This window comes from Vigna unguiculata, chromosome 4 (genome assembly GCF_004118075.2).
Source record: "Vigna unguiculata cultivar IT97K-499-35 chromosome 4, ASM411807v1, whole genome shotgun sequence".
Classification (NCBI taxonomy): domain Eukaryota; kingdom Viridiplantae; phylum Streptophyta; class Magnoliopsida; order Fabales; family Fabaceae; genus Vigna; species Vigna unguiculata.
In genome coordinates, this window is record NC_040282.1 from 34074761 (window position 1) to 34146849 (window position 72089).

The 72089-nt window shown below is 33.5% G+C and overlaps 4 protein-coding genes across 4 annotated transcripts; 3 read left to right on the forward strand and 1 right to left on the reverse strand.

Annotated features, from left to right (window-relative positions):
- Window positions 1-13642: 13642 nt before the first annotated feature.
- On the reverse strand, window positions 13643-23507 carry LOC114181495 (PH, RCC1 and FYVE domains-containing protein 1-like). Its single transcript, XM_028067965.1, has 9 exons — window positions 23007-23507; window positions 20241-20327; window positions 18847-18936; window positions 18630-18716; window positions 18411-18530; window positions 15668-17761; window positions 15313-15459; window positions 14396-14925; window positions 13643-14155 (listed from the first exon to the last, which is right to left on the reverse strand). The coding sequence occupies exons 1-9, from the start codon at window positions 23052-23054 to the stop codon at window positions 14002-14004; spliced, it is 3357 nt and encodes a 1118-aa protein (XP_027923766.1). The 5' UTR covers window positions 23055-23507; the 3' UTR covers window positions 13643-14001.
- Window positions 23508-27259: 3752 nt separating this feature from the next.
- Window positions 27260-31517, forward strand: LOC114180793. The gene is made up of 3 exons (XM_028067084.1): window positions 27260-27714; window positions 27868-28253; window positions 31450-31517. Exons 1-3 carry the CDS (start codon window positions 27260-27262, stop codon window positions 31515-31517), a joined length of 909 nt encoding a protein of 302 aa, XP_027922885.1.
- Window positions 31518-56883: 25366 nt separating this feature from the next.
- On the forward strand, window positions 56884-59114 carry LOC114180795 (receptor-like protein 52). The gene is made up of 3 exons (XM_028067085.1): window positions 56884-57665; window positions 57987-59006; window positions 59111-59114. The coding sequence occupies exons 1-3, from the start codon at window positions 56884-56886 to the stop codon at window positions 59112-59114; spliced, it is 1806 nt and encodes a 601-aa protein (XP_027922886.1).
- On the forward strand, window positions 59063-60876 carry LOC114180280 (receptor-like protein EIX2). Its single transcript, XM_028066572.1, has 2 exons — window positions 59063-60123; window positions 60799-60876. The coding sequence occupies exon 1, from the start codon at window positions 59152-59154 to the stop codon at window positions 60103-60105; it is 954 nt and encodes a 317-aa protein (XP_027922373.1). The 5' UTR covers window positions 59063-59151; the 3' UTR covers window positions 60106-60123; window positions 60799-60876.
- The last annotated feature ends 11213 nt before the right edge of the window (window positions 60877-72089 follow it).

Here is a 72089-nt window from a genome sequence, read left to right on the forward strand (position 1 = left end):
TTTTAAGTAATATAGAAAAAGAAAAAGAAAATGACCATTATAACATAGAAGGAAGATATCATGATATAAAACAAACGGAAAGAGATATAATAGCTAAGTCACTTAAAATTACATTAAAAGTAAAAGAAAATATTTTTCTTAATTTGAATAAAAACCTTAATAAATCATTATATATAAATAAATAAATAAACAAAGTACAAAAAAGTGAAAGATTCAAGACTCAAGTTCAAATATAATATTTAGTTTTATCGAAAAAATTGTACGCCTAACATAGATTATTAACATTAGGGATATAGGTAGAGATGAGTACGGGACAACTATGAGTTTTGTTATCCTATCTTTATTCCATAAAAAAATCCATCCATATCCACCCATACTCGCTTTCTTATTTTTCAATATTAATTAATTTTTATAAAATAAAAAAAATTAAGATAAAGAACATAATATTATCAAATATTCAATAGTAAGAGGAAGATTGTTTCTTCGATATCAAGTATTTAGAAAAAAATTATAATTGTATACATTTCACCTTAGAATATCAAATAAAATTTCATTAGAATTAAAAATTTATTAAATTTACAAACATTAAAAAAACCTAGTTGATAAAATTTAAAACTATTTTTTAAAAAATACAAAAGAAAAACAAATATTCAAATTAAAATATATTTTAAAAGTTTATTTATTTCATTTTTTTAAATTCTAATGAATCTCTTATTTATACACTAATAAAGTTATAATACATCACTTGATCAAAATCACGCAATAAAATTTTAACATAGATCTTGTATCTTTTGAACATCAATATAAGTTGGATGGTGATAAAAGAAAATTCATGGAAATTACATTAAAGTTTTATCTTATAGTAAATAAAATTTATTTATACAATTATAGTGACAAAAAATATAATATGATAATGAGTTAGAAAATAAAAAATAATTATATAAAATATATAAAAAACAATATTTTACATATAAATTACAAACAAAAATATTAAAAAATTATCACGTGTGTGTGTCTTATAAAAAATTTGAGAGACTATTAAATGAAATCACACAAAAGAAAATAAATGTATAATTAAGAGTATGATAAAATGCAAAGTACTTTAGAGGTCTAAGAAAACTTTTCAAATATCAACATAGTCAATCATTGAGAGATAATGAAAATTGTTTTAGCGAAACAAAATTGTTCTTTAGATGAAACAAAAATTAATAATAATAAAGTAAAAAAGATAAATTTTTTATATTACCTAGTTAATGAAAGATTTATGTTATTGAACACTTCAATTGATAGTGTTAAACATTCTCATGTGAAAGAAAAATAAACAATAAATAATAATATTAAAAAAGAATAGAAATATTCAAATGTGAGACAAAAAATATTTAATTGACATACATCATTCGAACATAATTACATAAAGGTTATGATAAGATGAAAAATATATCGGAAATGTGAATGAATTTTATGACAAACCAAAAAATTAGAAGAAATAAGAAATAGAAGTGTGTAATATATATATATATATATATATATATATATATATATATATATATATATATATATATATATATATATGTGGGAACATATATATGACGGTGACGGTATTATGGCGGCGGGACTGATATGTACATCCACATACCCTTCCTCATACTCAATTAAAAAAGTTGGGAGTTCTCCGTATCCATATTCAGTCAATAAAGAAATTCTCCGTTAAACCGGAGACGTGTTCGGACAATATTTACAGTGACAGATTTGTTGGCCGTCCATAGATATAAGGATGGTGAGAAAAAAAATATAATACTAAATAAACTAAAACTTAAATTCTTTTAAAAACTATTTTTTTTATTTAATTTTATTTTATTTACTAGCTGTTCAGATGAAAAAAAAAATCCAATACGAATTAAGTAATAAAGTAAAAATATACTGTTAGTATTTTCTTTAGTTTATTTTCTTAAGTATTTTATTTTATTTTTATTACCTTTTGGGACTTCTAATTACTTGGGTATTCAATTTTAGTGTGACTTCAGCTATTTCTATTATCATAAAATATTTAAAAAACTAAGTACATATAATAGCATATTTTGAAAAATAAAATTGTTATCTTAATTATGTTATTTTAAATGTTAATGTCATTCTCTTTAATTTTCAAAATATTTTATTTAATTTTAATTTAATAATAAATTTAAATTAAATGACAAGAGTGTAATTTCATTAATATAAGGTAGTTAAATATTATGTTTAATTATTTGGATGGTACGCATGTAAGCCACATTTTCAGCCTTATGTGTTTGGGTCTGGCCTTTTCGTAGGTCCAAGGCCAGCCCCCTATAGGACCCCCCAATACCCTGCCAAGCCTTCACACTTTTCACTTGTCTCATTTTCAGAAAGTTGTTCCCCTCCCTCACACACCCTTGTCTCCAAAAAGGGCTCTGTTAGGGCATAAGTCCTTCTCCTTACCAGCTAGCTCCAATCTGCTTGAGTGTGGTTAAAAAAGCAGATAGAGGAATTGCTTGAGAAGCAGTTTATACGGCCGAGTGCTTCGCCGTGGGGAGCGCCTGTTTTGTTGGTGAAGAAGAAAGATGGTGGCTCAAGATTGTGTGTGGATTATAGGCAGTTGAACAAACTGACTATTAAAAACAAGTACCCCTTGCCAAGAATAGACGATTTGATGGATCAACTACATGGGACGTCAGTGTTCTCTAAGATTGATCTACGGTCGGATTATCATCAGATTCTGGTAAAGGCGGAAGATGTTGAGAAGACTGCTTTCAGATCCAGATATGGGCATTACGAGTATGTGTTTATGCCATTCGATGTGACCAATGCTTCAGCTTTGTTCATGGATTACATGAACAGGATCTTTCGCCCGTTCCTAGATAAGTTTGTCGTGGTTTTCATAGACGACATTCTCATCTACTCCAGGACGCATGACGAACATGCCAAGCATCTGAGGATAGTGCTTGGTGTCTTGAGGGAGAAACAATTGTTTGCTAAGTTGTCAAAGTGTGACTTCTGGATGAGGGAAGTGCAGTTCTTGGGGCACATGATATCAACACAGGGTATAGTTGTAGATCCAGCTAAGGTGGAGGCTGTGATACAATGGAAAAGTCCCAAGTCTGTGACCAAGATCAAGAGTTTCGTGGGTTTAGCTGGCTACTACAGGAGATTTATAGAGGGCTTCTCCAAGATAGTAGCACCCCTGACACAGCTAACCAGGAAGGACCAACCTTTTGCATGGACTGATAGGTGTGATGAGAGCTTTAGGGAGCTTAAGCAGAGGTTGACGAGTGCTTCAGTTTTGATCATTCCGGATGTGAGTAAACCCTTTGAGGTTTATTGTGATGCCTCTCATTAGGGTCTTGGTTGCGTCTTGATGCAAGAAAGGAAGGTGGTGGCCTATGCTTCTAGGCAGTTGACAGTTCATGAGAAGAACTACCCCACTCATGATCTAGAACTAGCGGCAGTGGTCTTTGCTTTGAAGATTTGGAGGCACTATCTGTATGGGGCACAGTTCCGTGTGTTTAATGACCACAAGATTCTGAAATACCTCTTTGATCAAAAAGAGTTGAATATGAGGCAGAGGCGGTGGATAGAGTTCCTAAAGGACTATGACTTTGAACTCCTTTATCACTCGGGGAAGGCGAACGTGGTGGCAGATGCATTGAGTAGGAAAACGGTGCATGTGGCACACTTGATGATTAAGGAGTTGGAGTTACTTGAGAGTTTCAGAGACATGAAGCTTCAGGTTGAGTTGGAATCGAAATTCATTAGATGTAGCACCTTAATTATATCTAGTGACTTACTGAGCTTGATTAAGGAAAGGCAAGCAGTGGATGCTAGTCTACAGAAGGTGAAAGAGTTACTGGATCAGATCAGGCCAATGAGTTTGCCTTGGGAGGAGATGGTGTGTTGAGGTTCAGGGGTAGGGTTTGTGTACCAGATGATGCTGAGTTGAGGAGGTTGGTTCTTGAGGAGGGTCACAAAAGTTGTTTTAGTCTGCACCCTGGCATGACTAAGATGTACCAAGACCTCAAGGAAAACTTTTGGTGGCAAAGAATGAAGAAGGAGGTTGCACAGTTTGTATCCGCTTGCTTGACTTGTCAAAAGGCGAAGGTGGAGCATCAGAAACCTGGTGAAACGCTCTAGCCCTTGGAAATTCCGGTGTGGAAGTGGGATAGCATAGTTATGAATTTTGTTACCCACTTGCCTCACACCGTGAGAGGACATGATGTTATATGGGTGGTGGTAGATCGGTTGACCAAGAGTGCTCACTTCTTGGCAGTGAATCTCAGAATGTCTATGGCCAAGTTGGCCCAACTCTACATCCTGGAGATAGTGAGACTTCATGGGGTGCCCAGTAGCATAGTGTTTGACAGAGACCCCCGGTTCACTTTGAGGTTTTGGCAGATGTTGCAAGATGCTTTGGGTAGTAGTTTGAGGTTGAGCTCTGCCTATCATCCTCAGACGGATGGGCAGTCTGAGAGGGTGATTCAGTCCTTGGAGGACTTGCTGAGGACATGCATATTAGATCATCTCGGTAGTTGGGATGAGGTATTGCCATTGCTGGAGTTTACCTACAACAACAACTATTAGGCGAGCATAGGGATGACGCCTTATGAGTCTTTGTATGGGAGGAGGTGTATGACTCCTTTATGTTGATACCAGGAAGGTGAATTATTTTTGGTAGGGCCATAGTTGTTGTAGCAAACCACGGAGAAGGTGCAATTGGTGAGAGATAGACTACAGGCATCACAGAGTTGACATAAAGCTTATGCAGACTGAAGGAGAAGACCCCTGGAGTTTGAGGCTGCGGAACATGTGTTCTTGAGGGTGACCCGAACCACTGGTGTGGGGAGGGCTATCCGCTCGAGGAAGTTGTCTCCTAAGTTCTTGGGTCCATATCAGATCTTGAGAAGGATATGGCCGATAACTTATGAGATTGCATTGCCACCCAAGTTGGCTAATCTCCACCCAGTTTTCCATGTCTCCAAGTGCACAAGTATGTGTTTGACCCGTCACATGTGTTGGAAGCGGAAGATGTGCAAGTCAGGAAGGATCTCAGAGTAGAGGTATAACTAGTGGCTTTGGAGAACCGCCAAGTTAAGGAACGGAAGGGAAGAGCCAACAGTCTTGTAAAGGTCATCTGGGACCGGAGGACAAGTGACTCAACTTGGGAGCTAAAGGAGGACATGAGGAAGTCATATCCACATCTTTTCTGGTAAGTCATTTTTCGAGGACGAAAATTTTTTGTTGTTGGGGAGATACTGTAAGCCCCATTTCCAGCCTTATGTGTTTGGGCCTGGCCTTTTCGTAGCCCCAAGGCTAGCCCCCTGTAGGACCCCAATACCCTGCCAAGCCTTCACACTTTTCCCTTGTCTCATTTTCAGAAAGCTGTTCCCCTCCCTCACACACCCTTGTCTCCAAAAAGGGCTCTGTTAGGGCATAAGTCCTTCTCCTTACCAGCTAGCTCCAATCTGCTTTGTACTCTCGGGTAAGTTGAATCTCAACTTCATTCTTCCCTTTTTTCCAGTGTAAGGGCTCTAGTTCTATTTTTGGTTCCCCTAGTACCTTATTCTCAATTCCTTGTATGTTGGTTTTCAGCTCCGTAGCTTGCTCCAGTGCCCTATTACTTTAGTGGGTTACCATTCCTTGTGCTAGCGTCTAAAAAGGTAGGGGAAGCTATATTTTAACAGTTTAAAGTTAATTTTGTATGCTTTTGGTTTGTTCCATGTTTAGATGCTTGAATAATATGTTTAATCGGATGAAACTGGTTTGTATGCATTATTGGATGTTGGCTTGGGCTGTTTCTCTGCTGCATGTACGTTAACAGCGGCGAGAATTGTCATTCTCGCCAAGAGAGCTCGTCTCGCCTAGGCGAGAGTACCAGAAGCTCGCCCTGTTTCTACTTGAGCATCTCGCTCAGGCGAAGAGTTCTTGTTTTGAGTGACGCATTGTCTCGCTCAAGCGAGAATGGCTCGCCCAAGCGAGCACTCAAGGAAACCAGTTGTGCTCTTTGCTTGCGTCCTCGTCTAGGCGAGGAACTTTGGTTTTGGGCGAGTGGTGGTCTCGCTCAGACGAGCTAGTCTCACCCAAGCGAGAGCTCGCAAAGGGCCACTGTTGCAAGACTCACTCAGGCGACAACGCCTAGCTTAAGCGAGACAGTTGCTGTAGCTTAAGCGAAGGCGTTTAGCCCAAGCAAGAATGGGGCAGGATTGATTTGGTTTTCTTGAATTTATCCATGGCTTGGCCGTATGTCTTGAAAATGCATGGTTGTTTGATCTATATGCTCTGGGATGGGTACGTTTGGTATGAGTTATGGCATGGAATTGTTGAATAAGGGTTTGGTGCAATGAGAATTGGATGTATGAGATGAAAGTGCTGGTAATGGTATATGAAACATGAAATTGGTGTGAGAGAGGCGTAATTCCATGAGTCTCGTGGAGAGATCTCATGGTGGTGTGTAGTGTATATATTAAGATAAGGATTCAAGTAAGGATCGCATCCCGAAACTCTAAAGGGTCAGTGAGTCTCATGCAGAGCAAACTGACCCAAGTGGTGAGAGTAGCGGGAGGCCCTAGTCTCTGGCAGGATAATGACCTTAGACGCTTAAAGGCTAACCTTGTGTGTGGTAGGGTAAAACCCATTGGCAATGGCTCTGCAGATAAATAAAGGCCACCACAAGTGCAAGCGTCCAGTGAATCCGATCTTAGTATATGTATCCGGATAATTGAGTCATAGTGTCTTGCTTGGTTGTCCTAACATGAATTGGTGCCTACTTTGATGCATGCTTGAGAACTGGTTTAAGTATTTTTTTGCTATAATATGTTAAATTCATCTTTCACTAGCTTACCCTTTCATTTTCGTGTATGTTCTTGTTTTGTTTTCTCTTTTGCAATGATCACCTTGTTGGTGGGAGCAGATGGAGGAAATGTTCAAGGTAGACATGGTTGTGGCAGCAGTGCAATTTAGATGGCCTGTTGTGTGTGGCTCTTAGGAGTAGTTTTAAGGCTCTAATGCCTTTGTAATCCCATGTTGTATGAACAACTTCTTTTGCAAAACAGTTAACTTTTAGATTCATGTTTAGCTTATAGCATTATGGTTTGTATGCCCTAGTAATTTCCAGTACCCTTCTTGGATGACTGTAATAGTGAATCTTTATGCACCTTGTTCCTCTGATTGCTCTTTTATTACTATAATCATGCGATGTTTAATTTAGTAGATTTAATCTATTTAAATGGGATGTCACAAGGCACCTTGGTACAGGTGTATCAATCTGGTACCCGCTTTTAAAAAAGTGTTAATTGCATCACAACTTTAGAAAAAATGCTTCAATTAAGTCCCTTTCAGACGGAGTTGACTAACGTCGTTAATGATGTGCCACGTGTCAGTTTGTGGTTATTTATTTATTTATTTATTTTGAAAAAAAAAGCCACGTGTCAGGTCCCTGTGTGTGACATATGGCATTGTCAATACCACGTGGCATTGCAATGCCACATGTTAGTGTCACTATCATATGTCATTGTGTTGATTTCAATTTAGTCCCAATATATGTCTTTTTGTTTCAATTTAGTACCTACTTATGTATCTGATTCAATTTTGACCTAATTTTTTTTAATAATTAAAATATTTTTGTAATACATTTTTTATAAGATTAAAACTAATTAAGTATAAATATTTTTACAAAAATTAAGTATTTGATATTTATATTAAAATTTAGTGGAAAAGTTATTTTATTAAGTCATTTTTAATAAAAAAAAAATTAGTATAACATTCATACAAATATAAATTTTGGTTTAAAATTTGTAAAAGACAATATTTTTCTATTTTGGAAAAAAAATAATAATAAACAAAACATGAGTACTTAATAAAAAATTAATTAATAAAGTAATATGTTAAAAAGTCATTTTTAATAAAAAATATTAATAAAACATTTATACAAATAATAAATTTGGTTTGAAATTGAGAGAAATAATATAAATATTAGTACTTAATATTGTAAAAATATTTATACTTAATTTGTTTTAATCTTATAAAAAATGGATTACAAAAATATTTTAATTATTTAAAAAATTGGGACATAATTGAATGAGATACACATACTAAATTGAAACAAAAAGACATATATGGGGACTAAATCGAGATAAATACAATGACATCTGATGGTGACATTGACATGTGGCACTGACAATGCCCCATGTCACAGGGACCTGACACGTGACATTTTTATTTTTTTTTAAATATTTAAAAAAATTGAAAAAATTTTTAAAAAATTTTTAAAAAAATTAAAAAAAAAAACACATACTGACACGTGGCACGTTGTTAACGACGTTAATCAACTCTTTTTGTAAGGGACCTAATTGAAACACTTTTTCAAAAGTTGGGATGCAATTGACATTCTTTTAAAAGCGGGTACCAGCTTGACACAACTGTACTACAGTGGTATCATCCGAGTAATTAAACCTAAATATTATTTATTAAAGCATAAAAAAATAATCACCATTTAAAATTAGAGAAAACATAAATATAATTTTTTTAAAATTAAAAAAAAAATCAAATTTATTTTAGAATTAGAGGAGATTTAGCATCTGTTAACTCAATTTCTCATAATAAGTTATAAAGAGAAATATAAGATCCTTTTTCCATCAAATCAAATTTATTATCCATTTAAAAATATATATACAATCTAACTCTACCCAGTCACATTTTAGATCTTTCCACATTAAATAATTTTTCATTTGTTATCGTTGCATTGATTGTCCCAATAATTTCTAAATTCATGTATACACTATAGTTCCCGTTTCAAATAAAAGACAAGATGACGTGTTCCAAAGTAGCCACTGTTGATTCTAGAATTTTTTTTTTTCAAACACTAACAATGTTATTATGATATTGATTATTGAGTTAAATAATGAAGCTTTTATTGGGATGTGTTTTGTCTAAATTATTTTTAAATGGTTCTATCAAACAAAATTCTTTTAATTTTCAGAACAAAGACTTTAGTTTCTATTTATTTATTTATTGGAGAGATATATTTGTACTAACTTTGTAGTAAAGAGTTGAAAGGAAAAAAAAAAATTGAAGAAGTTAATTGGTTCCTGAAAATGATACAACTTTGTTGGGTGGTTAAGCTGTCTAATGTCATGTCTTGATTTCAAACCCATCTTTGAAGCCATGTGACCATTTGAGACCATTGCTGAGGGTCATTTTCAAAGACAAAACCCTAAGTCAATGGTTGTTAATTAATATTAAAACATTTGGTGATTTAAGGGAGCAAAATTTCAAGTTTCACGTGGGTTTGGTTAAACACACTATAACTCATTCATCAGTTTCCACTGTTATTTGAACCTTTCATTGAAATTTAGGGGCCATGCAACTGTTTAATTGGGTGGACATGTACCATTAATTGCTGTGCCCAACAAGAGTTATGTGTCTATTATAAAATAGGACATCTTAATTTACAATGTTTTTTTACTTGATATGACTCCTTTTATTTATTGTTTTTAGAGACATGTGACTCATTTCATGGAGTTATTATATTAAGTGTTGCTTAAATATAATTAATTGCTTATTATTGAATTTATGAATTATTATATATGGGAAGTTTGTCGATTTTTGTTTAAGGTTTTTAGTTGATTGATATTGCAAAGATTTTTACATTAAAGTTATATATGCGACAACTTTTTTTAATACAATTATCTAAAACAACAAAAGTACTTTCCTGCTTAGGTAACTTAAGCCAGGTTGGAAACGCCATATTCAATTTTTTTTTTCTGATTTGAGTACATTTTGATGAAGTCATACCTACGTAGGTATATGTAGTTAGTTACATATCACATCGATACAAATTTTGGATGTTGGTATATGAAAACAACTTATTGACATGGATGACAATTGAAAAAAAAAAGAGAGAAGATAAATGTTAATTATTGCTTGTTTTTTAATAAGTATTAATAATATATTTTCTTTAATAGATTAAAACAATTGTTTTCTAGTAAAAACTACCAAATTATGAGTGGTGTTCATATATAAAGAGTAAGATTTATATAATTTTGTGATGTCTAATATATTTGCTAATTAAAAGAGAATTGCTAAAAGGAGTATATTGTTAAAATTTCTCTTCACAAAATAATCAATGCATTTTATATGCCGTCGTGTTGTAGGATAACTTAAATAAAAGAAGTAACTCTCAATATAGAAAAATTAGAAAAAGGGTGAAATTTTAGATAAAGTTATACTTTTGCCACCATTTTCAGTTAAGTAATGACACATACATTTTCCCAAATATTACATAACTTTCATTAAAAACATATTGTTCTATTCTTGAAAAAAAAATTAATGTTAAAGCATCTAATGTAAATAATACCTAGGAAATTTCAAGTTTTATTCTTTAAAGAAAATGTTTAATTTTTGTATATAAATTTGTATGATAATAAAAGTTCTTTGAATGAGATAAAGCATTAATATTTTATTAATTAAATTAAAAAAATTTAAATAGAAAAATTTAACTACTTATACTTCCTTTATAAAAATTACCATCACTTTATTATAATTTTTCTATTTTCTCTTTAAGTTTTTGAGTGATCTATTCATCTTTTTCAATATTTGAACTCATAATAGTGAAGTTTGTAGAGAGAAAATCATAACCTACCAATCATAATTTTGTTTAGAAGTAATTTTTTTGTCCTTTTTTTTCTTGGATTGGTTGCGTGTGAATGATTCCATATATAGGGGTGTGTGTTTGTATGTATAGTTTGTTGAACAAGATAAAATCTATCCATCTAAAGTCTTAGCATACTTTAATTTGATGATTAGGATTTTATGTAGGTAGATTTGAGGTTTCTATGTTAAAATAAGAAATTTTAAGTGAAGGAAGCTAGTCATAGTTTGATAGCACTTAGGGTAGAAGGCTTGGACTATATGGATGTAATTTGGTCATGACTATGTTTTTTTTTTTTTTGTGTGTGTAAGAATTAGATTGATGTGAATTTTCTAAATTGATCTATTTTAAGATGTAAAAATACATGATGACAAGAATTACAAGATTTTGATGGTGATTTGTAACTATGGAAGTTATGGGAACTTGTGTGTTTCTCACTAGAAACTAATGTGGTGGGTGAAAATGTTTTAGTTTGGTAGAAATAGTTACAAGTTTTAGAATGTCAATTAGAACTTAGAAATGCAAAAATGTTTAGTATACGTTTCTTGCATAATATGTATTTGTAGATTTGGATGTTAAATGCAATAAGTTTGAACCAATTTAATCCTTATAAAGTTAAAAATTATAGGACTTTTTATTTTATTTTTAAAGTTAAAACATATTTCTGGTTGGATCAATTCCTATACATGATTAGAAGTCTCTAGTTTTTGCATTTTTCTTTAAAGCGCTTATTTTGATTGCTAAAGCTAAAATGCAGTGTAGAAAAGGAGCTTAATCTGAAGTGATTTTCCTCTACTGAAAATTCTCCACTTGAGAGAGGTTTAATATTAATTAGTTTTAGCTCAAGTAAGGACAATTTTACTTGAGTGAAATAATTTTCACTCAAATTAAAAATCTTAAAAAAAAACAAGGAGGCTTTGAAAAGGTGTTTATTTAAATAAATAAATGTAGTTAGTAAATATATATATATATATATATATATATATATATATATATATATATATATATAATGTTATAAAATATAAAATTATATGTTTTATTGATTTGTTGATTTGTCAGATGAATTTTGTTGTATAGAAAATGTAAATGTGTATGATGAAGTGTGAAGTGTAAGTTTATGTTATTTGAAATTGATGGTGAAATTATGTTATATGTGATGAATGTGTTGAATTTAGTGATATATGTAAATGGATTATCCTAACTTTACTTTTTACAAGATCCATGGAGAAAAATATTATGTAGTGAGAGTAGGAAGAATGGATAATGTTCTTTACTTGTAGTTAAGTGCAAAAAGGAAGATAGTATAACAAAAGTAAAATCTTTAGTGTTTAAATCCAAAGCATAAAAAGACAAAAATATGATGTGTTGTTTGGAATGTGATGAATAGATACTTGAGTTGATTACCTATTGGTTAATATGTGTTTATAGTAAATGTTATTATAAGTGAATGAAATATATATGAATTTTATTTTATAACTTGTTACTATTTTTGTTATGAAAATTTAAATTGGTAGCTTATCTTTTTTGTGGTTGTGTTGTAATCGAATTATGATGATCAATGTTCTTACATAAGAATTGATGTTGTCACATGAGAAAATTCTATTGATACATGAGAGGAGAGGATGTACTTAATGTTTTGTTTTTATTTATTTTGTAACGTATGTACATTTCTACGAAGAGAGAATTGAATTGTTTGAACAACAAAAATACAAAATTTTCTTTTTCAATAAAAACTATCATTTTTCTCCTCAAACATAGAGGACAATGTGTTGTAAGAATCAAGAAGCTCTTGGCCAAAGATACAAAAATTTTCTTTTTAACTAAGAATCTTCGTTGTTCCTCTCCTTGAGCCTGAGAACCAGTTTAAGGTAATAAGAAAATCTTGATCTAATATATGAAATTTTCCTTTTTAATAGAGTCTTCATTGTTCCTCTCTTTGAATATAGGGCTAGTGTACAATAAAGATGAAAAAAAAAATCTCAATGATATAAAATTTTCTTTAAGACTCTTGATGTCATTCTCAGTCTTAGAAAGCAACTATACAACAAAGTACCAAAGACATGTCAGACATCTAGAATACTCTAATTAATCACATAAAAAACATTATAATTATAATCATTAATAAGGAATCAAGACAAATGGATCTATATTAACCTAAGTTCATCTAGGTAAAGGCTCATTCAATATGAACAAGACAAATTTATCATCCATCTAGATTCCTTGCTGACTTGACTGTGAAGTCTCTATACAAGCACCTACTATTTTTCTGACATGGAGAAAAAAGATCTCAACAGAAGAATTCAGAAAAGAGAAAAAGAAAATTATCATAGAGGTCTATTCAGTCTTCTAATTTGATAATGTTTATATAATGCTTTCTTCATAACTGGGGTCACTTTTAGTCTTTCTTACTCATCCCCTTTGTATGTCATTCTATAATTTACAATTATCTACTAATAGAGATCTAGTCTACCGGAAGAAGTTAATAATCAATAACTATTAACAAATCAAGATCACTGGAAGATATACTCCCATTTACTGTCCTTTTCAAACAAAATTGTCTAAATAAATTATAAAACTTCTACCACAACTACTGGAAATCTATTTGATGAAATACAACACATTAATTCGTGTACCAAAATATAGTTCACTCAGCTAAACAGATCAACAGATCATCAATGAAAGGTTAAAAAAGAAAATCGAAAACCGTCTTTGAAGTTCATATTGTTCTACTTTGAGTTTCATTGTTCAAACATCCATGTTTATCTGCGAAATATTGATTAATCATAATGTATCGTAAAATCAGCTGTCCATCCCTGATCTATCATTTAAGTAAAATCATCACACTTGCAACGATTTGTAAGATCAAAATTGGACCTTATGTCTGCATTTACACATGAATTTGATGATGATAAAGGGGGTTTTCCTAATCAGGAGCCATTTATATTTTTTAAGGGTGGGAATGATCAGCCAACTATTCAACACACCATGTAGAAAAAAATTGAATGAATGAAATTGCAAGTGTCACCATGTACAAAGGTGTGATGGAACAAATGAGATCAAGAAAATGGAAGAATAAATGGGTAAGGGTAGTTCCTTGGTCAAAATGATCAGAACTGGTGATTTTATATACACTACACTACAACATGTAAAGGGCATCTTCCCAGATTAAATGGAAGACAATTAGTTTAAAGAGGAAATGAGGCAAGGGGTAAAAGAAGACTGAGAAAAGAATTATGGATAGACATAAGAACCACCAACAAACAAGGATTCCTCAAATGCATTCTTCCTTCCCTACAGTGTTGTTCAGTGTGACAAAATGTTAATGGAGGGCTTCCCTCTCCCTACTCCTAAGTTTGGGAAACAGGTGAACCAGCCCCTTCCGAACTTCGTGCCGCCTGGCCGGTAGATTTGTCGGCACTGCGAACATTGTATCTTTCATATACCTTGTCCCGGTTCTCCGACCACCAGGTTTCTGCTTGGTGCTCTCCAAATCTCCTTCGGCTGCAGTTACATTTATCATCAAACAGAGTATACATATAACAAAGGTTACAAGAAAAAACATCTCAGTTTTAAGCAATAACAATCATGTATGAGACTAAGGTAGACTAAGTCGTGTAAAGATGAAAAAACATAGCTAAAGTTCAAATTTTTAAATTCCACATGCCCACCAACAGTTGAACAGACAAACATGCAAGTAAACCAGATACGGATAACCTGGTCAAGTGGAAGATTTTTGCTTACCTGAAGCGAACTCGCTTCAGATCTCTCGTTCCATCACGCAATGCCACAAGTGTTATGTAGACACCAGGTTCATACTGTTCAATCCATTCTGCCTCAATTTGATTAGTATTAGCAGCAGGTACAGCATTCCTTGATTTCAGACCACTCTCGTCATTGTGAAAATTCCCAGAATCCCTACCATCATCAACTGTGCTACCACTGCCTGCCTGAATTACACCACTACCATTTGGCAATTTAACATCTGGATAATTATTGGTCCCATTAGAGATCACAGGGCTCCGGATTTGCTGGTGTAGACTAGTTCCATTAGTTCCTGGAGAATTCCGCGCAGTTCTATTCAGTAGAGAGGATTCAAGTCCCATGGAAGCCAAACTAGAGCCACTGATTGACTCTGCTCCGGAGTGCTGCTGCTCCCCATTTGAATCTGGATAGTGGATGCCATTTGGCTCAAGACCATTTGGTAGGTAAGCTGGTCTTATGTTCTCAGTAGCATAAACTCCAGGAGGAAGCTTCTCAGCTAGATCTTTGAGCTAAAAGAATGTTGATGGCCAATCAGTATAAACGTAAAAAATAATACAGCAGCATAAGATGTAAGATAATTTATTCTGAAAAAATAAATGCATCGAGACTCAAACCAGTGTGTATATGTCCAAACAGATAAAATAATGTAATTTTTAATATATAGTTAAAACCAAAAGCAAAAAATAAAAACTTGAAACGAAAGCTACTTCTTAAATATTATTGCTACAGTTAAGAAATTTTATAAACATAAACTTCAACTTGATAGATGGTAATCATTGATTTTCATTTTATCAATGCAGGAAAGTTGACATCAGGTTACAAATAATATCGCAACACATGAAAATAAACCAGATCAAAGACATCGCTCCAAGAGAAGTAAATTAACAAAAGAATACCTGTGCTGTGAGTGACTTTATAACTTCTTTTGCAGCTTTACATTTTGCAGATTCCTCAGCAGCCAGTGACATAGCTTCTTCAGTCTTTTTTGCTGACCTTTGAAGCTCTAATTCTTGCAGTTCACATCTCTGTCTCAGGCCCTCAACCTAATGATCTCTATAATTAGAATTTTCTTGATACCACATGAAGTGAAAGAAACAGCATATATTTATATAAACGTGACAATAACTTTCTGGCAATTTAAGCAAAGTGACTGTGTTTTGTTAGGCTCAAATTGGTTGGATAACTGTACCCTGTCAAAGAAGGAAAACTCTACTACTTCATTTACATCAGAGAAGGAAAACAAGAATGCACCTGAGTATGTAACTTCTGAACTTCTTGATTTAAAAGTTCATTTGTCTTCTTCAAACTATCAGAAATACTTTTCGAGAAGGAAAGCCCTGAAGTTGTTGGAATTGGAGTAGCCGAGCGAGGGGGGCTAGGTCTTCTAGAGAAAGGTGACACAGATCTGGAACTTACTCCTGATGGTGCAACAACCGGTCTTGGAACTGTTCGTCTCAGATCAAGAGCAGTGGACATGACAACATCTTTCAGCTGTAGCAGAGAAGGTGGTTGTGAGGTGCGTACCAGTGAGAATGTATCATTTTTCTTTCCTTGTTTGGCTGCCTTGTTATCTAGTTGTTTTATCAAATCAACATTAGAAGGAATTATTGCCTTGGATAACCTTAGGTCAGATTTGTCTAGCCTATCCTTGTTTTCACCTGACAAACGAGGCAAGGCATTCCTTCTATTACTATTGCTAGCTTCAGCAACCTTGTTCAACTTTGCATAACAAGAATCACACACACGATATGGCTTGCCGGGATTAGGAGCCAATGCTGCTCTTAATGCTTTCCTTGAACTGCAAGAATGGCAGTGGACAAGTCCACAGTTATAACAATTATGCCTCTTTCTAGTAAAGCCAAATGCCTGTCTACAAGTAGAGCACTGAGACTGCTCGGCACCAGATACCCACTTATGAAGACATATGGCAGCGGAGTAGTTTGAACCACAAGCTATATATTTCACATGTCTATCCTTCAATGCTTCAATCAAAGCTGGTGTTTTTCGATCTTCAATATCTCCATGACCCAATCTCCCATTTGCACCTTTCCCCCAAGTATAAACTTCATTTTTGGATGTTAATACAGCTACATGATATGCACCACATGCAATTTCTTCAACACATTCACCAGCAATCTTGTCTCCAACCAAGCATGGAAGCTTGCCATCAGACTGGGGATTCCCAAGTTGACCATAAACAGTACTTCCCATCGTAAAAACACGTCCAGATGTTGTCAGGCCTGCTGTCAAACTGTGCCCACAAGCAATTTTATGAAAATTGTAATCAATAAGCGCAGGCACACAAGTTGGTTTAAGGCGTGCCTCCTTGTCCCCATGTCCGAGGCGATTTTTGTCTCCATCACCCCAAGTAAACAATTTACCTGATGAAACACTTGTACTGGAGTGTGTTGCCATAACCTCCACAACAGCTGCAGTATGCCACACTCCACATGCTACAGATATTGTCCTCAATCCAGACAAGGAGTCCACTTCTTTAGGATATGAAACATTTTCCCTATTTCCATGGCCCAGGACACCAAATGTTCCATCACCAAATGTAAACAGCTGCCCTGTTGAAGTTATCAAGGCTGTGTGCCATGGACCACAAGCAACATATGCAATTTGAAGTCCCTCTAATGAATTGGCAATTCTCTTTGGTATCCAATGGCTGACATCACTTCCATGACCAAGAAGCCCTGCATTATGAGTACCATCACCCCATGTGTAAAGTTCCCCAGCCATTGTAACAGCACATGAATGGAACTCTCCACAGGCAACAAAATCAATAGTTGTAGAAGTCAATGCTTCAACTAGACGAGGTTGAACCAAATTCTTCCCAACACCATGGCCAAGGCGTCCTCCTGATTCTTCGCCCCATGTAAAAACTTCACCTTGCCGAGTGACTAGAGAAGCATGTCTAACACCACATGCTATATGATGCACATCTAAAACTACATTTGCTTCCAGTGGTCTAGGGAGAAGTACATCTGTCCTTGGGCTGAAATAATTGACATTTTTATCAGCACCAATTTTAACATGATCACAGATAACCTCGCCCCATATGTATACATCCCCCAGAGCATCATAGTCATCTGGTGCAGATCCATGACTCGAAGTACTAGGGGCACTTGAAACACTGACACGAAAAGCATCTGAACCAGATCCTTTCACTTGCATGTTTGTTGGGTCTGGTGGTGCATGTGACCTTTCAGAGATTGTATTGTCGGGTTGAAAAGACTTTGGTGAAGTATTTGGAAGACTCACAGAAATGTCAGGAGAACTGATGCCTCGTGAAGTGCTAGCAGAACTTTCACTTGGACTTTTTGATTTTAAGTCTCTGTTATCCTGATATTATTTGGGCCGGAGAATAATAAGCAATTTATCCATTATTTCATCAGAAGCTATGGAAGCATAATAATGACAACAGCAGAGGGACAGGAATAAGGAAAACTTTTGTACAATCAGTTCATCTTTTCGCAAAAACACACATCACACAAAAGGTAGAGTAGACTAATCAACACAATCAGTTACCCCAAATAACAATAGAAGAACAAGAGTGAATTGCTATCTCTTTCAAATAAATAAATACAAACAACAGTATATAGCCCTTAAGAGAAAATAAGAAATAATCACTCTTGTAATGGAGCAAATAAGTTATATGCATTTTGATTAGTTGAAAATACAAACCTATAGTAACATTATGAAATGATTTTGTTTTGTTCTGTTCTTCTTGGTTCCACAATGTTTAGTAAAACAAAAATGTACCATTTCTAAGCCTCATGTCTATAACAGTGTTCCACTTTTAAAATGCACCATACATAGAACAACACCCCATATGTCGTCCCATTCCATTCTATCACATTTCCCAAATGATGCCCAAGGAATATGATGCAAAACACAATTATTAACCGACAACTAAATCTACGGATATAGTACAAACATAACATGCCCAAAATTCGTTTTAACTACAAAAACCACATGCTAGCATATTTACATCAAGAATGAGACCACCGTCACTCCATCCATCAATTTTAGACCGGCCACCTTGACCAGAAGATATCAGTCCTTTGAGGCCAGCAATCCACACTTCTGCCTCGGCTTTATCTTTACAAATCTGAAAAGCAATAACACAAATTAGTATAATAATAAAAAGTAAAGAAAATGAAACCAAACAATTATTTAGTGATGCATCAAATAACTAATTTGCACTAACCAAATCAAGCGACCGCTTTCCGTTACCATAAATGAGTGAAAAGGACAAATAGTCCTTCTCAGGGCGCAAGTAACGTTGGAAAACAGCCTGCCAGATGATTGAGGAAAAGGAAATACAGAACAAATAAGAGAAGTTTGTGAAAAAATTTAAATCAATTTGCTAGCAACAAAGATAGCCATGGTATTGTATGAAATTATAAATAAGGGAGAAAACTCACAGTTCTTTGTCCAGGAATAATTCTAGAGACAGAAGATAACTTCAAATTTCTTTCTCCGCTACTTGTAATCCAGATTAAAGATGATTCGTCCTACAGTTTACAGATATTTAATGTGTATACACAGAAATAATTTGACAATATAAAAAGTCAATTCATGGCTACTACTGTATATGAATGCTCAACTTTATAGTCTTCAATCACCGAACAACAGAAAAGATGCAATTTTATTAGAATTTATGATTTTTTTTATACAACCATGAAGGCACACACCAAATAAGAAATATGTTTGTCCAGCAACCGCTGCTTGTTAGCAGTAGCACTAATTACTACAGTAAGGAAATTCATCCTCGATAGTAAATAAAATCTATGAAAAATCTGGATACTAATGACACAAATTGACCTGAAATGTAACACTAGAATGCAGCAAACCCTTATAATTCACAGTGCAACTCAGGAAACCACCGATTTCAGCCAGAGGAAAATTTCTGTGGCAATATGTAGAAGTAAAATACATCAAGGTGTACTCATCTATTTCCTATGCATTAACAAGTTACCGATTAAAGATATAAAAGGTTTAGAAGCGGGCTATACAATATTGTCAACAACACGTGAAAGTTAGTATTACAACTTATGGGGCACTCCCAACAGTGAAATGGAATCACAGAGCACACTCTGGTATGTTAAAATTCAATACCATGTAGAACACAAGACCTCAGCAAATGTAGGGCTAGGGGTAGCAATTTGTGTTGGCTCTCCCTTGCCCCCCTCTAACCCATGCAAGACCGGTCAACCCAGCCTGTTATTTGGGTTTTGTGTGTCAACCCGCCCTATTTTTAATCGGGTTGGTAGGTTGACCTGCAAAAACCCAATACCATTGATGGAGGTCGGTGGGTCAACCCTTTTCTTTAAATGCAATGAAAGTAAAATAGATATATTTCATGCAAATTAAATAGTAAATTCAAATTAAAACTAAAATTCTTAACCTAAAAAGATAATACATACTCAAATAAAATAGGAATGTATGAATTAATAGAATTAATTAAAATAAATAAGTTAGGTGGGTTAATTCACCCCAACCTATTTTTAGATGGGCTTAAACGGGATAGGTTACGGGAGGTTGGTGGGTTCCAAATGGCAACCTGGTCCACCAATATAACAAGTTGGGATAGGCCAGACCCATTTTGATACTCCTATGCAAGGCGAGTAAACTAGGAAAATACAAATTAACAGTCTTTTTCACACTATATTGCTTGTGTTGTTTTAGTATCAAAATCATGTAATAGCAGCTATATCTCATGATCACATAACCAATTAAGAATTGTCCAACTAGGCAGTTAGAAAGACGTGAAGTAGAGAATCTACAACACTTCAGAAAAGTCTTTAATTTAACTTACACTGGAAAGTCTAAATGGACAAAACTTGGGCTTTCCTTTGCGACCATATTTAAGAAGTTGGGCACCCTTTTTCAAAGCAATCAATGCCTGCAGAATTAAGAGTAAAGACATAAACACCAATAAGGATCAAACAGACTAAGCAGTATACATAATCAAATGAAATTGAACATAAGCAACATGTTAAAAGAGGATTTTAGCCCTGTGAAAAGGGGTAGAGGGAAGGGAACATAAGCAATATTGTTAAGAATTTATTTTTTCATTGAACCCAATGGAGTTGGGTAGTAGCTACTTCATCAAGTGGGATAGGATTTACTCGTTGTTAGTGAAGTATGATTTGAGGAGCAAACTTGATTTTGATTAGAAGAAACCAAATTAGGCAATAAACTTTAGCCTTTTAAAATGATCTTTTGCGAATGTTCAAGAAATAGATTTGTTTTTTTTTGCAGAGCAAATTACTCTTCTTTTGCATGAGAGATGTTTAAGTTACACTCCCCTTCTCTCTTCTCTTATTTTAAAGTATACACTATGCTCCCTTAAAAGTTGAATATGAGTAACATTTTGGCCCTTCTCAATATAGATAAAGTGTGGAAAATAATTATGAATGTGCTTTTCAATGACGCTTTGTCATCTTTTATAGCTTTTATGTTACCAATACGAAATTTGGAGCATCCTATTATTGATTTTAGTATTTTAAAGGATAGAACAAAGATTCAAATACATTTATTCATATATTGTTGGCTTTAAATTTTCATCTAGATATTTATTTCAAATTCTAAATCCACAAAATTGATAACAGATTTTCAAAATTAACTATTAATCATGTCGAGAATCATTGTGACGGAGGAACTCTCTAAAAAATCGTTTGCACTAAAATGAATTGAAAATGTAACATACTTATCCTTCAAGGGTGGGAAGCATATAGTCTATATTAAGAGGAGGGTAGAATATAATACAAGCATACCAAGGTAAGGGAATGTAGTTCACAAATTCTTTTTTATAATAGAAGCGTCCTTTAACTGTCTAGCCATAAGGAAGAATCAACTCAAGTGTCTAAGCTCATGAAAGATATACTTTTAAATCGACACACAATGCTCAATATCCAACACGTCATAAAAGTATCAGTATTGGAAGCATGTCCCAACATGGTTATAAAACTAGCAAGTTATAACTCAGTTTCAACTGAGTTTACTTTTCCACGTGGAGAAAATGAGTTGAATTCCATTGTTGGTTAGTAGACTTAGGTGGAATTAGGTAGACTTGGGTCATACATGAATGAGTTTTAGAGATACTGGTTCAATTACTTTTGCCAAAACCATAATGCAACACTTTTAGCTGCAAATGCTAGAGCCAACTTTTGCAAAAGGATTCTTATATGCTTTACCTTCAAGTTTAGAAACAAAATCAACCTGCCACAGTCACTGATTCATTGTCCTCACCGTTGGGGTTTGCTTTAGTAGTACAATATTCTAAACATTGGATACGAATATGGCATTAAATTCAGTTTTAATTCTTTTATTGGCCTTTTAAATATTATTTATTTATTAAGAAAGCTCTTGTGAATTTAGAAGTCAGGTTTACTATAGAAAAGCTTCACCAGTTTACATAATCTCTCAAGTTTAGAAACCTCAACACCCCAAGCTGGAGGAGTGTCCATGTTTCAGACTGAGAAATATAGCATGTGGATATTGAGGAATAGCGAATAACAACAATTTACCCCGTCTTATACTATAAGGGCTGTAAAATTCCACAAGAAAACCAATACATGACAAAATTGATTCAATTTCTATGAGTAGCCTATCTCGCTTCCTTCTTAATATTTTAACCTGAACTACAACTTAGAGATGTAGTACTGTGTTCAAACAACTAAAAATACAGCGGTTGCTGCTTCAATCTCACTAGATAAATATAAATTTAATCAGCTTCCATTTAGAGCTAAATCAGAAAATGTTTAGTCAATGAGTGCATTCAACCCTTGAAGGTTCTAAAAATACATAGCATTCTCGCAAGCTTCAACTTCCTATTCCTATCAATACCTTAAAACTAAAACATGCTCCTCAAAGACATTTTCTCACATATAACTAAGGCAAGTTACCCTCCATTGATAGACAAACATGCATGCCAGTATCTCAACATTTTCCATACTCCCCATTCCATGAAGCATTCATCCATTTAATAAAAAGAAAAAATCTAAAAGGGTCGGAAATAACACTTCTCATCCGCAAAAATGAAACTTTCAAAAAACAGCTCACAATTTTATCTAACTGGTCACCCCAAAACAAAGAAAAGAAACGCAAACGCACACAACCATAATTCATAACCTCAAGCGTCTGCAAAGGAGGTGCAGTTTCTTAATTCGAATTTGGTGGACTCTACAATGTCATGTAAGATTTACGAACATCCACAAGTTTTATAATTTCATCCAATGGTGTACCTCTTAAGAACTTAAAATAAGTTTCAGAGTGGTTTCAAATGTCATAAAAACTTTTTAAGAATAGTTGCTTAAGAACAGACACATCAGTTACTCCAATGTTGGAACTGCATAAACTATTATAGAACCGCTTAAGTATCAACTCTACAATATCAACTATGCTCGTAAGACACCACAAAGAAATTTAAAAGGAAAAAGAAAAAAAAAACATTAAGCCCTTACCAACATTAGAACAAAAACTGAAACAAACAATCAAAATTAGAGAAAAAGATTTGTAACTTTCACACCAAACTCACAAGCTTCCCATATGTATAGAGAGGGAAAAAGAAAGAACCTACTTGTTCAATGTCACGGTTGGCATTCCCGTAGTTAGCAAGATCTGCCATTCCATGTGAGAGATTCACCGACGCGCCACCACCCTCTCCGATCACTCGAAAGAGCTCCGGTCATCATAGAAAACTCCAACCTCTTCTTCGCTTCAAAACCATTCACCCTTCACATCAAACCAAAATCTCTCTCTCTCTAGAAAAAACTCCAAACCCACTTTTTATTCTCGCTCTAGAACCTTCCTGGATCCTCTCTTCTTCACAGAACTCAAAATCCCCGAAACTCCACTCCCGGTACCAAGTCAAAGACCAAACCTAGCTGCTTGAACCGGGAAAACAAAACTGGCCTTTCGAGCCGGTTTAATAGATTTCTTAAAGGGATCCCGGTGGTTCGCCGCGAAGCAGTTTCCAAAGGGTAATTCCGGCGACCAAAGTTGGCTCCGGCGGGGAGACAGAGGAGAGAGAGAAAAAAGAAATAACAGTGAAAGGTGAAGAAAGAGAGAATCGGAGGATGTAAAAGTACACCTAGTCAAAGATTAAGAAAGACGGAAAATTATTATTAAAATAATAAAATAAATAATTCACAATAGTTTTTTATTTCAATTTTCTTTTATGAATCTGCTGCAGCCTGTTCAAAATTTTCAACATAAAGCAAAACATTTTAACATGTTAATTTCCTTTTAATACTTTTTGTGTCAGTTTATTTTTTTATTTTTTAAGTATTCACTCTACAATTTTTAAAAGTAAAGAAAACAATAATTGCCTAGAAGGTAAATATGTCAAATATATATACTTCTATAAAGTTGTGTGTTTGTATGTAGGTTTAAAATATGCATTATAAATTTTAATACAATCATACCTATTTATATTTATGAAAACGAATATTTAAGATTTTGACATGCAAACATAAAAAATTATTCCTTGTGGCAAGTACTGGGTCTTTTTTTATCTATTTTTCTTTTTGGTGAAATCATGCTTACTTTTGTGATGGGGACTTTTTAGATAAAATAATAATTTTATTTATTTTTTATGCAAAAATAAAAAAGAAATTACATGAAAAATTGTAGCTGGAAAAAAATTCCGATGACATTTTCTAAAACACAATCTTGACTTTTAAAAAAATTATTATTAAAAAGTGACCTAATTTTGAATGGGTTTTCATGTTTTGGAAGGAGACACGTAGGAATGATGAAGATGCTTTCGTAATCTGAAGGGACAGAGCAGGTAACTTTGTGTTGATGTTTGGCTAAGGTTGTAATAAATGAGAAAATGACAAAATAAAACTTCCCACTTTTATTATTTTGTTTTGGGAAAATATAAATTTCGATATATGAACTTATTATGATAAAAAATTTCTTACTAAATTCACATTTAAAACTATTTACTAAAATAATATACATTCAAAATAATTTATCAAAACACATAAATCTGATAACTAAGATAAAAATTAAAAATTTTCTCCTTTCCAACATTTCCAATTTTCTTTTCATTTTTCTCCACCCTTTCTTCTTAACCTTGTTTTCCAATCATTTGAGTGTTGTGAATATGTCTTATAAGATTTTGTGTGTTGCTTATATAAATATATATTTTTATTTTGGTCATAATAATATAAGTAATATAAAATAGTTGGTAGGAATAATAGTTGTTAAAATGAAAATGTGTTAGTACTAAGGAAGGTGAGTTGATAGGAGTAGTGGAAGACCTCGAAGAAGAACATTCCACGAAGAATATAACAACAGAAAATTTGATGTCGAACATGAAAGACAGCTGAATAAATTGAAAAAGAAGAAAAAGAAAAATCTCATAAGTTAAATTGTGAATAAGTTAACATAAAAAATAGAAAAGGAATTTTAAAAAATATATATCTTTTACAACTAATTTAAATAATTTCGACTTATATATAAAGCTATCGTTTACATTAAATGTATCAATATGATATATAGTGTATGATTTTAATATTTGTCCAATATTGAAATGGTAAACTCATTTAAAATTATATGAATAGTTAAATGATACACATTGAATATAAGTATGATCAGGTGTATAATTTTCAATACAAAATATTTGATGTTTTTAATAGTAAAGGAAAATATTTAACTTTTATAAATTCTAAATAATTAAAAATATTATTATAAGTGTACCTCTAATGTAAGGCCCATTAAAAATTGTGTTGTCCCCTCTGCCCAAAATTAAAGGACTGCCCTTGTAAGTGGGTCTAAGGCCGGCCCAACAGATAAAACCCCTAAACTTGCCCTTGTAACATCCAAAAAAAAAAAATATATATATATATATATATATATATATATATTTATATATAATAATATAAATAAATAAAATAAAAGAGAGATATATATATTTTTTGAATATTTTATGAAATTATAATTATCTTTTTCACATAATTTAAGAATTATTGAGGACAAATTTAAAATATAAGATTAATTAGATTTTTTTAAAAATCACTTATATATGAAATATATATTCAAATTAAACTATCAGACTTTATAATTGGAATTAATAATAAATGATTACCGTATAAGGTAATTCTGTTAAAGAAAAAAAAATTATATATATATATATATATATATATATATATATAGAGAGAATAAAAGAATGATAAGTAGATAACGTAAAAGCTATTGAAAAAAAATAATAATAAAATATCAAAGGATAACATGACAATAAATGCCACTTTATCATGTTACTGTAAGGAAAAAAAAATCTGCGAACGAGTAATTGAATTGGAACGTAAAAAGCAAAACCAAAGGAAATGAGGTTAAGGTTGAACTAATGTAATCATTACAAATAGAAGTATAAATAGAATGAATAGGAAGAAAGGAGAGATATTGAGAACCAAAGAAGAAAAAAAAGAGGAACAGAAGAAGAAGCTCTGCGTGTGAGAAGGAAGAAAGAAGAAAAAGAAAAAAGAGAAAAATTAATTTATCATCAAAGTCTTAGTACAACCTTAGTATAATTTTCACTGATAAATAAGGTAAGGGAAGGAGACATCCATCACTTTATCTTTTTACTTTGATTATTTTTTTATCTATTCGTAATTATTTTATCTCGATATTTACCCTAAGTGAGGTGTCCCTAACCTCATTCTAAATTATATTTAGTTCCCAATCCTATTTATTTATTTATTTATATTCATCTCCAGTTATGCACTGGTCCTATTTATTCAATTTATATTTACTTTCATTTACTTATTTATATTTATCTCTAGTTACGTATTGACCCTTTTTATTCATTTGTATCTATTTTAATTATTCATTGATCCTATCTATTTATTTATATAATTATATGATTTAATATTGAAATAAAATTTATGATAAATAAAGATTTGATTATTGTAGTTGGAGGTATGACCTTGGGGATTTAAATGAGTTAGTATTACTCAAGATGATATGTTCTTGAGTTACTTTGTTGGCCATGAGCTCATTTATCCTGACTAGTCACTACAAAATTAATCAATATCTTTATAAAAGTATAATAAAAATTCAGTTTCATGGTTTTGGGAGAATTTTTATTCCATTTTATTTTATTATGATATGTTTTTTTTTGTGATATTTGTCTCACTTCCCTATTTCTTCTGATTGTGTGCGAAAAACAAAATTTTATAACATTATCATAGATGGCTGCTCCGAACACGCCTGATCCCTTCTTCGCCGACATTGTGGCTGTTTTTCCGGGAAATGCATGGCAAACCAATGTAGTGAATAATTCTGTAACATTTCAGGGAACGGGAAACTCTACCATTACTTTTCTCTCTGCTCCGAATGCACCGATTGTCATCGAAGGACAAATCGGAGTTACCTTTTATTTACCCCCAACAGTCCAAATGAATCTTATCCATAACCTTTTCCCTCCACCTTCCACCTGTTTGATAAACCGCATATGAGGGGGGGGGGGGGGAAACTGTAAATAAATAACCCTTCTTCCTCTTCTAGTGTAGGAAATATAAAATGTACTAAACAATGTGGATATAGGAAGTATATAGTATTGTAAAAATACATATAAATGTGAATATTTTAAATATAATTATATATTAGTGTATAAATTTTTACCTCTAAATTTTTATAAGTATACTGTAATAAATAAATAAATAGAATTTTTTTTTCGTCGCATTAGATGGTATCAGAGCGACGTTTCATGCGAGATCTGTGAAATGTGCTCATTATATATATATATATATATATATATATATATATATATATATATATGTATGTATATATATTTTTTTTTCTTTCTAACTCATACAATTCCAGATGGCAAACATTAGAAGAAACAATGAATTAACTGAAGCAATGCAAGCTATCCGAGACATGGCTGCTGCTCTAATGAGGAATCAAAGACCTGAAGGAAACCCTGAATCACAAGGATTAGCTGAATTTAGGAGAAACAAACCCCCACAATTCTCTGGAGGATATGATCCAGAAAAGGCTGAATTATGGATTAAAGAAATGGAGAAAATATTTCGAGTTATGAAATGTGCTAACAACCAAAAGGTGAATTATGTTGTATTTATGTTAATAGGAGAAGCCGAATATTGGTGGGATGGTACCAGGAGATTACTTGAAGGAGGAAGAATAATTATTACCTGGGATGTATTTAGAACAAGGTTTTTAGAAAAATATTTCCCTAATGATGTGAGGAGAGCAAAAGAAATAGAGTTCATGCAGTTGAAGCAAGGAAGTATGATTGTAGGGGAATATGCTTCCAAGTTTGAAGAATTAGGAAAATACTTTACTTTCTTTTATCACCCAGAGGAAAGGATGAAATGTATAAAATTTGAAAATGGACTTAGAGATGAATTGAGAAAAGCAGTAGGGATACTAGAAATTACTGATGTTCCTATGCATATTCACAAGTGTAGATTTTTGGAAGATTTTGAGAACAACCAAAATATCAAACCAAAGTATTTTGGACCCCAGACAAATAAAAATAAACGCAATGAGGGAAAACCTTACAATCGCCCACAATGGAGGACCCAATCCAACCAATCTTCATCAGGAAATTCTAGTAGACCTGTATATGATCATATCAGATGCTTTAAATGCGGACAAGGTCATCATGCTAAAGATTGTCACCTTAAAGGACCAGTCTGTTTCAAGTGTGGGAAACCTGGTCACATATTCTCTGAGTGTGGACAACAGAAGCCACATTTCAATCCAACTACAACCAAGACAAGACCTACCACAACAGGAAGAGTGTACACCATGACTGGAGCTGAAGCTGCTAAAAACCATGATCTAATTCAAGGTATGTGTTTTATTAAAGGAAAAACTTTAAATGTACTGTATGACTCAGGTGCAACTCACTCATTCATTTCCAATCATTGTGTTCAACATCTTAATATGTCGACCTCTTTTCTAAAAACAGTTTGGTTGTTTCAACTCCCACAAATGACTCAGTAATAACCAATAGAGTTTGTTTAGACTGTCCACTGTTCATTGAGAATACAAAATTCCTTGTAAATTTAATATGTCTACCTTTATCTCAATTAGATGTAATCTTAGGTATGGACTGGTTATCTTCCAATCAAGTCCTTTTGAATTGTGCTAAGAAATCAGTGATATTTCCAAACTCTGAGAATCTTCTAAAATCACCTACCAATTCAAAAAATGAGCCTTTAAGGAATGAAATTCAAGGGTACTTGTTATTATCTTCTATGAAAATAAAAGAGGAAGTTGAGTTGAAAAATATAGCAGTTGTTCAAAATTTTCCTGAAGTCTTTCCCAATGATATTCCTGGTTTACCACCTAACAGAGAAATTGAATTTTCCATAGATCTGATGCCTGGAGTTGGACCAATCTCTATGGCACCATATAGGATGTCACCCTCTGAATTAGCAGAATTGAAGAAACAATTAGAAGAGTTACTTGAAAAACAATTCATTCGTCCTAGTGTGTCACCTTGGGGAGCCCTTGTTTTGTTAGTTAAAAAGAAAGATGGAAGTTTTAGGTTGTGCGTAGATTACCGTCAATTAAATAAATTCACCATAAAGAATAAATACCCTCTTCCTAGAATAGATGACTTGATGGACCAAATGAGAAGAGCCTCTGTATTTTCTAAAATAGATTTAAGGTCCGGATATCATCAGATTAGAGTAAAAGCAGAAGACATACAAAAAACTGCTTTCAGAACTAGGTATGGTCATTATGAATATCAAGTGATGCCTTTTGGTGTGACCAATGCTCCTGCAATATTCATGGATTACATGAATATGATCTTTCATCCATTTTTAGACCAATTTGTGGTTGTTTTTATAGATGACATTCTTATTTACTCTAAGACTCTTGAGGAACATGAGGAACACCTTCAGATTGTCTTGCAAATCTTGAAAGAAAAGAAATTGTATGCTAAATTGTCTAAGTGTGAATTCTGGTTAGAGGAAGTAAAATTCTTAGGACATGTGATTTCCAATAACGGAGTGTCAGTGGATCCGACCAAAGTAGAAGCAGTTTTACAATGGGAACCACCAAAAATAGTGACTGAGATTCGCAGTTTTCTCGATTTGGCAGGATATTATAGGAGATTCATTGAGGGATTTTCTAAAATAGCTTTGCCTTTAACCCAACTCACCAAAAAGGGCCAAGCTTTTGTGTGGACAGAAAAATGTGAAAATAGTTTTCAAGAACTCAAGAAAAGATTAACCACTTCTCATGTTTTAGCATTACCTGATCCTACTCGACACTTTGTTATATTTTGTGATGCTTCCAAAATGGGATTAGGTTGTGTTCTTATGCAAGATAGAAGGGTAGTGGCATATAGTTCCAGGCAACTGAGAACACATGAGAAAAATTACCCAACCCATGATCTAGAACTAGCTGCCATTGTTTTTGCACTTAAGATATGGAGACATTATGTTTATGGTGGAAAGTTTGAAGTTTTTAGTGATCATAAGAGTCTCAAATACTTGTTTGACCAAAAAGAATTAAATATGAGACAAAGAAGATGGATGGAATTTCTGAAAGATTATGATTTTGAATTACAGTACCACCCAGGTAAGGCAAATGTAGTGGCAGATGCGTTAAGTAGAAAATCTTTACATGTCTCTTCACTAATGATTCATGAAATGAATTTGTTAGAAAAATTTATAGACATGAATTTGTCGGTTACCCTAAGCCATGATAAAATGCAATTAAACTCCATTCAGATCATTAACAATTTACAAAAGCAAATCCATGAGGCACAAGAAAGTGATGAGTTAATTAATAAGAAAAAGAAATTGATAGGTCAAAGGGGTGGGGAGAATTTTGGCATAGATAAAACCGGAACTTTAAGATTTAAGGACAGGATGTGTGTACCCAATAATGAGGAAATTAAGGAAATGATTCTAGAAGAAGCACATAAAAGCAAATTAAGCATACATCCGGGCACAACAAAAATGTATCAAGATCTCAAGAAAATGTTTTGGTGGCCCAAAATGAAAAAGGAAGTGGCGCAATATGTAGCAAAATGTCTAGTTTGTCAAAAAGCTAAAATAGAACACCAAAAGCCAGCAGGAATGCTACAATCCTTAGATATACCTGAATGGAAATAGGAAAGTATAGCAATGGATTTTGTAGTTGGCCTCCCACGAACCATTCAAAAATTTGATTCCATATGGGTTATCGTGGATAGGTTAACAAAGTCTGCTCATTTCTTACCCATTAACATTAGGTATTCATTAGAAAAATTGACTGATTTATACATAAGAGAAATTGTCAGGTTACATGGAGTTCCAATAAGTATTATATCTAATAGGGACCCTAGATTCACTTCAAAATTTTGGGGAAGTTTACATCAAGCCTTAGGTACCAAGCTTCACCTTAGCTCAGCTTATCATCCCCAAACTGATGGACAATCTGAACGAACCATTCAATCTTTGGAAGATTTGCTGAGAGCTTGTGTGTTAGAAAATTCTGATAGATGGGATCGATACCTGCCTTTGATTGAGTTCACCTATAACAACAGTTTCCATTCTAGCATAGGTATGGCACCCTATGAGGCATTATATGGAAGGAAATGTAGAACACCTTTGTGTTGGTTTGAGACCGGTGAGAATTCAGTGTTAGGTCCTTACATGATTCAACATACAACCGAGAAAATCAAAATGATTAGGGAAAAATTGAGAACAACTCAGAGTAGACAAAAAAGTTATGCTGACAAGAAAAGACGACCTCTTAAATTTCAAGAAGGTGATCATGTATTCTTGAAAGTAACACCAACCACTGGAATTGGTAGAGTGATGAAATCAAAGAAACTCACTCCCCGGTTTATTGGCCCTTACCAAATTCTTAGAAAAATAGGTTTTGTTGCATATCAAATTTGCTTACCTCCGTTCCTTTCCAATCTCCATAATGTCTTTCATGTGTCTCAATTAAGAAAATATATTTCTGATCCAACTCATGTGATAAGACCTGATACAGTACAATTAAAGAATAACCTTACATTTGACGCAATACCTGTACAGATTATGGACAAGAAGATCAAAGAATTGAGAGGCAGACAAATTCCTCTAGTGAAGGTCATGTGGAATGAAGCTAATGGAGATATTACATGGGAATTAGAAGAAAAAATAAGAGGAATTTATCCTCATTTATTTTAGTCAAAAAATAAAATAAAATAAAATAAAATTTCGAGGACAAAATTTCTATAAGTAGGGGAGAATTGTAACATCCAAATATATATATATATATATATATATATATAATATAAATAAATAAAATAAAAGATATATATATATATATATATATATATTTGAATATTTTATGAAATTATAATTATCTTTTTCACATAATTTAAGAATTATTGAGGACAAATTTAAAATATAAGATTTATTAGATTTTTTAAAAAATCACTTATATATGAAATATATATTCAAATTAAACTATCAGACTTTATAATTGGAATTAATAATAAATGATTACCGTATAAGGTAATTCTGTTAAAGAAAAAAAAAATTATATATATATATAGAGAATAAAAGAATGATAAGTAGATAACGTAAAAGCTATTGAAAAAAAATAATAATAAAATATGAAAGGATAACATGACAATAAATGCCACTTTATCATGTTACTGTAAGGAAAAAAAAAATCTGCGAACGAGTAATTGAATTGGAACGTAAAAAGCAAAACCAAAGGAAATGAGGTTAAGGTTGAACTAATGTAATCATTATAAATAGGAGTATAAATAGAATGAATAGGAAGAAAGGAGAGATATTGAGAACCAAAGAAGAAAAAAAAGAGGAACAGAAGAAGAAGCTCTGCGTGTGAGAAGGAAGAAAGAGGAAAAAGAAAAAAGAGAAAAATTAATTTATCATCAAAGTCTTAGTACAACCCTGGTATAATTTTCACGATAAATAAGATAAGGGAAGGAGACATCCATCACTTTATCTTTTTACTTTGATTATTTTTTTATCTATTCGTAATTATTTTATCTCGATATTTACCCTAAGTGAGGTGTCCCTAACCTCATTCTAAATTATATTTAGTTCCCAATCCTATTTATTTATTTATTTATATTTATCTCTAGTTATGCACTGGTCCTATTTATTCAATTTATATTTACTTTCATTTACTTATTTATATTTATCTCTAGTTACGTATTGACCCTTTTTATTCATTTATATCTATTTTAATTATTCATTGATCCTATCTATTTATTTATATAATTATATGATTTAATATTGAAATAAAATTTATGATAAATAAAGATTTGATTATTGTAGTTGGAGGTATGACCTTGGGGATTTAAACGAGTTAGTATTACTCAAGATGATATGTTCTTGAGTTACTTTGTTGGCCATGAGCTCATTTATCCTAACTAGTCACTACAAAATTAATCAATATCTTTATAAAAGTATAATAAAAATTCAGTTTCATGGTTTTGGGAGAATTTTTATTCCATTTTATTTTATTATGATATTTTTTTTTGTGATATTTGTCTCACTTCCCTATTTCTTTTGATTGTGTGCGAAAAACAAAATTTTATAACATTATCATAGATGGTTGCTCCGAATACGCCTGATGCTTTCTTCGCCGACATTGTGGCTGTTTTTCCGGGAAATGCATGGCAAACCAATGTAGTGAATAATTCTGTAACATTTCAGGGAACGGGAAACTCTACCATTACTTTTCTCTCTGCTCCGAATGAACCGATTGTCATCGAAGGACAAATCGGAGTTACCTTTTATTTACCCCCAACAGTCCAAATGAATCCTATCCATAACCTTTTCCCTCCACCTTCCACCTGTTTGATAAACCGCATATGAGGGGGGGGGGAAACTGTAAATAAATAACCCTTCTTCCTCTTCTAGTGTAGGAAATATAAAATGTATTAAACAATGTGGATATAGGAAGTATATAGTATTGTAAATATACATATAAATGTGAATATTTTAAATATAATTATATATTAGTGTATAAATTTTTGCCTCTAAATTTTTATAAGTATACTGTAATAAATAAATAAATAGAATTTTTTATTTCGTCACAGCCCTAACCTTAACACTCCTTCTCATTTTTAGAAATTGTTCCTGGTCCTAAGAGCCGCAGCCGTCCTTCTATCTTTGCTAGGGTTTGGCACCACCGTGAGCACGCAAGTTCGAACCAGTTCCTTTCTTCTTTACCTCCTTGTGTTGTCGCTCGAGTTACCGCGTTCCACTGTTTGGGGTCAAGGTCTTGTGCTAGTCATTTCCAGGTAGGGAAGCTCTGGCTCATTCTTGTTTTTCGTTTTTCCCTGTCATGCAGCTGTTATTTTGAGGTTATGTGGTTGGTGTGATGCTATGATAGCTGTAAACGTATGAGTATATTTGGTTTGGACTAGGGTGGGTGGTTGTTGCAGGAAAACAATGGCGAGACCTGATAATCTCGCCCAAGCGAGCCAGTCTCGCCTAGGTGAGATGGGCAGGGACTCGCCTAGACCCTTTTTACGCGAAAGGTCGCTCAGGCGACCGGCCCAGTTTTTTAGCGAGCGAGCATCTCGTCCAACTGAGAGGGGTCTCGCCTAAGCGAGATCCCGCGTGAGCTCCTGTTTCCCTTTTCGAGCCCTCGGCTAAGCGAAGGGGTCTCGCCTGAGCGAGACCCTTCAGCCTGAGCGAGGAGCTGGGCGAGACAGTGTGATGGTGTGGTTGTTTCTGAAATTCTAAAATGGTTTATGCTTGCTTGGATGTTTATTGTTGTGTTAAATGCATGAGACAAATAAATATGCGTGAGTGATGTGATTCATGAGTTATAAATGATGGTTTTGGGCGTGAACCTTCGCATGTGAAATAAATGAAGTGGTTGGTATTGACACGACATTGGCATGAGATGAAATTCCACTATGAATTTGAGAATGATGAGCTGGTATGGATTCACTGAAAAAATGAAAGAGATGGATTATGAAGAACTAGTATGCGATATGTATGTATAAATATGTATGATGAATCTTTATGGATTGGTTGAGCATGTTTAGTCCGTGTTAGTGCATAATTCCTTGGAGTCTGTAGGTGAGACTTTTAGGGTCGCACTTTAGTGGTTGGGACGTAATCCAATGGCCCTATTAGTGGGTGTCCATGGTGGTGCCCCATTTGTATAACTTGTTAAGGATTCAAGGTAAGGTTGCATCCTGACACTCTAAGGAGTCAATTAGTCTCACCTAGAGCGGACTGACTCTTGTGGTGAGAGTAGCAGGAGGCTTGAAATTCATTAAGGGTTAACCTTGTGGTGAGGGAAATTGATTCATTGTAACACTTGTAACACATAGCTCGGGGGTGAGCACAAGTATCCACCACAAGTGCAAGCATCCGCTGAATCCGACCAGGTTATATGTATCCGGATGAGTCGAGTCGTGTCTTAGTGTATTGTTTGGAAAGTCATAACATGCTTAGTTGATATGTGTATATGGGATTGTGAAAATATATTTGATTGTATGGATGAAATCTTTTTGTGCTCTAGCTTACCCTACTTTCGTTGTTGTGTGTTCTGTTGTGTGGTACTCTCTTTTGCAATGATCATCAACTTGTTGGTGTGAGCAGATGCGAGAAACACTCGTGGGCAACAGGGAGGTGATAGTTCCGCTGCATAGTCCGCGTAGACTGGACCTTATTTCTTGATGGGTTTTTCTTTAAGGCTATGGCCCATGTATTGTTTTTTGCTTATTACTCTACTTCATCTGTTAGACTTTTCAACTGTTTTCTGTTGGCATCGTGGTGTGCCTAGTTTTGTAGGGGTGGCGTTAAGGACCCCAGGACTGCGTTGTTATACTATTTATGTGTAGCGTTTCTTTTAATTACGCTTATTAATTAAATGGAACGTTACATCTAAAGGTATACATATTATATAATATAATGTTTTATACATTTTACTTGCTGTTTTAATTTTCTACAAATTATTTAACCAAAGTACTTGAAAATTAAAAATTAAAATTAAAATTATAAGCTGGCGAATAACCTTGTTTTTTTTTTAAATCCAAAACCGGCTAATAAAAAAGTTTCAAATAGAGACCATTTTGCTTCTCTTCTCAAACACAATCTCTCCATAACCTCAAGCATGTTTCTTCTTCTTTCTCACTCAAATTCCATCATCTTTGTAATTAGAGGTTGAGGTTGCAATCACGACGAAATTCTTTTCAAGTCTAACCGAACAAAATCTTCAATGGGGTAAGTCAAAAATTTCGTTCTCTTTTGATGCTCAATCCGTTTTTAGCTTTGCATGTGATCCTTATTGGGTTTCATGTGCTCCGAGATCCTTTTTTTTCGCTTTTTTGTTAATTGATGGTTCTTTTGGTTCAGTCTTATCGTGTTTCGTTGTCTCTAGGTTGAGGTAGAGGATTCACGAGTTTGATGATAGTTTATGGCTTCTTTGAGTGGTTGAGTTGTTTTCTAATGTGAGGGAAACTAATTTTGTTTTTATCTATTTTGTTTATTCTAATTATTGATTACTGAATATAATTTAGACGTTATGATTTTTGAACTGTGAATTATAGCTTGCCTACATTATGTTTAAATTGTTGAACTTGTTTAATGTTATGAAATTTCATGAAAGTTGTTGTATGCATAGAAATTGTTGAATGTTGTTATCCTCAAATGCCTCGTTGGGAGTCTTAAATTGAGTAGTATGACATGGACTAAGTGAAAACTTTAATGATTATAAGTGTTGGAACATTTATCAAGTGGGAAGTAACTTAAGAAGTGTCAAATTACCAAATAAGCTAAAAAGGGGGTGTTTTATGTTCTGATATCGCTGAGTGGCACTGATACCGCTAGACGCGACTCAGATAGTGAACTCACTGACTTGTTGACGTTGGGCGCCACTTCTGGGCCCTGGGCACCACCCTTTTTTCCAACTCTGAGTTGTATTAGGAAAATTGTTATTCTTGTTTCATTAATCTTCAAATCAAGCTGAAATTTTAACAACGGCTCCTAGACACAAATTTCTTCACTTTGACCGGTTATATCTTGAAGTTGAGGTTTGTATTTAGAGTAGTGTTTCTCATAAAAGGTTCTCGTAGATTAGATTGTTAACAACTTTGACATTTGTTGCTTGTTTTTTGCATAATTTTTTCTACAATTGTCCAATTAATTTGATTCTTTTTTCATTGTGTTTTCAATTCAATTATGTTTAATTTGAATGTAAAAACACAATTTTTGAAGTTTTGCCCAAGCTGTTGTTTTATTTTTAAAATCCCAAATAGTTTGTACCTATGTTGTCAAGTTGTCATTTTGCATCTTTAAATACTTGTGTGAGGATGTGCAGATTAATTTAGGATTCAGTAAAAGCATATGAACCATTTGGGTGACGTACAAGACTACATGTGGTTGTGCTGTGAATTATGAATGGTTGAGAAACATGGTTGTTGTATATTTTGGTATGATGAGCTGGGTTGTATGGAATAAATATGATGAAGTAAAATATATATTTGGTGTAATTTCAAGGGTCTCGTGTGTAGATTCTATGGTGGTGTATGTGTTTGGCATAATTCCATAGGTCTCATGAGTAGATTCTATGGTAGTGTATGTGTTTGACATAATTCTATGGGTCTCGTGAGTAGATTCTATGGTGGCATATGTGTTTGGTATAATTCCATGGACTTTGCGAGTATATTCTATGATGACATATGTGTTTGGCATAATTCCATGGACCTCGTGAGTAGATTCTATGGTGGCATTACTTTAATCTTTTATAGTCTTCTCTTGTAAATTGTATGTATTGATCAATGATTGATTAAATCTTGTAACATGAATTATATGTTCTATATATGATACTCTCTTTTTTAAATTAGCTTACCCTCTCTTGTTGTTTGTTTGTTATATGTTGTTTTCTTCTTTTGCAATGTTGTTTTCTTCCTAGAAAAATCAATTTTGTAAGGCTAAATTCTCTCCTTTTAATATTTGATTTTCATAGTTCTTGTATTATCACAAGGCTTCGTAGTTACATATGCATATATTGTGTTTAGATCATGCACTTATTGATTTAAAGTTATGGCTTGTTTGAGAAAAAAAAAAAGATTTTCAAGCCCTACTTCTATGGTAAACTCCTTTGTTGTCTATCAAATTGAATTGAACACCAAATTCATCTCTACCATCTTTTCAATTATGTGAAAGATATTCATTGTTGACTTCAAATTATATAATCTTCCACTTATAATGTTGACGAAATCTTTGTGATGGGAAGCAACCTCAACTAAATGAGCTTCTTGAATATCTACTAAAAATCATAAAGAAGTTCATCCACCATGTTGATGAAACTCATGAGTTCATTCCTCATCTTGGCAATGTAAGTAAGTTATCATTATTTGTTTGCCATATTTTTTTTTCCTGTGATTTATTTCTGGAAGTTTGGATTGTAAATTCCAACAAGGAACACACTATTCTTAGAATAACAAATATTATTTAGATTTGTTTTCTAATTTTTTTCTAGATTACAAATTAGAAATAAATTAATAAAAAAATAGCCAAAAATATAGAAATATTAGAAAATACCTTTAATAAAATAACCAAATATTTTTATTAAGATTCAAGTTATATGGCAAAATTACCTTTAGTTATTTGAAAAATAACAAGATACTACTGGATATCAAATCCAGAGAAAAACCATCCTAGCTATGTAATTTTTCTATTTGAATAATATTAAAATTAAAATAAATAAAAATTGAAAATTATAAAATTTAATTTTCATAATTTTACTTAAAAGTTTGGATAACACCTTATTTATCTGTCTCGCCACAAATAAAACATTTTCTCTCCCTTGTCAGAAGAAGTAAAGAAACATATTTTTCTTTGTTTAATTTTTCTTTAACAAATAGTGAGAGTAAGTTTGAAAGAATTTCTTCGTAATGTTTTGTAAAGAAAAACAATTGAAATTAGTTTCTTAAATAATTTATAAAAAATTCTCATATTTTTTCTTTTTAAAATTTGTGTATAAACCTTTTTTAATAAAATTTCTCATCTTAAGCATAATAACTGTGACGTCCCATTTTAATAGATTAATCTACCAAATAAAATATCACACAGTTATAATAACGAGAAGCATTCAGATGAACATAAACGTAGAAATGGTAACTGTTACAGTCATCCGGAATTACTTAAAAGGAAGCTTAGGCATACCACATAGTCCTAAGCAAAAGAGAATATAAAAGAGTGCAACAGTTTTGCAAAAGAGGTTGCCACTAAGGCAACTAGTACAAAAGGCCTCATGGCCCTAGAATTTCTCCTAATACATCCAAACAAGGATATCTAGGCCGCACCACTGTGTCTCCCAGATCCAACTCGAGCCTCCCTCTCATCTGCTCCCACCAGAAGGTGATCATCGCAAAAGAGAAAACATAACAGCAAACAAACACAAACATGCAAGGGTAAGCTAGTGTAATATAATACTTATCATGGTATAAAGAAATAAATGCGTAAACATTCCCAGACATACAACACAGAAGCACAGAATATCATGTTATGGCAAACAAACAGGACACTATGACTCAATTATCCGGATACATATACTAAGATCGGATTCACTGGATGCCTGCACTCGTGGTGGCCTCTACTGCTCTGCAGAGCCATTGCCAATGGGTTTCACCCTACCACTCACGAGGTTAGCCTTCAAACGTCTAAGGCCATTATCCTGCCAAAGACTAGGGCCTCCCGCTACTCTCACCACTTGGGTCAGTTTGCTCTACTTGAGACTCACTGACCCTTTAGAGTTTCGGGATGCGATCCTTACTTGAATCCATATCTTAATATATACACTACACGCCACCATAAAATCTCCCCACGAGACTCATGGAATTACGCCTATCACATCATCACAATCATGTTTCTCATACAATTTCCATCTCTTTTTAGATCATTCATTCAATTCTGATGCAAGCTCTCAACCAACCAACCAAACTAAATCCATGTGTTATTCATGCTAACATACCAACTTTTAGTCCACAAGATTCAAGCAACCATGTATATATTTATTCACACACTTTAAGCTTTGGAGAAAAGGGGTAAATAAATAAATCACATCTTCACCCCTCAAACACGCAATAAAACAGAACTGGAACCTCCCGCTGTCGCAGTCTCGCTCAAGCTAGGAGCAGTCGCTCAGGCGAGAGAAGTTGTCTCGCTCAGGCGACTGTCTCTCGCTTAGGCGAGCCTACCACGTGGAGCCTTAAATGATTTCACGATTTCTCGCTCAGGCGACGCTGTCTCGCCTGAGCGAGCTAACTTGTCGCCCAAAAGTGCAGCATCTCGCCTGGGCGAGTGCTCGAGGGAGAACCAGGGTGAACGTCCTGCAACTCTCGCCTAGGCGAGACGAGCTCGCTTGGGCGAGAATCGCAGAGCTCACCACTGTCCACCCACATGCAGTGGCGGAAAACGCCCAGATCTACCCCCAAACACACATGCAACTCCATTTCCAACGATAAAAGCACACTATGCATACATTCAGGCATAAAACAATCCAAAAACAGCCAAGAAAACTTAAGATCGGAGAGTCTAGCTTCCCTTACCTTTATAAGAGCTAGCTAACACAAAAGGGTCCACACCACGGAACACCACGGCTTCAGAAACTACTACAACAAGCTGCAACCACGAAACCAGGACCAAACAGAGGTACGGAGCTGGAAACAAACCCACACAGAGTTGCGAAAAGGGGTGTTAGGGAGGACCCAAATCAAGACAACGAGCCTACGAACTGGAGGAAGAGATGAGCAAGGTCAGAGCTCGACTTACCTGGAAGCACAGTGTCGATCCTTACTACCTCAGGGTGGAAGAAGGCTGTGCCCTAGCAGAGCTCCTTCTGTTTTCTTAGAGAAGTTGAGAGCACTGTTTTTCTGAAACAGAGGCAAGTGAGAAATGGGAGGGAGCTGTTAGGGTAGGGTGCCTTTCTGTAGGGCAGGGCCTTGGGCCTCCGAAAAGGCCAGGCCCAAACCTCTAAGACACTGGAAAAAAAAAAAAAGGGGTTTACAATATCTCCCCAACAACAAAATTTTTCGTCCTCGAAAAATTAGACTTACCAGAACAGATGTGGGTATGAACTCCTCATGTCCTCCTCTAACTCCCAAGTAGCGTCACCTGTCCTCCTGTCCCAGATGACCTTCACAAGACTGGTGGCTCTTCCTTTCCGCTCCTTAACTTGGCGATCCTCTATAGCCACGGGCTGTACCACTATTCTGAGATCTTCCCTGACTTGCACATCCTCTGCCTCTAGGACATGCGATGGATCAAAAACATACTTCCGTAGCTGTGAAACATGAAAGACTGGGTGTAGATTCGCCAACTGAGGTGGTAATGCAACCTCATAAGCCACGGGCCCTATCCTCCTCAAGATCTGATACGGACCCAAGAACTTAGGAGACAACTTCCTTGAGCGGATAGCCCTCCCCACACCAGTGGTTCGGGTCACCCTCAAGAACACATGCTCCCCAGCCTCAAACTCTAGGGGTCTCCTTCTTCGGTCCGCGTATGCTTTCTGACGACTCTGGGATGCTTGCAACCTGTCTCTCACTAACTGCACCTTCTCTGTGGTCTGTTGTAGCAACTCTGGTCCAACCAAAACTGACTCACCATCCTGGTACCAACATAAAGGAGTCCTACACCTCCTCCCATACAAAGCCTCATAAGGTGCCATCCCTATACTCGCTTGGTAACTGTTGTTATAGGTAAACTCCACCAGCGGTAACACTTCGTCCCAAACGCCAAGGTGATCCAAGATACAAGTCCTCAGCAAGTCCTCCAAGGACTGAATCACTCTCTCTGACTGGCCATCCGTCTGAGGATGATAGGCAGAACTCATCCTCAACCTGCTACCCATAGCCTCCTGCAGTGCCTGCCAGAACCTAGAAGTGAACCGGGGGTCCCTGTCAGACACTATGCTACTAGGCACTCCATGAAGTCTCACTATCTCTCGGATGTAGAGCTGAGCCAACTTGGTCATAGACATTCTGAGATTCACTGCCAAAAAGTGAGCACTCTTCGTCAAACGATCCACCACCACCCATATAGCATCATGTCCTCTCACGGTGCGAGGCAAGTGGGTAACAAAATCCATGGCTATGCTATCCCACTTCCACACCGGAATATCCAAAGGTTGAAGCGTTCCACCGGGCTTCTGATGTTCCACCTTAGCCTTTTGACAAGTTAAACAGGCCGATACAAACTGTGCAACCTCTTTTTTCATGCCCTGCCACCAAAAGTTCTCCTTGAGGTCTTGGTACATCTTAGTCATGCCAGGGTGCAGACTAAAATGACTCTTGTGTCCCTCCTCAAGGATCAACTTTCTCAACTCCGCATCTTCTGGTACACAAACTCTGCCTCTGAATCTCAACACACCATCACTGCCCAAGGCAAACTCCTTGGCTTGATCCGTCCCCAGTAACTCTTTTACCTTCTGTAGACTAACATCCGTTGCTTGTCTCTCCCTGATTAAGCCCAAGAAGTCACTAGATATAATCAAGGTGCTACACCTAATGAATTCCGGCTCCAACTCAAACTGTAGCTTCATATCTCTGAAGCTCTCAAGCAACTCCATCTCTTTCATCATCAAGTGCGCCACATGCACTGTCTTCCTACTCAAAGCGTCTGCCACCACATTCGCCTTCCCTGGGTGGTAGAGAAGTTCGAAGTCATAGTCCTTCAGAAACTCTATCCACCGCCTCTGCCTCATATTCAGCTCTTTTTGATCGAAGAGATACTTCAAACTCTTGTGGTCACTAAACACACGGAACTGTGCACCATACAAATAGTGCCTCCATATCTTCAAAGCAAAAACCACCGCTGCTAACTCTAGGTCATGAGTGGGGTAGTTCTTCTCATGAACCTTCAACTGCCTCGAAGCGTAAGCCACCACCTTCCTCTCTTGCATCAAGACACACCCAAGGCCCTGATGAGAGGCATCACAATAAACCTCAAAGGGTTTACTCACTTCCGGAATTACCAACACTGGAGCACTCGTCAGCCTCTGCTTAAGCTCTCTGAAGCTCTCTTCACATCTATCAGTCCATGCAAACGGTTGGTCTTTTCGGGTTAACTGTGTCAGGGGTGCTACTATCTTAGAGAACCCTTCTATAAACCTCCTGTAATAGCCAGCTAAACCCACGAAGCTTCGAATCTCAGTCACTGACTTGGGACATTCCCACTGTATCACGGCCTCTACCTTAGCTGGATCCACAGCTATACCCTGAGCTGATATCACGTGCCCCAAGAACTGCACCTCTCTCATCCAGAAGTCGCACTTGGACAACTTGGCAAACAGCTGCTTCTCCCTCAAGATACCAAGCACTATCCTCAGGTGCTCGGCATGTTCCTCCTGCGTCCTGGAGTAGATGAGAATGTCGTCTATGAAGACCACGACAAACTTATCTAAAAACGGACGGAAGATCCGGTTCATGTAATCCATGAACAAGGCTGGAGCATTGGTCACACCAAACGGCATAACCACATACTCATAGTGCCCATATCTGGATCTAAAAGCAGTCTTCTCCACATCTTCTGCCTTCACCAGAATCTGATGATAACCCGACCGGAGATCGATCTTGGAGAACACTGATGCCCCATGTAGCTGATCCATCAAATCATCTATTCTTGGCAAGGGGTACTTATTCTTAATAGTCAGCTTGTTCAGCTGCCTATAATCCACACACAACCTTGAGCCGCCATCCTTCTTCTTCACGAGCAAAACAGGCGCTCCCCACGGCGAAGCACTCGGTCGTATAAACTGTTTCTCAAGCAATTCCTCTATCTGCTTCTTCAACTCTACCAACTCTGCCGGCGCCATGCGGTAAGGAGCTATCGACACAGGACCGGCTCCTGGTACCAAGTCTATGGAGAACTCAACTTCTCTCCTAGGGGGTAAACCTGGTACCTCCTCTGGAAACACATCTTCAAACTCTCTGACCACTGGTATTACTGTTATTCTTTCCTCTTTCTCAACATCCATCCTGGCAAAGACCATAAAACACTGCGCGCCGCTCTGAATTTCCTTCATCACCCCATGAAAGGACAACAACTCGGGCTCTTCTGAGCTGTGGAACAACAACTTCTTCTCCCGGCAGTCGATGAGAACGTGATTGGCAGAAAGCCAATCCATTCCCAAGATCACGTCTAACCCTTGCAGAGGGAGGCATATCAGATTGACTTTGTATATGCGCCCCTCTACCTCAACTGGACATCTAGTACACACAGAGGAAGTTCTAACCAACCCAGATGCCGGAGTCGATACCACAAGGTCAAACTGTAGCTCACACACCGGCAGACCCAACTCCCGCACACAAGACTCTGACATAAAGGAGTGTGTCGCTCCAGAATCAAAAAGAACAGAACAGGACTTGCCAGAAATCACACAACAGCCAACAACTAGATTACCTGAACCTGCCGCCTCTGACCCAGTCATCGCAAAGACCCTGCCGGTAGCCTGAGGCCTGCTGCCTCCTCCTCTCTGCTGAGTCTGGCCTGAACTCTGACCCGGAGTCTGTGGTGAAGGTCGTGCCACTGTCCTCCTCAGAGTAGGACAATCCCTACCAAAGTGGCCCTCTCTGCCACAATGGTTGCACCTGCGGAAACCCGATAGCTGCGGGCAAAAACTCTTCACGTGCGGTCCTCCGCAGTGGTGGCACTGGATCCTGCTGGGTGGGGAAGAAAAACCTCTAGACCCCTGTGACTGTGGGTGAGGTCTAGCATAGGGCTTCCTCTTTTCCTCAACTCGTGACCTGGACCCAGATGGTCCGCTGACTCTCTGCTGTGGCTGCTGCTGAGCCTCCACTTCCACCTTCATACGCTCCATGACCCTGGCCTTTTCCACTAAGGCCGCAAAGTCCTTGATGGACAGTGGAGCTACCATCAGGCGGATGTCTCCTCTGAGACCATTCTCAAATTTCCTGCAACGCCACTCCTCATCAAGTGGCATGGTGTAGAAACGCCCCAGGTGCTTGAACTGTTCGGCGTACTCAGCTACTGACTTGTTCCCCTGTGTCAGCTGGAGGAATTCCACCTCCTTAGCGTACCTCACGCTATCAGGGAAGTACTCAGACAAGAACCTCTTCTTGAAGGCTCTCCATGTGATGTCCTCATGCTTCTCTTCCATTACCAGCTTCATGCTGGCCCACCAGTGCTCAGCTTCCCCAGTGAGCATGTAGACAGTGAAAGCAAGCCTGCTCTCATCTGGACACATCTTGGCATCGAAGATGCGCTCCATGTCCTTCATCCACTGGTCCGCCTGGTCAGGACTCTTCTTGCCATCAAACTTGGCCGGTTGGTGTTTCAAGAAATCTTCCAAACTCCATTCAGGGGGTGGAGGTCGGGGATGAGGACCATACACCGGAGCGCCAGCAGCATTCTCCCCTAACTGACGGAGAGCGTCCACGTGCTGCCTCTGAGCGTCCTCAGCAGCCTGCCTAGCAGCTTCCATCTGCTGCATCATGAAGTGTTGCTGCTCAAGAGAGGCTTCCTGGCGCTGCATCGCCGCCTCGTGCTGTTGCATCATGGCATTGCTTTGCTGAGTCAAAGCCGCAGCCATGGCCTCGATTGCCCTAGCCAGATCTTGCCCATCGCCCTGAGTCGGTTGAGGAGGAGCTACACGAGGGGGTGCCATATCACTGGACACACAGAAAGCACCATTAGAAACTGGGTTAGACTGGAAACTCATCTAAACATGACAAGAAAGACACAACGAAAGCTAAGCAAACACATAGCCCACAGACACTTAGGAACGAAGGCTCTGATACCATAAAAGTGTGACGTCCCATTTTAATAGATTAATCTACCAAATAAAATATCACACAGTTATAATAACGAGAAGCATTCAGATGAACATAAACGTAGAAATGGTAACTGTTACAGTCATCCGGAATTACTTAAAAGGAAGCTTAGGCATACCACATAGTCCTAAGCAAAAGAGAATATAAAAGAGTGCAACAGTTTTGCAAAAGAGGTTGCCACTAAGGCAACTAGTACAAAAGGCCTCATGGCCCTAGAATTTCTCCTAATACATCCAAACAAGGATATCTAGGCCGCACCACTGTGTCTCCCAGATCCAACTCGAGCCTCCCTCTCATCTGCTCCCACCAGAAGGTGATCATCGCAAAAGAGAAAACATAACAGCAAACAAACACAAACATGCAAGGGTAAGCTAGTGTAATATAATACTTATCATGGTATAAAGAAATAAATGCGTAAACATTCCCAGACATACAACACAGAAGCACAGAATATCATGTTATGGCAAACAAACAGGACACTATGACTCAATTATCCGGATACATATACTAAGATCGGATTCACTGGATGCCTGCACTCGTGGTGGCCTCTACTGCTCTGCAGAGCCATTGCCAATGGGTTTCACCCTACCACTCACGAGGTTAGCCTTCAAACGTCTAAGGCCATTATCCTGCCAAAGACTAGGGCCTCCCGCTACTCTCATCACTTGGGTCAGTTTGCTCTACTTGAGACTCACTGACCCTTTAGAGTTTCGGGATGCGATCCTTACTTGAATCCATATCTTAATATATACACTACACGCCACCATAAAGTCTCCCCACGAGACTCATGGAATTACGCCTATCACATCATCACAATCATGTTTCTCATACAATTTCCATCTCTTTTTAGATCATTCATTCAATTCTGATGCAAGCTCTCAACCAACCAACCAAACTAAATCCATGTGTTATTCATGCTAACATACCAACTTTTAGTCCACAAGATTCAAGCAACCATGTATATATTTATTCACACACTTTAAGCTTTGGAGAAAAGGGGTAAATAAATAAATCACATCTTCACCCCTCAAACACGCAATAAAACAGAACTGGAACCTCCCGCTGTCGCAGTCTCGCTCAAGCTAGGAGCAGTCGCTCAGGCGAGAGAAGTTGTCTCGCTCAGGCGACTGGCTCTCGCTTAGGCGAGCCTACCACGTGGAGCCTTAAATGATTTCACGATTTCTCGCTCAGGCGACGCTGTCTCGCCTGAGCGAGCTGACTTGTCGCCCAAAAGTGCAGCATCTCGCCTGGGCGAGTGCTCGAGGGAGAACCAGGGTGAACGTCCTGCAACTCTCGCCTAGGCGAGACGAGCTCGCTTGGGCGAGAATCGCAGAGCTCACCACTGTCCACCCACATGCAGTGGCGGAAAACGCCCAGATCTACCCCCAAACACACATGCAACTCCATTTCCAACGATAAAAGCACACTATGCATACATTCAGGCATAAAACAATCCAAAAACAGCCAAGAAAACTTAAGATCGGAGAGTCTAGCTTCCCTTACCTTTATAAGAGCTAGCTAACACAAAAGGGTCCACACCACGGAACACCACGGCTTCAGAAACTACTACAACAAGCTGCAACCACGAAACCAGGACCAAACAGAGGTACGGAGCTGGAAACAAACCCACACAGAGTTGCGAAAAGGGGTGTTAGGGAGGACCCAAATCAAGACAACGAGCCTACGAACTGGAGGAAGAGATGAGCAAGGTCAGAGCTCGACTTACCTGGAAGCACAGTGTCGATCCTTACTACCTCAGGGTGGAAGAAGGCTGTGCCCTAGCAGAGCTCCTTCTGTTTTCTTAGAGAAGTTGAGAGCACTGTTTTTCTGAAACAGAGGCAAGTGAGAAATGGGAGGGAGCTGTTAGGGTAGGGTGCCCTTCTGTAGGGCAGGGCCTTGGGCCTCCGAAAAGGCCAGGCCCAAACCTCTAAGACACTGGAAAAAAAAAAAAAGGGTTTACAATAACTTAGCATATAAAAAATTTGTGTATAAACTTAAGAATTCAACTTTTTATTTCCCTCTTTTGCAATAACTTATAAACAAATTCATCCAACAATCAGGTTTATTAACAAGTTTATTAGGAAGTTATTTATGGAGGGTCTTTGCTTAGGCTAGAGGGAGCCTAGACTTCCCAAAACTTTTTCATTTTATTTTTTATATGTATTTTAATATTATATTTACATATTATTATATAAAATTGAAGATTATATTTATATTTATATATTATTTATAACTAATTTTAGATATTACTTTAATTACTTCAGTTTATTTATATTAAGTAATTTTTTATATTTAATGATAATTTTTTATAATTATTTTGTGATATGATACCGAATGATAGTTATATATTTTTTGGAATTTTATTATTATGTGTATCAAATCTCTCAAATGAAGATTTTTTTAATTAATAAAGAACTAATTTATTTATAAAAAAATCTGATTCAACATTTTTAAATTTTTTGTACAAATTTTGTCACTAAGTTATTATCTTCTCTTCTTTTTTCATGCACAGGCTGTGGTTGAGAACAAATTCATCATCTTCTTTTTTTCTTAACTACGTGGTTACGATTAGTAGTAGTAGAACGAAAAGGGAAATTTATTTAGTTATTCAAATGTTTCAAGAGATTTGCCCCTAATTTATATTAGTGATTTTTTGTTAAAGAATACGCCAATCTGATCAAATCTAATGGTTGAAAGAGGATTCAACCGATATCAATACAATATTTTAATAATTGAAAATTATAATATCATATTTCTTGCGATGATAAAAACTCAAATAACGCATAATATTAAAAAAAATATATAAATGGTATAATAGGCTAGGGGGTTATTGTGGTTAAAAAAATGCAAGCAATAATTACACAATTACTACAATTGGGAACATGATCTCCTTGAAAACCAATTGCGTTGATTTGGTGTGAGTTTTATTGGGTAAAAAAGTGAGCAAGATCTAGATCCAAGAATACCAAAGTTTACAATGATGGAAAAGAAAGATAAAAGAAAAAGAGGTAGAAAGAAGATGGTCCAAATTTAAAATATTTACGAACAAGATGCCAAAATTGTGACCCCAATTCAAGGTCCCCACTACATTTAATAAAATCACACAAACCAACAACTCCCCCCCAATCTCTCAACCTGCAAATTTCAGACCTTCAACCAAGAAATTTTACAAAGTTCCCAGTTTTAAGATTTCAAGCATAACAAAAAAAACAACACATAAAACGAAAAAAAAAATGAAAACACACAAATCCTAAGAAGCTCGACCAATGTAACATGCATTTACTTTATTGATTATTTGAATGCATTTGTTGCGAAACAAAGATGTTCTTCACTACTTAGTTTAGTATCATGTTTAGAATCATATTTTGAGCAGTGTTAGTAAACCAATGTTAATTAACTAATTAATAAATTAAGACACACAATCTCGTCATTTACTTTTGTAGCTTTTTCCTTTTTGCTTTTTCTGTTCAGAATTATTACACAATGCATGTGACCACAGATATGCTGAGCCAAATTTACACACACTAACAAAACCAAAACCTAATTGTAGATTTAGTACAAGTCATTATAGTACAAGTTATTAGACATAACTAGGTAGTCCTCTTAAACAAAGTAACTTTGTAGGCACAATGTTCAGCCATACATGCATTACACGTACCCTAAACAAAAGTGGGTTCCAAGTAAGCATGTACTTTGGTGTTTGGCCACCCTTTTTCTTAGAGAGGGAAAAGGAGAGACACTGAACTTTGTTTTGATGGGCCAAACTTGGCGTGATTGCAACATTCCTAACATGAACACTACTTTTGTTTGTTAGTGAACTTTAAAGGCACAAATAGTTGCATGCCTTTGCCTATTGTCTTATTTGTTGGCGATTTGTTGGCGACCCTTGTCGTTGTCACAACAATATAGCTTGGATGAAGAAAAGCTTATTCCTTCTTAATGCATTCTGATTAAATATATGATGGTGGGGCAAAATGGATCTGGGAATAATGTCATGGATGAGATGCTTGCCTATAGTCATGTTTTGTGACTTAGACTTTTCTTTATGTTCACATCATATCATTCACCCTACATTCCTACGTGTACAGTTTTCACAAAATTTAAATCATGGGCTTTTTGCGATTTCTTTTAGCATTGTTAGTTTGAAAATTTGAAATCCATGGTTACGTATAATGTCATGGATTGCTTTTAAGTTTCAGAAGAGAATGATTCCACTGAAGTGAAATGGTGTAGAGTCAAATAAAGTTTTACATGGTTCTAATTCTCTAACTTGTCCATATATTGGAATTAGAATATATGCAACAAGTAAATGCAAGAAGTAAGGAGTAAGTTTAGTTTAACACACTAAAGTGACTTATAAAGTCAGATTTGTTATATTACTTATATTTTTATTTTATATGAAATTTCTTTACGCACTTACTCCGTAATTTAGTAGGATAAATTTGAAATTGCATATTTATAAGCTCACCAAACGTTATTAAAGTAGACTCTGATATCATATTAACAAGGTAGATTAAACCTAATTTATCTTCACAAAAGTGAGATTTACTCTTACTTATATACCGTAATTGGTGTTATCACTAATGAATGTGAGATTTTAACACACATCTCTCACGTTGAGATATGAACATCTTGTATATAATCAAAATAAATTGTAAAATAAATCACTTATGTACAACCCTACTAATAGATATGCTACAACCAACTTCAACATAACATGACATTAACAATAAATTACCCATTTTATATATTAACATACACATAGGTACCTTGTATATGAACCTCTCCTGGTATGTCCAAGAAGTTCTACATTATTCAAAAGTACTTAATTTAAAATACACATTCTATTTTCATTTTCATAATTAGGGGTGATCATGGATTGAATTTTTAAAAATTAAATCCAAATTCATTTTAGATCCAAATAATTGAATTAGACTTTGTATCTAAATCCTTTTTTTTTTTGCAAAACTAGTTTGGATTTTTTAAAATCCATATCCAAATATTTGGATCAAGATTTGTTCCTATCAATCCTCTAAGTCACAGTACTATTTCATACCAATCTCGCAGACAAAGAACATTCATTGACTTTCACCACTTAAACCTCATTCTCTATATGAGTATGAGAATTTAGTTGAGTCAGGATGACTTCACGCCATAATCCGTATACCAATTTATAGGGGTGAGTAGAAAAAGCGAGACCGACCGAAACCGATCCATCTGAATCAAAAAATAGGATGCAGGTCGATTTTAGACAAATTTAAATTTTAACGGATAAAAAGTTTCGGGTAAAACAGATCAATACGGTCGGATATGGATCAGAAAAAGAAAATCCCCAAATACCCGAACCGACCTGTTAAAGTTTTATCATTATAATTTTTTACCATCTGAACGCTAGTTGTCAGCCACTTTCCTCCCCTTCTTCTCCTGTAATCTCTTTCCCTTTCTTCTACAACTCCCATTTTTTCTTTGAATTCATTCACCCTTTGTGATCATTGGAAGGTACTGAACTTTCCCTTCATATAAAGGTATTGTCTTTTTCCAGCGAGGTGGACTGGCTTGCGTTTGCGATGCAGATCTCCATAGTCACACTTTTTCTGGCGAGGTGGATTTGGCTTGCGTTCGTGATGCAGATCTGTGTACTCACAATGGTTGTGTCGAGACTTCTCCTTTGTTGTTCATCTTCCATTTGTAGTTCACATTGTGTTGCTTTCGAAGTCCGTTGTGACGTCATTCACAAATTGTTGCTTGTCTTCGAATGGGAGAGATGAGAGGAAGAGGAAGAGGTCGCGACAACAGCAGCCGAGTTCATAGGCTGCGGCGGCAACAACTAGTTCATAGGCCATGAGGGTGTTTAAAGGAGGGGGAGGGACCAAAGCATTGACGGTGGTGGTGGTGGTTGTGTTTATGGAATGTCGTTGATGAGCTTTTGGTGTGGGTTGTGTTGATGTGACGATGATAATTTCTTCTCTTTGATTAGCAATTCAGGTAACCCATATATTGATCTGTCCGTAATAAACTGATCCAAAATTATCCGAAACTGTCTAATCCGAATCTATAAATGGTCGGGTTTGGATTTGAAAAAATAAATTTGGGTTGCGCTGGATTAGGCATATTGGACCCGAATCCGGCCCAACCCGACGGTTGCTCAACCCTACCAATTTATACACTACACTATATAATATGACACTTCAACACTTCTCCTTAGAAATGAACATATTTATACAATTCACCTAACTTATACCAATACACAAATTTTAAGTATTTCTCAAGCACACAACAACTTCAATTTCAAAGCAGCTGATCTCAGATAGTCAAATACTCAACCATCACACCATCACAACTAGTTCCTTTTATCAACATAACAATCACTTATACATATTTATTTATATTTACCTCAAGTTACGTATTGATCCTATTTATTTATATTTACCTATAGTTACTCATTAGTCCTATCTATTTATTTATATTGACCTTTGGTTTCGCATTGGTCATATTTATTTATTTATATTTATCTCTACTTAAGCATCAATCCTATTTATTTATTTATATTTCTTTCTAATTATGCGCTTGTTCTATTTATTTATTTTTGCCATTATATTATTTAATTTCAAATATTTATTTGCTTATAGCAAATTGATATAAGTATAATAATTATTGTGAAATGATAAAAGTTATGATAAATAAATATTTGATTATTAGTTGGAGGTGTGACCTTGGAGAAACTCATTTATTCTGACTAGCCACTACAAAACTAATTCAATTTTTTTTTTGTAAAGTATCATAAAAATAAAGTTTATGGAGTTAAAAGAGATTTTTTTATATGTTATGATTTTACATGATATTGTTGTGTATGAAAAACAAAATTCGATAATCTCATCTTAAACATATGGTTGCACCAAACATGCCAAATCCTATCAGTGTAGACATCCTAACCGTTTTTAGGGACTACTTGGCAAAAAAATGTTGTGAACAACTCAATAACATTACAAGGGATTGGTTTTTTTTCTACCCTTACATTTTCATGAGCACAAAAGACACCTACAATTTTAGAAGGACAAATTGGAGTTACCTTTTATATGCCCCCTACTATGCAAGTGAAACATCTCATAAACTTATTAGAAAGGTATATGATGTAACTTATATGATGTAAAAATCGAGTGTGTAGCCTTTCTCTTTATGCAAAACTTATTATTAATGCTATAAAGTGTGCTTGTAAGGAGAAGTTCCCACGTCTTTGATTGGAATGTGACTCAATTTGTTGTGTAAAACTTTTGATACTCAAAATATAGTTCCTTGAACTCTTAGAGGACGATGGAGGAAATGTCAAACTCTTTATAGAGATATAGAGTTTAAAATTTCTCATTGTTTTAGGGAAGGAAGTCACTGTGCTAATAAAAGTTGGCAATATGAGTTATGTAAATAGAGAAAGTTTTAAATGGTATAATGTTTTACCTTATAGTCTTAGTTTGAATTTCTTTCATAATAGATATCAACTTCCAATGTATAGGAGAGCTTATCTTTGGTTTAAAGCTTGTCATGTATTCTTTGATCATGGATTTGATTTAGCTCCCCATGATTATTTATATTTTATTTTTATTAATATTTTTCATGCATTGACAATTAAAAATATCAAAATGGATTCCCACCTGTAACTCAACTCGACTCACCAAGGGTTAGAGCTGACTTGGGTTAGAAAAAAATAGCTGTTTTAAATGTGGGTCAAATTTGATCCTACTCACTTAACCTGCGAGTTAATCGGGTTCAAGGTGACTAAAGGTAGATTGACCAATAATCCACCAACAACAACCTTTTATTAAGATTTTACCATTTTTTCACAAGTTTTTTTTTTCATTATTTACTACTTATATAGGTTGACAATTTGAATCTTTTTAAATACTGGAATGTTGTTCAATAATGTTTGACTATAGTTTAGATGTTTAATTTATTTGTTTGTTAAGTTATATAGGTTGATAATCTAATTTTCAACTACTATCTTTATAATAATGTTTGGTAAATTGTGCAAACATTTTCATTGTATTGCTATAAAACAATGAATCAAATCAATCCACTTTAATTGTACTATAATAAATATAAATAAAAAAATCTTTAAGTGAGTCAACCACTTACCTACTAACATGTAGTGAGTCAAGTCGGATTATAAAATTTTTGGTTCACCAAAAAATGAATCGAGTTAAGATGATTATGTTTTAGCTCAATCTATAATGAACCCATTGAGTAAGTGAAATTGGTTCACTTTGACATCTCCGATGATAAATGATGGATGTACTTCGGAGTATTAGTATAGTAAAAATGTCAAATCACATAATGAAGTTTAGTATAACTTTTAAAAACAAATATGATATAAAAATTATAATGTATATAAATATGCATAAATATATTTTTGAGATTATATTTCTACTTTATCAAATTTCAAGTATAATATAATTATTTCTTAAATAATAATTAAAACTCAATAAGCTATGACTATTTGTTGTTCAAAGTATAGAGCTTCTTTCTCAACATTGCAGCGGAGATGAAACAAGAAGATGAGGGATGGCAATGACTGCAGCGGCAATATAGTGCAGGTGGGATATTTTAGTTATTTTACTATTGATATCGTGCAGATAGTAATCATCCGCTGTAGGAAGCAAAAGTAGAATAAAAAGCAAAAGGAAGTCCAGACATAATGAGTCCAACAAAAGGAATTGCTTTTAAACACCCTCCCTTTTTGTGAATAGAGTGTTGTGGTTAGTGGTTTAATTCCAGAATTTAAATTATGATTTTGAAATCAAACTCCCAAAAGTCTAATTATTGTAGATGTCAAAATCAAATTTATAGAATTTTTTATATTCTACAATGAAACCTCTGGAATTCTATTAGTTTTATATTTTTTTGTAAGTCTATTATAGTTTGACATTCTAAAGTTTATTCCACATTTTGGTAATAAATAGACTTTCGAAAGTTTAATTCCAAAATATATGAACAGACTTCCATAAGATTCAGAATTGTAAAAGATAGGTTTTAAAAATGAATTCACTTCATTTTTCCTAACTCTGGAATGATCAAACACAATGTAAGAACTTTATGGAAAAAATTACAAAAATATTTAGGTAGATGAACATAGTTATTTTTTGTGTGAATAATCACTAAAAAAAGTTCATTAAAAATATTCAGTGATTATATATACGAATTTAGCAACTATTTTAGAAAGTTAATATTATTAATTTCTAAATTATATTTTATTTTGATTAAATAAGTTTCTAAATCAATTATTAAATTGTTTTTCAAAATTAAAGACCAAAATTTCAATAACTTTATTATCAATGCTACTTTTATATAAATGATATTTATAATAATAAGACAAGCAGCAGTTTTTATTGTAAAATAAAATACTCATATATTTATTTAATTTAGATATTATATATTACTTAAATAATTTGATATTAAATTTTATATATTATTTGCATCATATATTATAACTTTAAATTTTATATATTTATCAAACATATTATTACTTTCAAATAGTAACAAAATATATGTTGATTTATCATAAACATAGGTGTTGTCTTGTACATTAATTTTCTAACTTTTCTTTTGGGTCAGAAAGTTACGCAACCACGCCAAAATTTTAAAAGTAAATCAAGCGAACAGACTTTGATGTTTTAGTCTTTGCAGAATTTTCTTGCAAGACATGTTTTGGTGATACTTGGAAGTGAATATATCGTTTACACCACGCGTGCGTTCTATAAAAATTTATAGGACCAATATTAAATATACAATGAAAAAATATTGCTGAAAATTTGTTATGATTAATATATTTTTATAATAAAGATAATATGTAATTTACACACACGTATAGTATGTTTTGGAAGTGAATTTTTATTGTAATAATAATATTTTTTAAATATATTTAGTATGTTTTATCAACATAAAAAATGTGGAGATATAATAATTCCACTACTCACTCCCTCTTTCTCTATATTTATCTATCTATATAAAAATCTATATAAAAGAATTAATATGTTTTATGTAACACCCCTCTTAATCAAGAGGGCCGTGTCAGGTCTGCAGCCCAATACACCCCAACCCCTCTCCCCTCAGGCCTAAAGCCCTGACCTTTAACACCCTCCCAACTAGAGAGATGTCACCAGTTGTGCTGCAGCGCAACTGGTGACATCTCTCTAGTTGGGAGGGTGTTAAAGGTCAGGGCTGGGATTCGATACCCGCTGGCAACAACCCGCCTGGTGGCTTTAGGCCTGAGGGGAGAGGGGTTGGGGTGTATTGGGCTGCAGACCTGACACGGCCCTCTTGATTAAGAGGGGTGTTACATTTTAGGTTTTAAAATGTATGTCTGTATTAGATTTTCGCCTAATTCAAATATGTTTTCTAACTCTTTCGATGGGTTAGAAAATTAAATGTCTTATCACATTAAATTTGGAAAGTGAAACAATTACACAAAACTTTGAAAAGTCATTGCAGAAATTTCGTATAACGACAAGTTAAACTTTCATATTCTTTGGAGATTCACGTCCAAGGAGAAGCAACAATAAACGTGGTTAAAGAACTTACAAAATGGTGTATCGATGCCTTCGCTCTAAACTTTGTAAGAGTTTGATAAAATGAATATTTTATTTTATAAAGACTTGCAATTTTTACATTTTTTTTTAATAATTGACAGAATTGTTTCTGCATAATTGTAAGATAACTTTTTGTAAATGATTTCAAGACTTTCGAAAACAGTTTTTGGAACATTTATATGTTTGAGTCTTATTAGAAAATGACGAATCTATTTGCTTCTTCATGCATTTTATGGTATACTCATAGTCTTATTTATTGTTATTGTTTGTTGTTTAATATTTGTCAGATATAAAAAGAAGAATTAATCTGAATTTTGGAAGAAGAATTAATCTGAATTTTGTTTTCCTTGCACTTTTTTTAGTGATTTTTTCAAGTATTAATACAAGAAAATATCTCGTTACTAATTTATTATTTTTGTTATATTTATAATGAATAATTAATTATTTTTAATTTAATATAAATAAGATAAGTTAGGTAAATAGTTTGATGTATATTTTTTATACTATTTGTCTCATACATTATATTTTTCTTAGAAATTACATTTTTATGGAAATATATTAGTGTTTCTAAACAATTACAAAAAGTATAGCTATGGATAATGGATAGATATTATTGTTGTCTTATATATTTTTCCTAACTCTTTTAGTGGGTTAGAAAATTACGTGTACAATAACATCAAATTTAGAATTAAAAATAATTGCATAGACTTTGAAATTGCAAGTCTTCACAAAATTTATATAAAGACAAATTAAACTTCAATTTTTCCATGCTTTCGGTAAAATGTGACATGATATATTGTATTGTTGGTTTAATTGTAGTTAGACATTTCTAATAGCGTGCTGGTCATTGCAGGTTTAACTCCACTTAGACATTTATAATAACTTTTATAAATTATTGCACATTTTCTTCCATTATATTATGACCCAAAAAAACTCCTCACACACTGCACTGTGGGAATTATTGGATGGCAACAACCACCACTTACTCTCCCAAATTCCTTATATAAACAATAGTGGATGCTTCTGTCTTTCACACTTCACATCTAAGAATAAGCTGATCACAGTTCAGGATCTCTCTTACACTCTTATTTCATACCACCACAAATATAATGACTACTTCTTTTCTGGAACCATTTTATGCACTTCTCCTGCTTCTCATACTTGCTGCAGCAGCACCCATTCTGGGATTCCACAATGGCTCAGAAATAAAGTGCATCGAGAGGGAGAGACAGGCACTCCTCAACTTCAAACATGGCCTCATAGATGACAATGGGGGCATGCTGGCTACGTGGAGGGATGACGAGAACAGTAGAGATTGTTGCAAATGGAAAGGTATTCGTTGCGACCATATAACAGGTCATGTAACCATCCTTCGTCTCCGTGGTTCTTATGCACAATATTTGATAGGTGCAATCAGTATCAGTTCATTGTTTCCCTTGCAAAATATTCAACATTTGGATCTCAGCTCCAATATTTTTGAAGGGAGTGACATCCCACAACTCATGGGCTCACTAACCAACTTAAGATATCTCAATCTCTCCAATTCTTATATTAATGGCAGCATTCCTACCCAACTTGGAAGCCTTACACACTTAAGGTATCTCGATCTCAGTTACAATCATCTCAACGGGAACCTCCCCCATCAACTTGGAAATCTGTCACAGTTGAGGTATCTTGATCTTAGTGGAAATGATTTTTCCGGAACATTGTCTTTCCAGGTTGGCAAATTTCCTTTCTTGCAAACTCTTAGACTTGCTGGTGGTTTTGATGCCAAACCCGAGGATGCAAAGTGGTTGTCTAATCTCAGTTCCCTAAGACATCTAGCGTTCAATGGTTTACATAACCCTGATTGGTTGCAAATGATTCATAGTCCAAAGCTAAGAGAGTTGAGGTTAGTTGATTGTTCTCTTTCAGATACCCATATCCAATCTCTATTTTATTCACCTTCCAACTTTTCCAATTCCCTTACCATCCTTGATCTTTCTTTTAATATGCTCACATCCTCAACATTTCAATTATTCTCTAACTTTACCTTTAATCTTCAAGAGCTTTATCTTTCTTTTAATAACATTGTTTTGTCATCTCCTGTCTACTCAAGCTTTCCTTCTCTTGTGATCCTTGACCTTTCTTATAATAATATGACCTCATTGGTCTTTCAAGGTAGCTTCAACTTCAGCTCAAAACTTCAAAACCTTTATCTGTCAAATTGTAGTCTTAGGGATGATAGTTTTCTCATGTCAACTATTTCAATCACGAATTCTTCATCTTCTCTCGTCTCCCTTGATCTTTCCCTCAATATGTTGAAATCATCATCCATATTTTACTGGCTCTTCAACTCCACTACCAATATTTGTGAACTTGACCTTTATCATAACATGTTGGAAGGTCCCATTCCAGATGGATTTGGGAAAGTAATGAACTCTCTTGAAGTTCTTGACCTCTATGCTAACAAACTCCAAGGCGAGATTCCATTTTTCTTTGGGAACATCTGCACATTGCAAATTTTAGACCTCTCACACAACAAGCTGAGTGGAAATATTTCTAGCTTCTTTCAGAATTCATCATGGTGCAACAGAAACGTGTTTCAGAGATTGTATTTACCTTATAACAACATTACAGGCATTCTACCTATGAGCATTGGATTGCTATCTGAGTTGGAGGACTTGTACTTGGAAGGAAACCGTTTGGAGGGTGACGTCACTGAATCCCATCTTTCCAATTTTTCCAAATTAAGGTACTTATCTTTGTCAAATAACTCATTGTCTGTAAAATTTGTCCCTACTTGGGTTCCACCTTTCCAGTTACAAAATTTGGGACTAAGATCTTGCAAGTTGGGTCCTAGTTTTCCTAGTTGGCTCCATACTCAAAGTTCGTTAAGTGACCTCGATATTTCCGACAATGGACTTAATTACGTACCGGATTGGGTTTGGGACAACTTGCAAAATATGAGAACATTGAATATGTCTCACAACAATCTCAGTGGTCCAATTCCTAATATATCATTGAAGCTTCCCCATACACCATCTGTAATTCTGAATTCGAATCACTTTGAAGGAAAAATTCCATCGTTTTTACTACAAGCTTCAGAGTTGATGCTTTCTAACAATAAATTCTCAGATCTGTTTTCATTCATATGTAACCAAGGCAACTCCGAAATGTGGATTTTAGATTTGTCAAACAATCAATTGAAGGGACAGCTCCCTGACTGTTGGACATCTGTTGATTGGTTAGGGTATCTTGATTTAAGCAACAATCAATTGTCAGGAAGGATTCCTTTGTCTATGGGCAGCCTTGTTGAATTGAAAGTCTTGGTTTTACGAAACAATAACCTGACAGGTGAATTAGCTTCGACCTTGAAGAATTGCAGCAATTTAATTATGTTGGATGTGGCTAAAAATATGTTGTCCGGCCCCATACCATCATGGATCGGAGAAAGTATGCAACAGTTGATAATCTTGAACATGCGAGAGAATCACTTTTCTGGAAATCTTCCTATTCAACTCTGTTATTTGAACTATATTCAATTATTGGATCTTTCGAATAATATGTTATCAAAAGGAATTCCATCATGCTTAAAGGAATTGACTGCCATGTCTAAAAAGGGCATCCACACACGTGGCACTCTAAATGGTATGTATTTGATATATATCCCTTATATTAAAATTTATGACTATTTTGTTGAGGAAGAGTATTCCTTTAACATAAGCTTGATATGGAAAGGTGTGGAACAGAGGTTCAAGAATCCAGAGTTAATTAAGGGCATTGATCTTTCAAGTAATAAGTTAACGGGTGAAATACCAAAAGAGATTGGATATTTGGCTGGGTTAGTTTCTTTGAACTTATCAAGAAATAATCTGAGTGGAAAAATTCCTTCAGAGATAGGAAATTTAAGTTCACTGGAATCCCTTGACTTATCAAGAAATCAAATCAGTGGAGGAATTCCTCTTCCTCTATCCGAAATTGACAATCTAGGCAAATTAGACTTGTCACACAATTTTCTTTCTGGAAGAATCCCATCAGGAAGACATTTTGAAACCTTCGATGCATCTAGTTTTGAAGGAAATATGTACCTTTGTGGTGAGCAACTTAACAAAAGTTGTTATGGAGACGGAGATCAAACAACAGGAAAACTTTCGGAAGCCGAAGCAATAAATGATGAAGATAGTGTTTTCTATGAGGCATTGTACATGAGCATGGGGATTGGATACTTCACTGGATTTTGGGGCTTATTAGGACCAATACTACTTTGGAGGTCTTGGAAAAATGCTTATCTGGACTTCTTAAACAGATTGACAATCGGTATGTATGAACAATGTGGCAAGTGTAGGTGACCTGATTACAGGAAAAAGGTATGTTAGTCAAATATATCAATATTTGCTTCACAAATAAAGAAATCAGAATACATATTTTGATCAAAAAACTGTAATTAAATATAATCTAAGTATTAGGAGAAGTAATTTATTTGTTCATCCTAGTTTAACAATTTTAGTAATCACCCTTACTATAAATAATACTTATTGTTTTAACGCAAGTGTATTAGAGATGGGAAAAAAGAAACAATAGATTTCATGAATGAATATTATGTTTCATAATTCAATGATGAAATATTTATTTTGTATCTGATCATGTAACATATTTTATCAGATGATATTTTTACTTTAAAAGAAGAATGTTGAATTTTCGTAACTATGATTTTTTTAAATGCTTAAGTTTTATTTTTTTGGTATAAAATATTGTTAAATATTTAATTTACTACCATATTAAATGATTTAGTTAAAATAATATATTCTAATTTGACAGAGTCAAATATAATTCCGTCTTTATTTACGTTATAATAAATCAAGATATTTTAATTCATTCTTTTTTTTTACTAACGTTTAATCTAACACATCGATTATCCTTAAATTATCATTTCACATCAATTTTTTTTAAATAAATAATTAAAAAATATATTAAAATAATAAATTAAAGTGGATAAAAATATTATTTTCCTAACCCAATTGACGGTTGTACAAAATTTGTAGGTTATTGCAATTGTCCTAGGCACTTCTGATTGATCCGGGAAGAAGGAAAGCACGGTTGATAGCCATGTGTCTGAAGTTTATACCATCACTTGATTGATGAATAGGTATATCTCCTTTTTGTTTTGTAATTTTTATAAAAAGTTACAAATATTTTGAAAAGAATTGTAAATAAATTTAAAGTATTATATTATACATTTTGTTATTACATTCTTTTTGATGTAGACATTTGCTTTTCAAGTTTATCATTTAAATAAAAGTTTTCTTAAATTAAAATAATTATTTTTTAATGTCACCCTTTAAGTATTTTTTTAATTAAACCTTTTTTTTTCAATTTGACTTTTTTTTTTAAATTTAACTATTTTCTTAATTATAAAAATACCTACAAAATAAATAAAATTATTTATAATAAAATAATAAAAATTATTTGTATTTTTTATAATTATAATAGTAATATTGTATTTAAAATAATTTTATTATTTTAAATATTTTTATAAGATTTTTCTTCATATATAACAATAACACTCACCTATACATACAAAAAGGCATATCTTTTGGAAAAACAACACTAAACACATTATTCATATCTACAAATTTATTATTATAATTTTAGCTAAAGATTAAAAATCAAACAAATAAATATTTACAAGATAATTATGGTGAACATGAATATAATATAAATATTTTATGAAAATATATTTTTTTTACCCAAAAGGATAAATTGTAACATTTACAAGTATATTTAAATAAAATAAAGATTTACATCTTATTATTTAAAATAAAAATAAAGTTCATCATATCTTAAAATCTTTAATATTTTCATTCTTTAAAACTTTTGACTTGACCAATTAAAATTAAAATTCACAATTATATAATTAAGGTGTTTCGGTTAATTTTATATGCACGTTGTCTCATCATTAGAGATGATAACGGAGCGGGATGGAGACACGTTTCGCTATCCATACATATTTCTGCAGAAAAAAAAATCATCCTCATCCGCATATCCAAATTTAACGGGTATCAAATTTTTGTCCCATGCCCACTGAATAACAGGTATAATCTTGTATTCATACCCGTACCTATTTTCTTACTACTTCAATATTAAATTTAATTAATTTTTATAAAATAATAAAAAATTACGGAAGGAAACATAATATTATCAAATATTCAATATTAGGAGGATGATTTTTTGTTCGATATCAAATATTTTAAAATAAATTATAATTGTTTACATTTTATATTAGAATATCAAATAAAATTTCATGAGAACCAAACAATTTATTAAATTTGCAAACATTAATGAAACCTAGTTGATAAAATTTAAAAATATTTAAAAAAATATATAAAAGAAAAACAAATATTCAAATTAAAATAGATTTTAAATGTTTATTTACTTCAATTTTTTAAATTCTAATGAATCTCTTTTTTATATACTAATACAAAAGTTATAATCATCACTTGTAGAGATGGCAAATAAACCCGCCCCGTGGGTATTGCCCGAACCCTCCCCGTTTTGACGGGGAATCCCTGCATTGACTGGGTTTGGGTATGGGTATGGGGAATCTCCGACTTTTTCAATTGGGTATGGGGGATGTATATATCCCCAGTACCGCCATATCTCCATCATCGTTTAAATTATTAAAATATTCACAATTAATTAAGTAACTATATATATATATATATATATATATATATATTTTTTTTTTTCTATCTTTTATTTCTTCTAATTATTTGGTTTGTCATAAAATTCATTCGCATTTCTATTATAGTTTTCATCTTATTATAACCTTTATGTAATTATGTTAAAATTATTTATGTCAATTGAAATTTTTTTATGTCTCACATTGAATATTTCTATTATTTTTTAATATTTTTATTTATTATATATTTTCCTTTCACATGAGAATGTTTAATACTTATAATGTAAGTGTTAATAGCAAAAATCTTTCATTCACAAGGTAATATTTTTTTTTTACTTATTAATAATTTTTGTTTCATTTGACTAACTCTTTTGTTTTACTAAAACAATTTTCGTTATTTCTCAACCATTGAGTATATATATGTTAATATTTGAAAAGTTTTCTTAGATCTCTAAAGTATTTTTCATCTTATTATACATTTGTTTACCTTTGTGCGATTTCTTTTAATAGTCTCTCAAATGGTTTCTAAGACACATATTTGTTAATTTTTTAATATTTTTATTTGTTGTTTATTTTCATCATGTAGAATATTATTCCGATATATTTTATCTAATTATTTTTTATTTTCTAACTCATTATCAATCATACTGTAACTTTTTTACTATAATTGTGTAAATAACTTTTATTTACTACAATATAAAAATTTAATATAATTGCCATGAATTTTTTTTATCACCATCCAACATATATTGGAGTTCGAAAGATACAAGATCTATGTCAAAACTTTATTATTATGTTTATTATTTATTCTTTGCGTCATTTTGATCAAGTCATGTATTAGTGTATTTTATTAGCGTATACAAAAAATTCATTAGAATTTAAAAAATTGAAGTAAACAAACATTTAAAATATATTTTAATTTGAATATTTGATTTTCTTTTATATTTTCTTAAAAATATTTTTAAATTTTATCAACTAGGTTTCATTAATGTTTGCCAATTTAATAAATGTTTGGTTCTCATGAAACTTTATTTGGTATTCTAATCTAAAATGTAAACAATTATAATTTATTTCAAAGTATTTGATATCGAACAAACAATCATCCTCCTAATATTGAATATTTGATAATAGTATGTTTTCTTTACTGTAATTTTGTATTATTCTATAAAAATTAATTAAAAATTAATATTGAAGTAGTAAGAAAACGGGTATGGGTATGGCTACAAGAATATACTTGTTACCCGGTGGATATGTGGATAAGACAAAAGTTTGATACCCGTTGAGTTTGGGTATGAGGATGGGTATGAATTATGGAGATGGGTATGGGATAACGAAACCCGTCTCCGCTCCGCCCCATTGCATCTCTAATCACTTGATCAAAATGACACAAAGAACAAATAATAAACATAATAATAAAACTTTAACATAGATCTTGTATCTTTTGAACTTCAATATATGTTAGATGGTGATAAAAAAAATATTCATGGCAATTACATTCTATTTTTATATTGTAGTAAATAAACGTTATTTATATAATTATAGTGAAAAATGACAGTATGAATGATAACAAGTTAGAAAATAAAAAATAATTAGATAAAATATATTGATATAGTATTCTACATGATGAAAATAAACAACAAATAAAAATATTAAAAAATTTACAAAGTGCGTCTTATAAACAATGAGAGAGACTATCGAAAGAAATTGCACAAAGAAAAACAAATGTATAATTAAGGGTACAATAAGATGAAAAATACCTTAGAGATTTAAGAAAACTTTTCAAATATAAACATATATACTCAATGGTTGAGAAATAACAAAAAATGTTTTAACGAAATAAAAAAGTTTTTCAAATGAAACAAAAATTAATAATAATAAGTAAATAATTTTTTATATTACTTAGTAAATGAAGGTTTATGCTATTAAACACTTAAATTGAGAGTATTAAACATTCTCATGTGAAAGGAAAATAAACAATAAATAAAAATATTAAAAAATAATAGAAATATTCAAATGTGAGACAAAAAATTTTAATTGACATACATCATTTTAACATAATAACATAAAGGTTATGATAAGATGAGAAATATATTGGAGATGCGAATGAGTTTCATGACAAATTAAATAATTAGAAGAAATAAAGAACAGAATATATATATATATATATATATATATATATATATATATATATATATATATATAGGTAACTTAATTAAAATTTAATATTTTAATAATTTAAACGGGGACGGGTATTATGGTGGGGATATGTACATCCCTATACTCATCACCATACCCAATTGAAAAAATCGAGAATTCCCCATACCCATACTCATACCTAGGCAATGCGGGGATTTCTCGTCAAAACGGGAACAGATCCGGGCAATACCCACATAGACGAGTTTATTTGCCATCTCTATTCATCACATAATATTTTTACTCATGATTCTCTTATTGATGTAACACTAAAAATTAAATATATTTTGTATTATAATTAATTAGACTATATATATATATATATATATATATATATATATATATTTTGAGCGTGGGACTATAGACATTAATGGATAATCCAATAACAAGTCAATAACAAGTCGATAACAAGTGAAACAATAAACCTAATAAATAACAAAGTTTGCTACCATACTCTATACTTTGATAAGTTTTAATGTAAAAAAACTTATTGTCCTTTATTCATCAAGTCACCCATATAATATGACCATAAATATGATCATAATTATGTCCATAAATAAGTTAAGAATATATTAAATAATCAATAATAAAATAAATGATCATAATAATATTTGAATAATATATATATATATATATATATATATATATATATATATATATATATATATATATATATATATATATGTGTATATATATATATATGTCTCGATGTGAGGGGTGTGTTGAAAATCTTACATCAACTAGAGATAATACCAATTTATATAAGTGGATGTAAATTTCACTTTACATGTGGTTTTGTGAGGTTGAGTTAGGTTTAAAAGTCTACTTCTTAACATGATATTAAAGTTGCAACAAAATTTTGTTGTTTCAAGGACTTTACTTTTCTAATAGCATGAGTGACATAATCCTTGTACATTATTGATGGAATTTTGTTTCTCATCTCCCTTCCAATTTTTGTCTCCATATTATTTTCTTGCACTACCATAACATCATTCCCATCAAATCCATTTAGAGACACTATCCATCGACACCATTTATACTTTCTCTCTCATTTTCATTACAGCATCCACATAACCCCTTAGAAATGTGATTGTTCTTCTCCTTGCAAGGCCACAAATATATCCCTTTATGAGCGATTGTTAAGACTTAGGCAAGTGTACCAAGTCGCGCAAGTAGTAACCGGTAAGACCGGGATATCGTTTCCCAAGAGACTCGTGTATACTAAATATTTGCGTAATTAGTGACTAATTTAAACTAATGAATAAATTCATAATTTGGGGTTTTTGTATGAAATTAAATTTTGCCTAAATAATTAAAATTGAACTTGGATATTTGAAGACTCTAGGAAATGGTAAAGACTAGAAATGCAATGGATTGATATTGTTGGAGTTAGACTTCACCTACTTCACTCTCATGTATATTAAGCAATAAAACTCTTCTCCATTAATTACTAATGTCAACCCACAAGTTTACTCAAACTCTAATCCCTTAGTTGAATGAGCCTAGGTTTCCTTATTTAGAGTCAATTCCTTGAATCCCTAAATAAACAAACCCGCTTTACAAATTAGGGTTTAAGACAACTAATGGGTCAAGTTCCATTCCTAGATACAAGTTCCATTAGGTATCTTGTTCCAATTCAAGGTTTCAAGAGATATTTTCCAATACCTAATGACCCAAATATCATGCAATGAATGGGTAAAACAAAGCAAGCTTTAAATGCATAAACAAAGATACTAGAAATCAATGGAAGAATTCAAACCATTCGAAAATACATGAAAGTTCAGTGGCTACATCTAACCCCAACAAAAATGGGTTTAGCTCTCCATTGTCATGGAGAGCTCAAGCTTACAAAATGGAAAATGGAAGAGAAAGAGATACAAAGAGGAAGATGGAGCTGTTCCCACAAGCCCTAGCACTCCTCCAAGCTCTCCAAATCGCGTTGCTCGAGCTCCAAAATGTCCAAGATAGGTTTCCCCTCGCGAAAACAGAAGAAAAAGAGCCAACTTGCCACATCAGCGAAAACGGGCGCCTGGCGGAAGGGTCTCACCGCCAGGCGCTAGCCATCAAACAGTGACAAAATCCTCATCTACCGCCCGGCGGTGGCCAGGTACCGCCAGGCGGTGACTAGCAGTAGCGCTTGTCTGGCGCTTGTCTGGCGCCTGGCGCTGGCGGCCTGTTGCGCCTGGCGCTGTCTTTGTGTCGCCGGGCGCTTCCTGTTGATATTTTTGCTCTTCTCCTTGCTATTCCGGGTCACTCATTTATCTGGACTTTTGGAGCAAAGCTTCCAATCTACAAAAAAGACACAAACATGGGGATTAGTGGTATAATTAGATCAATGTAACCCACAATGTATTTATTTACAAAAGTAAGGTAAAATTGAGGATTAAGTAGGTTAAAAGCTTTGGAAGAGATGATTTTGCTAATGAAATATAGCTTGGATAATGGTAAAAATTAACATTATCAGCGATGCATCATAAGTCTCCCATCCAATATCATTATCAAAATACCTAATATCAGAATTAATTTGAGGAGTATCAAGAGTATTGTCAAGTGACCCAACTAAAGAAAATTCATGTTCGTAAAATTTCACATCTCTGGAGACAAAGTATTCATGGATTCCAAATCATACAATTTTCACCCTTTTGCCCATAAGGTTACCCACAAATATACACTTTCGACTTTTGTTGGTAAATTTATCTCTCGACATTGATGATGCACACATAAGCAACCAAAAAATTTCATGTTATCAAACCTAGGCAGTTCACCAAATAAATTTTCATAAGGTGTTAAATAATTACTTCTTAAAAGCATGAAATATGAAGCTATTTATGAATGATGTTAGTATTTCGAGACTTGACTTGATATGTTTTCGTATAATATATGATCATTTTTTATGAGGAACTCAATGTGGGGTCACATTTTATGGAGAAGTGATGAGGTTATAAGTATAAAAGAGAATCACTAGATTGAATTGGTTAAAGTTGATCGAAATTGTTTGTTGTATAAGGGTTGTGCTTCTAAGGAAGAAGTGCAGTCCTCACTAGTAGGCTGTTATGCATTGACTAGGGATATGTGTTGGTCAGAAGTTATCTTATCCTCTACTAGGTTTACAAACTCATATAGAGTATCGTGACCTAGGTGGTGAGAGTTGAAGGAGGTTCTTATGGCAGGATTAGGGGTGGGATCGCTAATCTGGCGATGTCATAAGTAACTAACCCTGTCTAGAAGAAATTTATTCATGTTGGTTAGGCCAAGTGGAGTTATGGCCTTTGCTGCAATCCACTTTTATGATAGGTGCACAACTTCTTATGTCTGAGTCAATGCATAAATCTAGATAATTGAGTCTAAAGGATATGTAATTATCTTGTATGTTTGGTATCTCTTTTATGAATGTTTGAAGTATGCTATGTTATGATATAATAAGCTTAATTGTTACATGATTATTTCTCTTATAAGTTAGCTTACCCTTGCATTCTATGTCTTGTTTGTCTTTCTTTCGCGATGATCACCTATTCGGTGGGAATAGATGAGGTTTCAGGATTAGAGACATCTTTGATGAATAAGAAGTCTGTAGTTAAAATGGTGAGATCGTATTGAAAGTATGAGTGGTTTACATGTTCGGGCTTTTGTGTTGACTTGGTGATATTGTATAAATGATATATTTCTATAGTCTGAACTCTCAAAGGACTGTATTGATATACTTTTTATTGTGTTAAGCTATCTTTGAATATCTTAATGAAATATTTTATTTTAATAACTTTTGTCTATTAAAATGGGATGTTACATTTGGATAATCTATAAACTTGATCAAATAGAATAAATCATTATCAATGGTATTCTTACATAAATTGTATTTATAATAATAAGACACGTTGTAGTTATTATAAAATAAAATACGGATATATTTATTTAATTTAGATATTATATATTACTTAAATAATTTGAAAGTGAATTTGATATATTATTTGTATCATATATTATAATTTTAACATTTTAAGATAATTCTTGAATAATAACCGATTTTAGTGACTAAAAATATATTTAGAGACTAATGTCTTAATTATAAATTAATTTAAAGATAAATTTGTTTGCTAGTCAGTGTTAGTTACAAATTTAAATATCAATGATAGAAACTATTTTAGTTATGAATTTAGAAATAAATTATAAATTTTTATTCATAATAGAAATTATTTTAATTACCAATAATTTTTAATTTATAAATTGATATATAAATTGATTAGTAGAGTGACTAATTATTTTTAATCACTAAAATTGATATTATTTAAAAAAACTTATATTTATCAGACATATTAGTATTTTCAAATAATAACAAAATATATATTGATTTATCATAAACACGGTTGTTGTCTTGTACATTTTTCTAATTTTCTTGTGGGTTAGCAAGTTAGGGAACCACATCAAAGTTTTTAAAGTAAACCAGCGAACAGACTTTGATATTTTAGTCTTCGTAGAAATTAAATGCAAAGACAAATTTTGGTGATAATTTGAAGTGAATATATCGTATACACCTATCACGAGTTCTATCAGAATTTATAGGACCAATTTTCTAAATATACAAATGAAAAACATTGTTGAAAAGTTGTTATGATTAAATATTTTTATTATAATAATAATCATATCTAAACTTTAATTGTATTTATTATGTTTTATCATCATAAAAAATCTGGAGATATAATATTTCCACCACTCACTGTTTCTCTATATCTATGTATCTAGAAGAATTAATATGTTTTAGTTTTTAAAATATATATTGTATTCGATTTTCGCCTAAAAGCATGTTTTCTAACTCTTTTAGTGGGTTAGAAAATATCTTATCACATTTAATTTGGAAATTGAAACAATTAAATAGACTTTGAAAAGTCATTGCAGAAATTTCGTATAAAGACAAATTAAACTTTCACATTCGAGTGAAATCTCATTCCTTGAAGACATCATTGTATTAAGAATAGAGTGGAGGTGCGGATAATAAATATGAAAGTGATAAAAGACCCTACAGAACTTACAAAATGGTGTATTGATACATTCACTCTAAACTTTGTAAGAGTTTTTGATAAGATAAGTATTTTATTGAATAAAGACTTACAATTTTCACAATTTTTTAATAATTGACAGAATTATTTCAGCATAATTATGAGATAATATTTTTTAAATGATTTCAAGAAATTCAGAAATAGTTATTGGAACATTCATTGAAATAGTTTTTGGAGCTTTCATTCATCTTCTATCTTGGAAACTCTCAGGCTAGTTATTCAATCTTCCTGATACTTGATGATAACTCAAAAATAATAGTACTCACATTGTTTAATTTAATATGTAAAATATACCGTGCAACTCTCAATAATAGTATCCTATCACTATCATCATACAGTGTCGTTAAAAAATATTTTATATTATCTTTAATCTAATTAAGTCAAATAAACAAATATATCGTATATTATTTATTCTATGAAAAACAAGTTATTACAAAATGTGTAATCTCATTTGTTTTAGCTACCGAAATACTTACATTTAGATATTTTATTTTATTTTCATAAACTTTATATAAATTTAAATATGCAAGCAAAAAGAGAATTAAAAGCTAAGAGAAATAATATTAGATTTTAAGGTGTCCAATATATTTATAATAATATGTTAAAATACATTTATTTATTTATTTATTATAATACTATAATTATAATGTTATTAATAGTATTTTTTAGGTGATTTATGAATTTAATTGATTGTAATATTATTACTCGTATTTTTTAGGTGATTACGAATTTAATAGATTCATATTGACTTAATTAAAAAAAAAAGAAAAACTATTTTTTATCGGCTATCAATTTATTATGTATTTTATAAAATACATTATTTTGCATAAAGTAAATAAAAAGACAGAAACAATGTGTCTTTTGCTAAAAAACAAAGGCTGTCAAGAAAAATAAAGTAACCATTTTGCGAACGCAAAAGAAAAGGGTTGGAGAAGGTAACAATATCTTTTTTATTCTTTCTATCGTTTAATTATAGCATTGTTATCCACCTTATAAGGAAGAGAAGGTTTAATATTAATCTGGATACTAGAAGAGAACTTATAATATACTTATTAATGATTATTAATTGAAGATTTTATTAGATTAGTTAGTGAGTTTTTCCTTTAGGGCATGTTCTCATGCAAGATTTATTGTAGTGGATGAAACGAGGGTGGTGATTTAACAAAGATTCGGTTGTTTGTTTTTGGTGGAAAGAATTGTTTTGGTGGAAAGAAGTGATTGAGAGGTAATAAATTGCAAAATTATAGCATTAGATCTATCTCGTTATTTTGAAGAGATTAACGAGATTAACGTACCAAATTATAACTCTATCCTTGTTATTATATTGAAATAAAAATCAGTTTTGCTGCTACTTATATGATTGTGGAATTTATGTATCCGGTTCCATGCTTCATATCCAGATCCATATTAGTTATATTTGATTCCACTTCTTTTTATATTGAAATAGTTCTAAAGGAGTTCAAAGCACTTTTTTTTTTGTTTCTATATTGAAAAAAATTAAATATTTTATTTTTTAGTTTAGATACATTAAAATATTTATTTTTTCAATTAAAATTTATCTTTAATATTTAAATTTATGTAGAAAAATTTTCAAAATTAATTACAACTTATCTAAATATCATTTTATACTATATTTAACACCAAGGACAATTTAATAATCTAACTTTTTCATACATTAAATTTTATTGTTTATTAGTCACATCAATTAAATCCTACACAAACTTTCACAAAATTTACTTTTAAATCTACTCTACTCACATCCAAATCCTTAAAAAAAACAACACAACTTTCACTTTCAAATGCACTCAAATCAATTACCTCCCTCTCTCAAATCAATCCTCTTTTAAGAACACACATTTATATCGAGGGTTTGTTAGTTTTCATTTGTTGTTTGGTGCATGTCATCATCTTGTCTATTGTTATTATTATTGTTTGTCCTTTAATATTTTTTAGAGCTTGTTTATACAAAGAAGAATTAATTTGTTTTTGTTTATATAAAGAAAAATTAATATTATTGTTGTCTTATATATCTTTTTCTAACTCTTTTAATGGGTTAGAAATTATTTGTACAATCACATTAGAATTTGAAACAATTGCATAAACTTTAAATTGCATTCACAAATATAAAGACAAATTAAACTTCTGATTTTCCATGCTTTTGGTAAAATGCCATGATTTTTTGGTAGACTTTCCTCAATAATTTCGTCTTTTTGTTATGCAACTGTTAGCCTTAAAATTATTCTTAGGTAAAACTAATATATTTTGTTTTTTTAAAATGAAATACTATAACTTCTTACAATATTTGATATCTTTCTTTTATATATATATATATATATACCAATAGTGCAATTTTAACTATTTAACTCGTGTTATAAGTCTCGGTTATTAGGAAACCAAAACATATAATGGT

Coding starts and splice junctions, on each gene's coding strand:
- LOC114181495 (XM_028067965.1), bottom strand. CDS start 23,054: ATGGCAGATCTTGCTAACTACGGGAATGCCAACCGTGACATTGAACAA. Junction 20,328..23,006: donor CCAACCGTGACATTGAACAA/GTAGGTTCTTTC, acceptor TTAATTCTGCAG/GCATTGATTGCTTTGAAAAA. Junction 15,460..15,667: donor TTCAGAAGTTACATACTCAG/GTGCATTCTTGT, acceptor AGAGATCATTAG/GTTGAGGGCCTGAGACAGAG.
- LOC114180793 (XM_028067084.1), top strand. CDS start 27,260: ATGGCAAACATTAGAAGAAACAATGAATTAACTGAAGCAATGCAAGCT. Junction 27,715..27,867: donor GTAGGGGAATATGCTTCCAA/GTTTGAAGAATT, acceptor TCACAAGTGTAG/ATTTTTGGAAGATTTTGAGA. Junction 28,254..31,449: donor AAACCATGATCTAATTCAAG/GTATGTGTTTTA, acceptor ATACCTGTACAG/ATTATGGACAAGAAGATCAA.
- LOC114180795 (XM_028067085.1), top strand. CDS start 56,884: ATGACTACTTCTTTTCTGGAACCATTTTATGCACTTCTCCTGCTTCTC. Junction 57,666..57,986: donor CCAAAGCTAAGAGAGTTGAG/GTTAGTTGATTG, acceptor GTCAAATTGTAG/TCTTAGGGATGATAGTTTTC.
- LOC114180280 (XM_028066572.1), top strand. CDS start 59,152: ATGTTGGATGTGGCTAAAAATATGTTGTCCGGCCCCATACCATCATGG.